The following is a 71,859-nucleotide window of genomic DNA, read 5'->3' on the forward strand; positions in this document are numbered from 1 at the left end:
TCATGTGAGTTGCTATGCATGTTCGTCTTGTCTGAAGTAAGGGCGATCTACTCTGAGTTGAATGGTTTGAGCATGCATATTGTGAGAGAAGAACATTGGGCCGCTAACCGAAGCCATGTTCCATGGTGGAAGTTTCAGTTTTGGACAAACATCCTCAAATCTCTAATGAGAAAAGAATTAATTGTTGTTGAATGCTTTAAGCATTAAAAGAGGAGTCCATTATCTGTTGTCTATGTTGTCCCGGTATGGATGTCTAAGTTGAGAATAATCAAAAGCGAGAAATCCAAATGCGAGCTTTCTCCTTAGACCTTTGTACAGGCAGCATAGAGGTACCCCTTTGTGATACTTGGTTAAAGCATATGTATTGCGGTGATAATCCAGGTAGTCCAAGCTAATTAGGACAAGGTGCGGGCACTATTAGTACACTATGCATGAGGCTTGCAACTTATAAGATATAATTTACATGATGCATATGCTTTATTACTACCGTTGACAAAATTGTTTCATGTTTTCAAAATCAAAGCTCTAGCACAAATATAGCAATCGATGCTTTTCCTCTATGAGGACCATTCTTTTACTTTCAATGTTGAGTCAGTTCACCTATTTCTCTCCACCTCAAGAAGCAAACACTTGTGTGAACTGTGCATTGATTCCTACATACTTGCTTATTGCACTTATTATATTACTCTATGTTGACAATATCCATGAGATATACATGTTACAAGTTGAAAGCAACCGCTGAAACTTAATCTTCTTTTGTGTTGCTTCAATGCCTTTACTTTGAATTATTGCTTTATGAGTTAACTCTTATGCAAGACTTATTGATGCTTGTCTTGAAGTGCTATTCATGAAAAGTCTTTGCTATATGATTCACTTGTTTACTCATGTCATACACATTGTTTTGATCGCTGCATTCACTACATATGCTTTACAAATAGTATGATCAAGATTATGATGGCATGTCACTCCAGAAATTATCTCGTGTTATCGTTTTACCTGCGGGACGAGCAGAACTAAGCTTGGGGATGCTGATACGTCTCCGACGTATCGATAATTTCTTATGTTCCATGCCACATTATTGATGTTATCTACATGTTTTATGCACACTTTATGTCATATTCGTGCATTTTCTGGAACTAACCTATTAACAAGATGCCGAAGTGCCGATTCTTTGTTTTCTGCTGTTTTTGGTTTCAGAAATCCTAGTAAGGAAATATTCTCGGAATTGGACGAAATCAAAGCCCAGGGGCCTATTTTTCCACGGAGCTTCCGGAAGACCGAAGAACACACGAAGTGGGGCCACGAGGTGGCGATACCACGTGGCGGCGCGGCCCGGGGGCCCGCGCCGCCCTATGGTGTGGCCCCTCGTCCGGCCCCGACTCTGCCCTTCCGCCTACAAATAGCCTCCGTGACGAAACCCCGGCACCGAGAACCACGATACGGAAAACCTTCCGTGAGACGCCGCCGCCGCCGATCCCATCTCGGGGGATCCAGAGATCGCCGCCGGCACCCCGCCGGAGAGGGGAATCATCTCCCGGAGGACTCTACGCCGCCATGGTCGCCTCCGGTGTGATGTGTGAGTAGTCTACCCCTGGACTATGGGTCCATAGCAGTAGCTAGATGGTTGTCTTCTCCCCATTGTGCTATCATTGTCGGATCTTGTGAGCTGCCTAACATGATCAAGATCATCTATCTGTAATCCTATATGTTGCGTTTGTTGGGATCCGATGAATAGAGAATACTTGTTATGTTGATTATCAAAGTTATGCTTATGTGTTGTTTATGATCTTGCATGCTCTCCGTTACTAGTAGATGCTCTGGCCAAGTAGATGCTTGTAACTCCAAGAGGGAGTACTTATGCTCGATAGTGGGTTCATGCCGCATTGACACAGGACAAATGTGATGAAAGTTCTAAGGTTGTGTTGTGCTGTTGCCACTAGGGATAAAACATTGATGCTATGTCTAAGGATGTAGTTGTTGATTACATTACGCACCATACTTAATGCAATTGTCTGTTGCTTGCAACTTAATACTGGAGGGGGTTCGGATGATAACCTGAAGGTGGACTTTTTAGGCATAGATGCAGTTGGATGGCGGTCTATGTACTTTGTCGTAATGCCCAATTAAATCTCACTATACTCATCATGATATGTATGTGCATTGTCATGCTCTCTTTATTTGTCAATTGCCCAACTGTAATTTGTTCACCCAACATGCTGTTCGTCTTATGGGAGAGACACCTCTAGTGAACTGTGGACCCCGGTCCAATTCTCTTTACTGAAATACAATCTACTGCAATACTTGTTCTACTGTTTTCTGCAAACAATCATCTTCCACACAATACGGTTAACTCTTTGTTACAGCAAGCCGGTGAGATTGACAACCTCACTGTTTCGTTGGGGCAAAGTACTTTGGTTGTGTTGTGCAGGTTCCACGTTGGCGCCGGAATCCCTGGTGTTGCGCCGCACTACATCTCGCCGCCATCAACCTTCAACGTGCTTCTTGGCTCCTCCTGGTTCGATAAACCTTGGTTTCTTTCTGAGGGAAAACTTGCTGCTGTGCGCATCATACCTTCCTCTTGGGGTTGCCCAACGAACGTGTGAAATACACGCCATCAGGGGTTCGGATGATAACCTGAAGGTGGACTTTTTAGGCATAGATGCATGCTGGATAGCGGTCTATGTACTTTGTCGTAATGCCCAATTAAATCTCACACTACTCATCATAACATGTATGTGCATGGTCATGCCCTCTTTATTTGTCAATTGCCCAAGTGTAATTTGTTCACCCAACATGCTTATTCTTATGGGAGAGACGCCTCTAGTGAACTGTGGACCCCGGTCCATTCTTTTACATCGAATACAATCTACTTCAATACTCGTTCTACTGTTTTCTGCAAACATCATCATCCACACGATACATCTAATTCTTTGTTACAGCAAGCCGGTGAGATTGACAACCTCACTGTCACGTTGGGGCAAAGTACTTTTGTTGTGTTGTGCAGGTTCCACGTTGGCGCCGAAATCCCTGGTGTTGCGCCGCACTACACTCCGCCGCCATCAACCTTCAACGTGCTTCTTGGCTCCTACTGGTTCGATAAACCTTGGTTTCTTACTGAGGGAAAACTTGCCGCTGTACGCATCACACCTTCCTCTTGGGGTTCCTAACGGACGCGTGCTGTACGCGTATCAAGCTCTTTTTCTGGCGCCGTTGCCGGGGAGATCAAGACACGCTGCAAGGGGAGTCTCCACCTCCAATCTCTTTACTTTGTTTTTGTCTTGCTTTATTTTATTTACTACTTTGTTTGCTGCACTAAAACAAAATACAAAAAAATTAGTTGCTAGTTTTACTTTACTTGCTATCTTGTTTGCTATATTAAAAACACAAAAAAATTAGTTACTTGCATTTACTTTATCTAGTTTGCTTTATTTACTATTGCTAAAATGAGTAATCCTGAAGTTGAAGTTCGTTCGTTTAAGCAACAAGGGGGAGAATGTTTAAAAGATGCTTGGTATAGAATTAGTGATGCCCATAACAGGTGCACTAGGAAACACTCCACCACTATCCTACTCAGGAATTTTTATGTTGGTATCTCTAGCTGGAATAGGTATGTTCTTGATTGTCTCGCGGGAGGTAATTTCCTAGGTACCCCTACCTTAGAAGCTAGTTGCATTATTGAGAGTCTATTTGGAATACCACCTGTTAATGAAGTTAAAATTGAAACCTCTCTTGAAGATGTCATGAAAAAGTTGGAAACCATAGAGCAAAATCTTCCAAGTATTGAGACTAATTTGGGAGCATTACTTGATAGCACTGATAAACTTGATAGATCTCTAGGTGGAATTAATGAGAGAATTGCCATCTTAGAAGCTTGTGCTATTCATGATAATCAAACCCAAAGGAGTAGTGAACTTGAAGAAGCTATGGGAACCTTGGGTTCAACTTTTTCGTCTATTAAGTTTAGAGAGAAAGCTTATGTGGGTAAGGAGCAAAAGTTCATGTATGTCTCTAAGGTGCCTAAACCCAAAAACTATTATAGGCCTAAAATTGATAAAGCTCTTAATACCACTATAGAAAAAGGAGCATCTAAGATACCTAATGGGATAAATTGTAAAAATGATGTTTATGCTTTGTCTCTTGATAATACTTGATACACACTTTCTGCGCCTAGCTGAAAGGCGTTAAAGAAAAGCGCTTGTGGGAGACAACCCATGATTTTACTACTGCACTTTTGTTTTATATTTGAGTCTTGGAATTTGTTACTACTGTAGCAACCTCTCCTTATCTTAGTTTTGTTGCATAGTTGTGCCAAGTAAAGTCATTGATAGTAAGGTTCATACTAGATTTGGATTACTGCGCAGAAACAGATTTCTTGCTGTCACGAATCTGGGCCTAATTCTCTGTAGGTAACTCAGAAAATTATGCAATTTACGTGAGTGATCCTCAGATATGTACGCAACTTTCATTCAATTTGAGCATTTTCATTTGAGCAAGTCTGGTGCCTCTTAGAAATTCGTCTTTACAGACTGTTCTGTTTTTGACAGATTCTGCCTTTTATTTCGCATTGCCTGTTTTGCTATGCTTGATGGATTTTTCTATTCCATTAACTTTCAGTAGCTTTGTGCAATGTCCAGAAGTTTTAAGAATGATTATGTCACCTCTGAACATGTGAATTTTGATTGTGCACTAACCCTCTAATGAGTTGTTTTAAGTTTGGTGTGGAGGAAGTTTTCAAGGATCAAGAGAGGGAGATGATACAATATGATCAAGGAGAGTGAAAGCTCTAAGCTTGGGGATGCCCCGGTGGTTCACCCCTGCATATTTCAAGAAGACTCAAGCGTCTAAGCTTGGGGATGCCCAAGGCATCCCCTTCTTCATCGACAACATTATCAGGTTCCTCTAGTGAAACTATATTTTTATTCCATCACATCTTATGCACTTTGCTTGGAGCGTCTGTTTGTTTTTGTTTTTGTTTTTGTTTGAATAAAATGGATCCTAGCATTCATTGTGTGGGAGAGAGACACGCTCCGCTGTTGCATATGGACAAATATGTCCTTAGGCTTTACTCATAGTGTTCATGGCGAAGGTTGAATCTGCTTCGTTAAAATGTTATATGGTTGGAAACGGGAAATGCTACATGTAGTAATTGGTAGAATGTCTTGAATAATTTGATACTTGGCAATTGTTGTGCTCATGTTTAAGCTCTTGCATCATATACTTTGCACCTATTAATGAAGAAATACATAGAGCTTGCTAAAATTTGGTTTGCATAATTGGTCTCTCTAAGGTCTAGATAATTTCTAATAAGGGTCGAACAACAAGGAAGACGGTATAGAGTCTTATAATGCTTACAATATGTCTTTTATGTGAGTTTTACTGTACCGTTTCATACTTGTGTTTGATTCAAATAACCTTGCTAGCCTAAGCCTTGTATCGAGAGGGAATACTTCTCATGCATCCAAAATCCTTGAGCCAATAACTATGCCATTTGTGTCCACCATACCTACCTACTACATGGTATTTCTCCGCCATTCCAAAGTAAATTGCTTGAGTGCTACCTTTAAAACAATTCAAAATTTATCACCTCTGATTTGTGTCAATGTTTTATAGCTCATGAGGAAGTATGTGGTGTTTATCTTTCAATCTTGTTGGGCAACTTTCACCAATGGACTAGTGGCTTCATCCGCTTATCCAATAATTTTGCAAAAAGAGCTGGCAATGGGATTCCCAGTCCCAAATTAATTAACCTTCATAATGTTACAAAAATAGACACTCCTCCATGGTATGTGATTGTTGGACGGCACCCGAGGATTCGGTTAGCCATGGCTTGAGAAAGCAAAGGTGGGGAGGAGTGTCATCTAAATAAAACTGAAATAAAAAGGCACTCCTTCATGGTATGAGATTGTTGGCAGGCACCCGAGGATTCGGTTAGCCATGGTTTGTGAAAGCAAGGTTGGAAGGAGTGCCACCCAAAAGTAAAAATGTCTAATGGGAGCCGCTCTTTGAAGGTTTGTCTGGCAAGGGGGTTAGAGTACCCGCTACCATTCGTTGACAACAACAAACACCTCTCAAAATTTACTTTTATGCTCTCTTTATGTTTTCAAAACCAAAGCTCTAGCACAAATATAGCAATCAATGCTTCCCTCTGCGAAGGGCCTTTCTTCTACTTTTATGTTGAGTCAGTTCACCTATTTCTCTCCATCTCAAGAAGCAAACACTTGTGTGAACTATGCATTGATTCCTACATACTTGCATATTGCACTTATTATATTACTTTATGTTGACAATATCCATGAGATATACATGTTACAAGTTGAAAGCAACCGCTGAAACTTAATCTTCCTTTGTGTTGCTTCAATGCCTTTACTTTGAAATTATTGCTTTATGAGTTAACTCTTATGCAAGACTTATTGATGCTTGTCTTGAAAGTACTATTCATGAAAAGTCTTTGCTATATGATTCAATTGTTTACTCATTACATTTACCATTGTCTTGGATCGCTGCATTCATTACATGTGCTTACAATAGTATGATCAAGATTATGATGGCATGTCACTTCAGAAATTATCTTTGTTATCGTTTACCTACTCGGGACGAGCAGGAACTAAGCTTGGGGATGCTGATACGTCTCCAACGTATCGATAATTTCTTATGTTCCATGCTACTTTATTGATGATACCTATATGTTTTATGCATACTTTATGTCATATTTATGCATTTTCCGGCACTAACCTATTAACGAGATGCCGAAGAGTCAGTTGTTGTTTTCTGCTGTTTTTGGTTTCAGAAATCCTAGTAAGGAAATATTCTCGGAATTGGACGAAATCAACGCCCAGGATCTTATTTTTCCACGAAGCTTCCAGAACACCGGGGGAGATACGAAGTGGGGCGATGAGGCGACGCCACACTAGGGCGGCGCGGCCCAGGAGGGGCCCACGCGGCCCTAGCGTGTGGGTCCCTCGCGTCGCCCCCTGACCTACCCTTCCGCCTACTTAAGCCTTCGTCGATAATAACTCCAGTACCGAGAGCCATGATACGGAAAACCTTCCAGAGATGCCGCCGCCGCCAATCCCATCTCGGGGGATTCAGGAGATCGCCTCCGGCACCCTGCCGGAGAGGGGAATCATCTCCCGGAGGACTCTTCACCGCCATGGTCGTCTCCGGAGTGATGAGTGAGTAGTTCACCCCTTGACTATGGGTCCATAGCAGTAGCTAGATGGTCGTCTTCTCCTAATTGTGCTATCATTGTTGGATCTTGTGAGCTGCCTAACATGATCAAGATCATCTATCTGTAATGCTACATGTTGTGTTTGTTGGGATCCGATGAATAAGTGAATGCTATGTTATGTTGATTATCAATATCATCTATGTATTGTTTATGATCTTGCATGCTCTCCGTTGCTAGTAGAGGCTCTGGCCAAGTTGATATTTGTAACTCCAAGAGGGAGTATTTATGCTCGATAGTGGGTTCATGTCTCCATTAAATCTGGGGGAGTGACAGAAACCTCTAAGGTTGTGGATGTGCTGTTGCCACTAGGGATAAAACATCAATGCTATGTCTAAGGATATATTCGTTGATTACATTACGCACCATACTTAATGCAATTGTCTGTTGTTTGCAACTTAATACTCGAGGGGGTTCGGATGATAACCTGAAGGTGGACTTTTTAGGCATAGATGCATGCTGGATAGCGGTCTATGTACTTTGTCGTAATGCCCAATTAAATCTCACACTACTCATCATAACATGTATGTGCATGGTCATGCCCTCTTTATTTGTTAATTGCCCAACTGTAATTTGTTCACCCAACATGCTTATTCTTATGGGAGAGACGCCTCTAGTGAACTGTGGACCTCGGTCCATTCTTTTACATCGAATACAATCTACTGCAATACTCGTTCTACTGTTTTCTGCAAACATCATCATCCACACTATACATCTAATTCCTTTGTTACAGGAAGCCGGTGAGATTGACAACCTCACTGTCACGTTGGGGCAAAGTACTTTGGTTGTGTTGTGCAGGTTCCACGTTGGCGCCGGAATCCCTGGTGTTGCGCCGCACTACACTCCGCCGCCATCAACCTTCAACGTGCTTCTTGGCTCCTACTGGTTCGATAAACCTTGGTTTCTTACTGAGGGAAAACTTGCCGCTGTACGCATCACACCTTCCTCTTGGGGTTCCCAACGGACGCGTGCTGTACGCGTATCAGCGTCAACATCACCAATGTGCGCATCGACGTCGCGTGCATGCCTGCCCAAAAGGTGGGTGAAATGAGCATGCAACTGCTCAGACGTCATCTTGGCCGGGTCAACAGTGGCCGGTGTAGGTCCTGACATGGTTAGTACACAAAAAGCACAAATGTATATGCCTACAAACTACGGAATATGGTGGTTCACGCGCAATTCGTCAAGCAAAATACAAAGCTCTTACAAGTTCTTACCAAACAGGAGGAAGGTGATACGGAAACCAACAAGGATCAGCGTCTCCAAAGATTGCCAAAGCGATTACCAGGTGTCGACACAGTGTACGTGGAGACAATATGTAGAGCTGTAGGAAGGCTAATATGGTAGCAAAAACAGCAATTGTCAAAACAGCAATGCAATATTGAAAGTATGCTCAACAACGGTATTGTGTTGGTCCTAGGCTAGACCGTACTAGAGACGCGAGCCTAGAACACTAGCGAGGTCACGGCGCGGCACACAAGCAACGAGCAGCGATGAGGTGGCGACGCGAGGTGCGAAAAATCACTATGATGGCAAGTGTCTCAAACTGATCCCCAAGGTCTAAAAACAGTATAGCCTCAGAAAATTTTTTGCCAAAATTTCGGAGGTGCTCCGGAAAGCGCGCAGGCGCCAAAAAAATGTTGCTATAACGGCCAGTGGCGAAAAGTGATCGCCAAGGTGAAAACCAATGTAGCAAGAAAAAAATTTCGGAAGCGCTTCCAGACTTTTTTTGCTCTCCTTCCAAATTTCTACTGGCAGCCGAAACTTATCTCACGGAAATTTTTTCTACAACACAGGTGGAAATTAAAAGGCAACAGCTATTAAGGAAAATAGGAAAACCTTAGTCTACACGGACTCTGTTGCGACAGAGAAACAACACAAATCCGTGTCGCGGTAGGACACAGGGTATATGGCAGATGTATATGATGGTGGCAGAAACAATCTGGTAGGCGTATATGGCGGTGTATATGGTAGTGGCGGAAGTATATGGTGGGTGTATATGGCAGTGGCGGAATTATATGGTGGGTGTCGATGGTAGTGGAGGCGGTGATCTGCGTATGGTGCAAGCGACGGCGGCATAACAAATATGACCAGAACTCGAAACTCTAAAGGAACTAGACTCTAAGACCAGCAACTCGACACAAAGATGCAGACACAAATTCAACTATGCAAAACTGAAAGGACAATGCAAGGAGTGGCAGGGGGTTTATGGGACGATATGATCTAAACCCTAACAGTATTTTTTTGTCTTTTTGTGGTTTATGGGTATGATGGTAGATGCAATCTACACTACGAAAAACTGTAAAATCTCACCGAGCAACCTGAAATCTGATACCACTTGATAGGGAAAAGGTGGCCGATACGTGGATAGATCTATTTGTTGGTGGAGTTCGTGCTTGATGATCCGACTACACGTGCAAAGCTCGTGCACCAATGCAATCGCTAGGACAATCTCCGGGAGTTACTGATCTTGCGGATGCGCGATCAGCCTGACCAGCGAGGGTCTTAATTCCTACCTGAAATCGAGAACAAGTAAGAACTAATAATGCAATCATAATATTGCGGATATAGATGAAAGCTTTATTGAAAAAAGGTGGGATTCCGAATAGTCGGTCTTGTTCTGGGTGTTGGCCTCAAAAGCAGTACACGAGAGTTGCAGCAATGGCTAACTTTTAGTCTAACCAAAATCCAAGTTTAAACGTGACGGCTATGGGGGTATTTAAAGGAGGAAAAGGTGGGGTTTCGGCCAGCCATACATATGGTGGCCGAACCAAACCCTAGAAGGCCTTTCCCCCCTTCAATACGGACTCTAAAAAGTGGCTGACTTAATTCCTGCAAAAATAACATGGGCCTGACCCAAAACTTAAGGTGACGCATCACCATATTATGCTATGGACGAAATTATGAAGTGGGAAACTCTATATTTCGTCCATGTCTTCATCTCTTCTTATGGTGGCTTCAAACTTCTAAAATCTCCACTTGCAAGAAGCATCACGTTAATTCACACAAGACATTCTAGTGAACAACTTCCTCATATAATTCAACTTGAAACAAGTAGAAGGAAATCACAAACAAAGGTGCATAGGAAATCATAATTGGTGATGGCAAACTTTGTTCTTGGTCAAAGAACAGTTAACAGATTGTACTTATATGTCGAGCAACGCTCTTATATTAAAGCTTATATGGCAAAACTTGCATACTCAATCATAATAATCTCCTCATAACCATTGATAACTTCCAAAGCTATATTCATCCAGATAAAACTTGTACTAAACAAGGAAGAGTAAGGCATGATTAAGTAGATCACAATATAAATGGTTTGATCACAACAACTCAATTGCTTGCTTAAGATAGAGGGAAATAGGTTTACTGACTCAACATAAAGTAAAAGATAGGCCCTTCACAGAGGGAAGCAGGGATTAAATCACGTGCTAGAGCTTTTTAAGTTTTGAAATCATATAGAGATCATAAAAGTATAGTTTGAGAGGTGTTTGTTGTTGTCAACGTATGGTAGTGGGTACTCTAACCCCCTTGCCAAACAAACTTCCAAAGAGCGGCTCCCATGAAGGACGTTATCTCTACCAACAAGGTAGATCATCCCTCTTCTCTTTTGTTTACATATGTACTTTAGTTTATTTAGTGATGACACTCCTCCCAACCTTTGCTTTCACAAGCCATGGCTAACCGAATCCTCGGGTGCCTTCCAACATTTCTCATACCATGGAGGAGTGTCTATTGCAAAATTAAGTTGCTTACTGATGAATCAGGGCAAAACATGTGAAGAGAGTTATTAATGAAAGTTAATTAATTGGGGCTGGGAACCCCGTTGCCAGCTCTTTTTGCAAAATTATAGGATAAGCGGATGTGCCACTAGTCCATTGGTAAAAGTCTGCCTAACAAGATTGAAAGATAAAGCACCACATACTTCCTCATGAGCTATAAAACATTGACACAAATAAGAGGTAATAACTTTTGAATTGTTTAAAGGTAGCACATGAAGTATTTACTTGGAATGGCAGGGAAATACCACATAGTAGGTAGTTATGGTGGACACTGATGGCATAGGTTTGGGTTAAGGTTTGGATGCACGAGAAGCATTCCCTCTCAGTACAGGTCTTTGGCTAGCAAGGTTGATTAGCAAGCATAAGAGTTGAGGGAAACAAACAAATACACATGTGATAGGAACAATCATGCATCTTCCTTGTAAGCACAAACAATTTTAACTTCAGAATAATAAGCTAAGAGCTAACAAGAAAGAAGGATAATGAAATAACATATCTACATGTATTTCTCTTTTCTACTTAAACTCAAAGTGTTGTTGCTATTGACCAATGCAAAGTTTGCCAAAACCAAATAGATTTACTCAATGCTCCCAAAATGATACCAATACTAACAACAAGATCAATCATATAGTACAGATTGCAAACTAAAATAAGATGTGCAATATGTAAATGATAAGACTTCTCATTAATATTCCATAACGATAACTCAGGGTGGGCATAAAAACCGTGAAACCGAAAACCGAACCGAAGCCGAAATCGAACTAACCGAAATCTCGGTTTTTTCCATTAACCGCTATTTTTTCGGTTTTCATTTATACTAACCGAATTAAATTTGGTAGAATTCGGTTTTTAGCCCCACCAACCGAACAAGACCGAATAGATCGAATTGAGTAACCTACCATCAATTTAATTTGTTCATAAACCGATCATTCCATAGAACCCCAATTGCGTTTGATGTTCCAAAAATTGTTCATTCAATGTATGACTTTTGTCTTTGATGTACTAGCTTTTTCTGAATATAGCGTGAAGCCTGCATAATAGAACACGTCGCTCGAAATCTTAGCTACCCCCGCCTTTTAATCCCTCACGAGTGATGTAACTGTACCACGAGTGTCGCAGCCTACCAAATAACATCCCTCCACGATTGGTGCTTATTTGTCGATTTCTTGCGCAGTTGATGCTTTTTTGTTGATATGTCAATCACTATTTGCTTTCTTCGGTGATGCCTACTATTTGTTCAAGTGAGTAGGTTTATTCGGTTTCAACCGAAAACCGAACCGAATTTGTCGGTTAACCGAATTTTCGGTTTCTTAAATTTTCATGCCAATTTCGGTTACCATTTTTGAAAACCGGATTTGTTTAAAAACCGCAAAAACCGAACCGAAATTTCGGTTAAAACCGAATGCCCACCCTGAACGATAACTCACACCAAGGGATACATAGACAACCAACTAAAGAGAGATACTTCCATACTGCAACCCATCTTATATGATAACTTCCCTACTCATGATATGACACTACTTGAAAGTAAAAAGGTAAAGGATAGTGATGATGTGATATCGCGGCACCCCCAAGCTTGGAACAAACCAAGGGGGTGCCAATACCAATGATGAATTACTCCTTCGGCGGTGATGGTGGGAAAACCTTGATGGGAGTGAGGAACCGCTCTAGCATTCTGTGAAGTCGGTTATTCTCCTCCTGAAGTATCTACACTTCCCTTCTCAAAGCACGGTATTGATCACAAAATTCATCGGTAACCCGTAAAGCTTCCTCCAAGGCAGGGAAAGAGTTGAGGCTAGGAGCAGGTGGTAAGGGTCCCTGTAAGTTATGAGAAAAAGAACGCCGAGTGTTAACCGATCCCACCAAGATTTGCTTACTCCCCACAGCTTGTCGCTCTCTTTTTGATGACATCTTCTTCACTTCTTCCTTCGCCACTCTCATCCATATCCTTCCACTCGGGATCTCGAATATCTTCCTCCGAAAGCCCCTTCCCCTTGTTGTTGGAGACCATGGTGCTTCTAGATCAAAAACAGATCCTGGCAGAAACAGCTCGAAACAAAACACAACGAGAAAACGATATACGGACCTCCAGGGGCCCGGGAGATTATATAGAAAAAAATTTCACGACGGAAGGAAAGTACCAGGCCGAACCAGAGTTGGAGAGGGACTCCGAGGGGCCATCCTCATAGGGCGGCGCGGCCAGGGCAGGGCCCGCGCCGGCCTATGGGGGCACGCCCTCGTGCGTCTCCTCCACTCCGTTTCGATCTCGTAATTTTTCATATTTTCCAAAAGTAGCGAAAACATTGTTCGGAAAGTTAAACGCGAACTTTTTATTACCAGAACTGTTACCTATTCAAAGTCGAACTCTGCAGAACTGTCAATTTGACCTTTGATGAAAGCTTCCGGAGTTACCACTCGAATAACATCAACATCTTCATTATAAGAATCTCCAGAAATATAATGCTTGAGTCTTTGTCCATTCACCACTTGTGTGGCATCACCTTTCAGAGAACTAATTTTAATTGCCCCTGAACGATACACCTCCACAATGACATATGGTCCTTCCCATTTTGAGAGCAATTTCCATGCAAAAAATCTGAGACGAGACCGATACAATAGGACTTTATCCTCAACATTAAATTCTCTTTTGATAATTCTTCTATCATGCCATTTCTTAACTTTCTCCTTAAAAAGTTTAGCATTTTCATAAGCTTCACTTCTCCATTCATCTAAAGAACTCAATTGTAGCAATCTCTTCTTACCAGCAAGTTTAGGATCTTTATTTAGTTCTCTTACAGCCCAATAAGCTTTGTGCTCTAGTTCTAAAGGTAAATGGAAAGCTTTCCCATAAACCATTTTATAAGGAGACATACCCATAGGATTTTTATAAGCAGTTCTATAAGCCCATAGTTCTTCCTTCAACTTACTAGCCCAGTTCTTTCTAGATTTATTAACAGTCTTTTGCAAGATAGATTTAATTTCTCAATTTGACAATTCTACTTGCCCACTAGTTTGAGGATGATAAGCGGAAGCAATCCTATGATTAATACCATATTTAGCAAGAGTTTTTCTAAAACCACCATGAATAAAATGAGAACCTCCTTCAGTCATAAGATATCTAGGAACTCCAAATCTAGGAAAAATAATATCTAAAAGCATTCTTAAAGAGGTCTCACCATCAGCACTTTTTGTGGGTATGGCTTCCACCCATTTAGTAACATAATCGACAGCAACAAGTATATGAGTGTTACCTTCTGAAGAAGGGAAAGGACCCATGAAGTCAAATCCCCAACAATCGAATGGTTCAATAACAAGAGTATAATTCATAGGCATTTTATTGCGTCTGGAGATATTACCAACCCTTTGGCGCCCGTAGCCCGAAGCTTCAGAAGACAGCGAGGTTCGTCCACGGGTTTCCCGGAAGCTCGGGGGCCTTGGAGCTGACTTGGCTATTTCGGGAAAGGGCTACAGGCTAGACCCCGGTGGGCTACTGGCTTATCACCCGAAGAGGAAAGAGGGCACTGTCCGAGGCTGACAGTGCTGCCGTTCGACTGGCAGGGGGCAGAAGCTTGTCTTCTACCTCTTGGCCGTGCCATTGTCACTTGGAGGCAGGGGTAAAACCTTACCTCGGCCTGGCTATATATGCAGCACCACCACCTCCAGAGGAGGGGGTCGGTCGATCGGAGAAACCCTAGCTCATTTCCCCCCTGTAGCTTCATCTTCCACCTCAAGTTCTCACCACTGTTGCATCATACAGCTCGAGGAGCGTCTTGTACTTGTCACCACCGAAATATATCAAGATTAGGCTAGAGCTGCAGTAGGGGTGTTACCTCCTCACGAGGGCCCCGAAGCAGGGTACATCGTGGTGTGCTTGTGTTTGTGTTCTTAGTTTCTTGCTTGTGTTCTTGCGGTTCTTGTTCATCTTTCCATGCGTGCTTCTTGAGTGAGTAAACCCTCCCCGGATCCCCCAACGCACATTCGGCCCCAACTTAGCCATACCCATGGCATCTGCGTGTTTCCCACCACGACAGTTGGCGCCCACCGTGGGGCAGATTGAGGCGTTGGATGGGGTTTACATCCGGACGGGCTCAGGCGAGAGAGTTCTTTTCGGGCTCGTTTGCAAGATCGGCGAGTTCACCTTCGTCAGCGACAACGCGGGGTGCTTCGCCAACAACCCCTTCCGCGCTGATGGTTTCCTCATGATGCTCGGCAGCTTCGTCACCTACGTTGCTACCGAGGTTGTTCGCGAGTACCCGGCACAGGTGCTCGTGGACGACGATACTCCTGCTATCCTTGCGGCTCGAGGTCAGCGTACCACTCGCCCCGAGAGCTGCGTCCCGGTTGGTGCGCCTGGCAAAGGAGATGCCGGCAAATCCAAGCCTACCGAGCCTGTAACCAAATCGGTAAGGCCGGCAAAGCCCACGCTGGAGAGGGATCAACCCGGTACGTCCGAGTTGCAACCCCAGACTGCCCCCCTGGTGACCATCATGGAGAAACTAGCAACCCCAGTAGACCCGGAGGGAGATGTTGTCTTAACCGCTGCTGAGCTAGAGGCACAGCGCCTGGAGCTGCAGAGAGAGGCCAAGGCTATGGCCGAGGCAAGAAAGGAGTTTGACCGGAATCTCCGTGAGTATAATGCTGCTCATCGTCTTACCCCGGTAGCAGCTAATCCGAGTAGGTTAGCTGATCTTCGAAAGAGAGGCAAGGGCCTCAATGCAGAGATAGCTAGAGATGCTAGATCCACCTCGGGTAAAAGTGCTAGTCGCATGTCGGGTCTAAAGCCGCAGTATAGCTCCCCTGCTAAAACTCTTAGAGCTACCGAGGCAGCAAGAGCAGAGCTATCTGGGTTAACTGGAGACGAATGGCGTAGGCAGCAGCAGCGAGTCAATGAGCTGGTTGTAGAGGCAAACCGGCAGAATGAGGCTTTCCATAAGGCCTATTCCGGACCTGGTGGTTCGCAGATGGTTCATTCGGCTAGAGCGGTTAGCCAGGGGTCCAAGGGGCAGGCTTCATCTCCGCATGTCGGAGGAGGAGGAGATCGTGCCTGGAGTGTTACCAATGGTAAGAACAAGCAGCTACAGATGTATGATCCAGTGTTAGTCGGAAAGCAAATGGCGGGCCAAGGCAATGCTAGCCGAGGCAAAGGCAACTCCGATCAGGGCAATCAGAATGTCGGACCTGCAGCTTCGGCTGAACGAGGTAAACCACCTCAGCATCCGAGGTATCAGAAGCAGCAGCCTCGGCCACAGAAGCAGTACCACCAGGAGGCGGAGCATGTTCAGCAACCGCCGAATATCGGTCAAGGCGCGGACCGATATGACGATGGAGACTCGGCTATGGAGCGAGCCGGATATCACAGAATTGAACGTGCATTGGGGCCTCGGCTAGGAGCTCGGATGTTAGCTCCAGATGACGTTCGTAACAAGTTGGACATGATTTACTTATCTGAGAAGTTGGTGGAGGAAGGCCCTCCTGGTCCGGCATGCTTCGGGCCCCGAATCATGAGGGAGCCGCCACCACCAGGAACTCAGTTCCAGTTAGTTCAGAACACCAAGCTGTACAATGGGAGCACCAAGCCGCAGGATTGGCTGACAGATTATGTATCCTCGGTGCACATTGCGGAGGGCAATCGCCGATGGGCGGTCCGGTATCTCCCGCACATGTTGGAAGGGCCAGCTCGGATCTGGCTGAATAATTTACCTGAGGATAGTATCAACTCTTGGATAGACTTGGAGATGGCATTTAACATCAACTTCGCTAGCACCTACAAGAGGCCAAACCGACCTCAGCTTCTGTCTGCCTGCAAGCAGGAAGATCATGAAACTGACCGAGAGTTCTTGACTCGGTGGAGCAATATTCGCAATTCCTGCGAAGGGGTGGTAGAGGCTCAGGCCATTTCCTGGTTCGCGCAAGGTTGCCGACATGGCAGCATGCTTTGGCAGAGGCTCCAGAGGGATATGCCGAAAACTCTAGCAGAGACAATCCGGATTGCGGACTCGTATGCCTTGGGTGACCCGATGCAGCTAGCGTTGGACGCGACGGCACCTAGCAGAAGACCTCCGATGAGCAACAGGCTCGGACCGAGGCATAATGATAGCCACGAGTTCGGACACATAAGAAGGGAACCGGACTATCGGTATACCTCGGATCAAGTCACAGCAGTGAACCCGGATCAGCCCGGAGCTGGAGGTGTCCAGAGGCCAAAGAACAATTGTCCGGCATGGAGTCCGAATCAAGGTGCTAACACGATGTCGTGGCAGGAGCCGGAGCCAACCACGACTTATGAGTCAATGCTAGACGGTCCTTGCTGTTATCATACTAGAGACATGCGCAAGCCGGCTAATCACACAACTCGGCAGTGCAGCTGGTACCACCGAACCAAAGATGAAGGGGCCAAAGCCGTAGGGAACAGAGGAGCACCACCTCAGCGATTTCTGTAGAAGCCGAACCCAAACTTGTCCGGAGCAAATGCTACCCCGATGAGTGCTGCAGCTCCTTCGAGGCCTGCACCAGCAAGACCGGTGAATGTGGTGAATGTCCGAGGTAACAAAAACAACAATGGTGCCGGGCCGAGTTATCAGAACGAATACCCCGGAAATGACTATAGAGAGGCTCATGCGAGCTATGTGGTCTTTGTGACCGAGCCAACTGACAAAAAGAGTCAACAGAGGCGTGCTATGGAGGTGAATGCAGTAATGCCGGTGGTGCCGAAGTTCATGAATTGGTCCGAGCAAGAGATCACTTGGAGCAGGAAAGATAACCCTCGGATCATGCCGAGTCCTGGAAAGTATGCATTGGTGGTGGATCCGACGTTGTGTGGGCCTTCAAACAATGTGAGGTTCATCCGAGTTCTGGTGGACAATGGCAGTGCCAACAACATCATGTACCGAGACACAATGGTGAAATTGGGCATATCGCCAAATCAGTTAATGCCGAGCAGTTGTACATTTCATGGGATTGTGCCTAGTATTTCTTGCGCACCCATGGGCGAGATCTGGATTGATGTTGCGTTCGGCACCAAGGATAACTACCGGGTTGAGAGTATCGAGTTCGAGGTGGTGGACCTGGAAAGTGCGTACCATGCCTTGCTCGGAAGGCCAGCTCTGTCCAAGTTCATGATTTCCACACATGTTGCATACCTGAAGATGAAAATGCCGGGGCCTAATGGGATCATATCTATCTCGGGTGACTACAAGCGAGCAATTCAATGTGCCTCCGCAGGATCTAACCTAGCCGAGTCTTTGGTGATTGCTGCAGAGAAGAAGAAACTGCTTGAAGTGGTAGCAATGGTGCAGTCAGCACAACGCGGCATGACCGAACTGATTAACCCGGAAATGACTGCTGCATTCGAAGTGCCCAAGGAGACCAAGAAAATCTCCATTGACCCGGAGTACCCGGAGCGCAAGGCCATCATTGGTGCCGGGCTGGACGAGAAATAGGAAAGCGCGCTCTGCCACTTCCTCCGTGAGAATCGGGACATCTTTGCATGGACGGCTAAGGACTTGCCAGGTGTTCCGAGGGAGTTAGCAGAGCACTCTTTAATTGTAAGGCCGGATGCAAAACCGGTGAGGCAACCGACACGTCGTCTCTCAGATGACCGAAGAAAGGTGGTATCCGATGAGCTGGCCAAGCTGCTTGTGGCCGGGTTCATCATGGAGGCGCTGCATCTAGACTGGATATCCAATCCGGTCCTGGTAGAGAAGAAGAAAGACGAGCCTGCGGTGGTCAAGGTGTGACGCATGTGTATCGATTTCACCAACCTGAACAAGGCGTGCCCGAAGGATCCGTTCCTATTACCTCGGATTGATCAAGTGATCGATTCCACTGCTGGTTGTGAACTGTTGTCTTTTATCAATGCGTACTCTGGTTTTCACCAGATACCATTGAACCCGAAAGATCAAATAAAGACTGCTTTTATTACCCCGTATGGGGCGTATTGCTATCGTGTCATGTGTTTCGGTTTGAGAAATGCCGGGGCAACTTATCAGAGGTGTATGAAGAAATGCTTGCACACTCAAATGGGCAAAAATGTGCAAGTATATGTCGATGATATCGTCATCAAAATGAAGAAAAAACGTACTCTCCTCAAGGATCTCGAGGAGACATTTGTAAAACTAAGAAAGTATCGGTTGAAACTTAACCCGGATAAGTGCACCTTTGGTGTCCCGGCTGGAAAATTGCTCGGTTTCCTTGTGTCAAGCCGGGGTATTGAAGTTAACTCGGCTAAGATCCGAGCCATTGAGAACATGAAATTACCGAAGTGTCTAAAAGATGTGCAGAAATTCACCGGGTGTTTAGCCTCGTTGAGTCGGTTTGTAAGTCGGTTGGGAGAAAAAGCCTTACCTCTGTACCAGCTTATGAAGAAAAGTACCGGGTTTACATGGACCCCGCAGGCTGACTCGGCGTTCAATGAGCTGAAATAGATGTTATCCACCGCTCCGGTGTTGGCATCACCATTTCCCAATGAACCGATGTTTCTCTACATCGCGGCCACAAACCGAGTTGTAAGTGTTACAGTGGTGGTGGAGCGAGAAGAGGGTGGCAAGTCGGTGCAGAGATCGGTCTATTACTTGAGTGAGGTGATCTCTACCTCGAAGCAGAACTACCCTCACTACCAGAAGATGACGTATGGTGTCTACCTGGCGGTCAAAAAGTTGAAGCATTATTTCCAGGAGCACCCCATCACTGTAGTGTGCAAGGCTCCAATCTCAGAGATCATCGGGTGCAAAGACGCAACTGGCCAAGTTGCCAAATGGGCGATCGAGGTATCTCCATATACCCCGCACTATGAGAGAAGAGATGTAATCAAATCCCAGGCGCTGCCGGACTTCTTTTGTGATTGGGCCGAGATGCAGTATGAGCCACCCTTGCCGGACTATAATTATTGGAAGATGCATTTTGATGGATCCAAGACCAAGATCGGATTGGGTGCTGGGATAGTCCTTGCCTCACCGAAGCGAGATCAGCTGAGATATGTGCTGCAGATTCATTTCTCGGCATCAAACAATGTGGCGGAGTATGAGGCCATAATCCATGGACTTAATGTGGCAAAGGAGATCGGCATCCGACTTATAGAATGCTTCGGTGACTCTGACCTAGTGGTGCAGCAATCTTCCGGAACTTGGGATGCTCTGGATGCCAACATGGCGTTGTACCGGTTTCATGTGCAGAAAATTTCAGGGTTCTTTGAAGGGTGCGAATACAAGCATATACCTCGGTTGGAGAATGAGGCGGCCGACATATTGTCAAAGCTCGGTTCATCTTGAGATCGAGTCCCACCCGGGATATCCTTGAATCACCTGAGAGTTCCATCAATCAAACCTTCACCTGAATCCGAATCAATTTTTCTCCCAAAACCGGAGTCTGAAGCTGTCCCAATGGATGTTGATGTCGGATATGTTTGGTCAGACCCGGGGACTGCGCACTGAGACTCAGGGACTGGTCGCAGGATGGTGGAGGAAATAATGGAGGAGATTATGGCGTCCGAACCAATGGAGGTTGACGAGACACTTTTTCCTTTGCATCCAGTGCCGGAGTGGGCGGAGCAGATCATGAAGTTCATAACCGAAGGAAGCTTGCCAAGTGACACAACCGGGGATAGGCGAGTGCAATGGAGAGCCAAGGCATACACTATCGTCAACAAGGAGCTATACAAGAGAAGCGTAACCGAGGTGCTGCAGCGGTGTGTCGAGCCAGCTGAAGGAAAGGAATTGCTCCTGGAGATTCATCAAGGAGAGTGTGGTCACCATGCCAGCACCCGAGCTCTGGTGGACAAGGTGTTCCGACATGGGTTTTACTGGCCCACCGCTCATGCCGACGAAGAAGACATAGTCCGGAGATGTGAAGGATGCCAGAGGTTTGCCAAGCAGACGCATCTACATGCCTCGGCGCTTAAAATGATTCCTATCACTTGGCCGTTTGCTGTGTGGTGTTTGGATATGGTGAGAGAATTCAAGCCAGCCCGAGGTAACATGACGCATATACTGGTGATGGTAGATAAGTTCACCAAGTGGATCGAAGTAAAACCAATCCGGAAACTGGATGGTCACTCAGCAGTGTCTTTTTTGAAGGACATCATTCTGCGATATGGGTATCCCCATAGCATTATCTCGGATAACGGCAAAAACTTTGCTGTCGGAGAGTTTGCTCGGTTCTGTATGGATAAAGGAATCCAGCTGGACATAGCCTCGGTGGCGCATCCGGAGTCTAATGGACAAGTGAAGAGATCAAATGCCGTAGTCTTGGCTGGCATCAAAGCCCGGTTAATGGAACCTCTGGTGAAAACTCCGGGGTGTTGGATAGATGAGATACCAGCAGTGCTGTGGGGTCTAAGGACCACACCGAATTGATCAACTGGCTATACGCCGTTTTTTATGGTCTATGGGCAGAAGCAGTGCTACCCACTGACATTGAGTATGGTGCGTCCAGAGTGGCAATGTACACTGAAGCCGAGGCAAAAGAGGCTCGGGAAGATGCAGTAGATCTGCTTGAGGAAGAAAGAGAACTGGCCTTATCTCGGTCAGCGATATATCAGCAAAGTCTCCGACGTTATCATAGCCGGAATGTTGACCCTCGTGTGTTTCACGAGGGAGACTTGGTACTAAGGTTGGTTCAGCGCAGTGTTGGCCGACACAAGTTGTCACCTCCATGGGAGGGACCGTTCATTGTGAGCCGAGCTCTACACAATGATTCGTACTATCTTATAGATGCGCAGGAATCAAGGAAAGATGGGCTGGACAGACCCGGATCAGAGACCAAGCGACCCTGGAATGTAGCTCTACTCCGACCCTTCTATTCTTGAAGGCCGTAGTGTATGTATCTCGGTTTTTATTTAATGAAATCTCGGCACTCCGAGGTTAAGCTCGGGGACTGCCTCGCCATATGCATGTATCTTAGTTTTATTTTGTTCATACTGTTTGTATGCCGGATTAATTTGAACCTCGTCTCAAACTTCAAGTAATGTATGATATGTGATAGATCTTGTGACTCGACTGACGAACGCCGAAATGGTAGTCAAGACCAAAGACTAAAAAATGTGGGAAACATGAAAATGGACTCCGGGACTCGGCCCAAAAAATGATCCGGCATGCGACATTTACTAACCCCTGTTCTTTCTTTTCTACTTATGTCGGATGATTTTGAAAATTACCTCGGAATTTTACTAAGTACTGTATGCTATAAGGATCTATCTTGTGACTCGACTGTCGAACGCCAAAATGGTAGACAAGAGCTGCAGCCCTTGTTTGGATGCATCAAGACCAGAGCGCCCAGGTACCATTTGTATGACATATTTCAGTACAGTTACATAGTTGGTAACATAGGAATATTGTCATATCCTGTTTTCTTGACCGATTAATGATCGACCGATTAATCCAGTTAATCGGCCGATTCACCGATTAATCGCTACTCAGTGGCCGACCGAGCCGTTACCAGTTAACGAATTCCTGAACAATGGTCCTTTTTAACTCTAGACATGTCAATAGCATAGGATTCCTCTAAATTAGATAGAGCCTCCTCTAGAGACCCTCTACGAGTTTGCTCTTTTCCAAGAGAGATAGAGAAATCCGCTATCTCATTTGCATAATCCATTTCCCGAATCGCCATGCCGGAGATGATGTCATCCTTTTGATCTACAAGAGAGTTAGTTTCCTCAAGTTGCTCTAAAAGAGCATCAACATTAACTTTATCCTCTCCCTTAAGAGTGGCTAGCCACAAGTCCACCTCACTTGGACTTTGGGGCTCCTTCACAACATTCTCAACATAATACAATAAAGAAGGAGGTGTAGAGGAGATTGGCTTAGACGAAGGAGTTACCGAGGTGGCATTTGCCATGAGACATGTATAGGGAATGAACTCATTCTCATTGGGAGATTCAAATAAGGATGACGATGTAGAGGAAGGAGTGGCTACGGCAACACGCGCGGTAGCCCCGGCTTCATTACTATCTTCATCGCCGGACATGTATTCTTCCAAAACCTTTCTATCTTGAACACACAAGGCATTGGGAACCCTCTTCTTCACGTAGGTCTTGTTGGAGATGGTCTTGGTGGAGTCTTTCCTCACAAGCTTGCCATTGTGATCCTCTCTATTTTCCCAAGGGCATTGAGCAATGTAGTGGTTGAGGATACTACAATTGTAGCAAGTCTTTGGACGCTCCCCTCTTAGTTTTCCAAACTTCTTCTTGTTGGAGGATCGACCTTCCCGGGAGCGGTTGCTCCAATAAGTTCTTGTGACAAGGGCGATGTGTTCACAAAAGTCATCCTTGGTTTCTTGCACATCATCCTCATCATCTTCTTGCTCATACTCACTTTCACTAGTGGTGGCCTTGGACTTCAATGCAACATTTGGAGAGTGTCCCGCAAGTCCTCTTTGCCGAGCATGTGCATGAATAGAGCTCTTCACAACCATTCCGATGGAGACAAACTCACTGAGAATGGTGTTGGAGTCAAGCGTTGAGAAGTCCGGTCTTGATCGAATGGTTTGAGCCAAGCTTTGATTTGAAGGAGTGATTGCTTTGAGGAACTTGCGTTTGATCCAACTATCTTCAACCTTTTCAAAGCCAAAATCATTCAAGGTGATGGCAAGAGCGGAGAGCCTTCGATAGAGGTCTTCGGGAGTCTCATCCTCATTCATCACAAACTCTTTGGATTCATCTAGAACCGCTTCATACTTGCAAAGTTGAATGCTTGCGCTACCCAAGAACAAGTTGTGGAGATTGTCCCAACATTGCTTGGCCGTCTTGCACACACGGATATGAGTGGTGTAAGTGGGGCCGGCGGCCGTTTGGATCATGCGCATGGCGGTGGCGTTGAGTTGATGATTGGCCTTCTCCGTTGGAGTCATGTTGAGAGGGTCTTGAGGATGAAAGCCTTGCTCTATAATATCAATCAAGAAGACACAACAACTCGACATGTGTGATCGCATATTAAATTGCCAATTAGGAAAGTCTTTTGGGTCAAGCATAGGAGGTGCGCCCATATTTGCGATGTGTGGCGGGTTGACATGTTGGTGGTTGTCCCGGTGGAACACTTGCATACACCCCCGATGATCTTGGGGTTGAGGCAACACCCGGAGCAATAGGTGTAGTGGCTTGCGCAAGTGGTGGGTTGGCATTTGCCGTTCCAACCACATTGACAAGATCCGAAGACGGAGAAGTATCTGGCTTCGTTCCATTACCGGTTGCTCCGGGGGTTACATCAACCTTAGATCCCGGGTCCCCTAGGAATTCCTTGAGCATCTCGCGCATCGATTCCTTCATGCTTAGGTTGAGGTTGGTGGTGAGTTCGGTATTGAGATTTGAAATCTCATTTTTGATCTCACCATTAACCTCACCAAAGCGTTCATTAGTGACCGATGCGAGAGGATCTAAGTCCGACATATTCTCTTAGGCGGTGAAGCCTTAGATAAGAGCCGAGGCTCTGATACCAATTGAAAGATCGATATGTCGACTAGGAGGGGCGGGTGAATAGGCGACTACCAAATTTTAATTCTTTTTTGATTAATTAGGGCTTGAACAAGTATAACAAAGGTTGACTAGATGTGCACTAGATGATAGCAACCTATGTGATACAAACAAGGTAAGTAACGTAGCGGAAGCAATAAGTAAAGGATAGAAATAACCGCAAAGTGGAGACACGGAGATGTTTCCCGTAGGGTCCTTCCCAAGGGAAGTACGTCTACGTTGGAGGAATGTGGAGCCACCTAGGCGCTCCAATAGCACGGATGTGCTCACTCTATTCTCCGTGAGCTTTACCCGTGGGGGTTTGGCTCATCCACTATGAGGTCACCTTGATGGCGTTGACCAAGCCGGTACACAAAGGTCGGGGAACTCCACAATGAGTTGGAGCCTCCCAACAATGCCTCGGACTTCCTCCGAGACTCACAAAGGCACCCCAGGTTACAATCAACCCAAGATGCAAGTTCCACACAAATAGCGTGGGGGGATTTGAAATTCCTTCGGTGGAGATGTAGATCTAGACCTCCTCCTTCACTCCACAAAGTATCAAGAGGTTTGGGTGGTTGGAGTGGGAGATCTAGTAGGTTGAAGCTTTCAACAATGGAGGAGAGAGAGTACAAGAAGCTTAGTCTTCAAAGAGGAAGAAGACCCCCTTTTATAGCCTCCTCCAAAACTGGCCGTTGGGCAGCCCAGATTCCCGCAGCGGTACTACCGCTGGGGGCAGCGGTACTACCGCTGCACCCTGCGTCTTCAGTTCAAACGGTCAGCAGAACTCCAGTCTTCATAGCGGTACTACCTCTAGGGGTAGCGGCACCACCGCTGCGCAGCGGTACTACCGCTGAGGTACCGCTGCAGCTACCGCCAGAAGAAACAGAAGGTGAAAAACAGCGGTACCTCGGGCGGTACCGCGGCGGTAGCTTGGGCTCAGCGCGGAGCGGTACCACCGCTGCACCTGGCGGTACCACGGCTGCCCAGCGGTACTACCGCTGCGGTACCGCTGGCGCTACCGCTCGATAAAACAGAACCCGAAAAACGGCGGTACCCCCAGCGGTACTGCCGCCGCGCAGCGGTACTACCGCCGCACCTGGCGGTACTACCGCTGCCTGGAGCAGAAAACTGCTAAGACCAATTTGCAAGATCTATTCGATGCCGCATAACACAATAATTCCTGGAAGCTCAAAAACATCGTTAGATAAATAATTGTGTTATCACTAACCCCAAAACAACATCTAGGGAAGATGCACTTTCACCTGGCTACAGCGATGATCCGGCACCGTGGTGGTGTCTTCATTGCTAGGCTGGGCGGGTGCGGGATTTGGGTGGCGGCCCTGGTGGATCTTGGCGGTGGCGGTCGCCGTGGCTGTGGAGGACAGTGTGGCGGCCGGAGTTTGAGGGGCTGCGCCCGTCTGCGGCTAGCCTGCGGGGGGCAGCCTTGTGGAGCGTCTCGCCCGTCTCGTGTCAGCTCGCTGGCCGGCGACACTGAGTGGCTGTGGTTGCTTACAAACTCTGGAGAGCGTGTGTCACGGGGCTGCGTTTTGAATAATGGTTGTTCGACTCTGCAGTTCTTTGAGTGCCAAGCAGCCGATCTGGTCCACGGAGACTTCCTCGATCTGGCCACCGACAAGTTCTGGTCTTCCTCTTAGAGATTTCCGCAGTTTAGCGCAAAGCGCTACCGGATATCTACAGTGGCATCGATCCAGTCGTGCACGTCCTTGTCTTCCCAGAGTGGTTTCTTTTGGGCGACGCGTGAAGCTTAGCCTATTGTCGGTGCCATGGAACATGTCTTAATTAGATTTTCATGAAACTGACAGAGGTGGAGAAAGTCATGGTGGCTGCGACAGGAGGTTAGTAATGGCGGAGAGGGTACTGGTTGCGATGAGGACAATGCAGCACAGGTTCTTCCTGTGTGTCGGGTGTTTGTCGACTTGCAGCCGTAGTCTTTGCAAGCGGGAGTGGCAACACAGGTGGACTGCATTCTTGGTGGTACTCCTCGAGTTTCGAGACTCGGTTTTCAGGGTGAGAACCCAAGGTCTGTCCTTCATTGGTTGTACCTGACAATTGCTTTGATGAAGGCATTGTTTTGGAAATTCGGTCTTTCTCCAGGATGAAAATCCAAGATCGAGATCTACGATCGGGCGACGACAACGCGTGTGCATTGTTTCCTTCTTGAAGGGTTGTTTTTGGAGAATCTCCTGTGTAATCCAGGTGTTGTCTTCGGTGGTGGTTAGAGTGCTACTATTGCGAGTGGTTCAATACCGCGAGGGGTCTTTGTTTCTTTTTTCTCTCTTTTTTATTTTTTCTTAGCTGTGTGCATCCATGATGTTTTCGACATCTTGTTGGTGCAGAGCCTGGGTGTAATTGGTATTACCTTGATATTAATATATTCCCTTTATCTAAAAAATCCTTCCTTTCATGTTAATTAAGCTATAATACAAAAATAATTCAAATGCTAGATGATGTTTCACCTAATTTCGTCAAGTGTAACTATACGTTACAAAATTAAAATTTACATCCCACATGGAAGATTTGGTTGATGTACCACCTTCATTGGGCTTGCATACTCGTCGCGGATATAAATGAGTCCTCTGATCAAACAAGTTAGGTTATTATATTCGGTTGTGCTTTCATCAACGTTAGAAGTCATGTTACCAACTTTGTTTGCTCAATATATAACGCTAATATTTTGGCCACACCACAATTTTGATTTGTTGGTGGGATCAATGGATTTATACCGGCTCAAGTATATTGGACACAGATGAGAACATGGATGCCGGCATAGTCCAACTTTGCTAGTGATCATGGGTACAAAGGCAAGGGTTTCATTTTTCGTGTACCCTCGCCACTCACAGAGCGCTCATGACCATTGCCTAACGATGATATACATATCATGTACGTGCCAATGCTCGTGTCAAGGAAATGGATTGCGTGAGGCATCCCGGTTGATCAATGTGTGTTCCTCTTTTCGGACAATAGTGAACGGCAACTACTTGACCATCATGGTATCCTAGCTAAGAGCAACTATGGTGTGGGTGGCAACATGGCAAGACACGATGAAGTCTGTATGCGTTGTAAGCCATTATCCTTGTACATTTATACAAACTCCTCAATGGAGAGACAAATGTTTCCTTTTACGACATTGAGGAATAGTATGACCATATCACACATACCAACGACTAACATATTATTGTCTCTCTTAAGCAAAGTAATAAGATTATAGTACTCCATTCATTTTAAAATAAACGACACACTTTGTTTTGTTAAAACAATGTCTGACCAAGAACTACTCCAGTGAAACATGTTTACATGACATGAAATTGGTGTCACTAGCTAGATTTCTGTGTAACAGAAATAACAAAGCATTTTCCTTTTCAAAATACACCTCCAAGGTGGAGGGTAGCTTTTCATGGCTTCAAACTATTCAAAAGAGGCAAATGAATTTTCATGTGGTGCTTGCACTTTTGAACAAATTGGAATGGAGGAGGTAAGTATATTAGTACTTGCACCATCCTTCGTCGTTGAATCGCCACCGTCGTTCACGGCGAGTTTTTCCTGGGGTTCTGTTTCAGATGCGAAGAGTAATTAATCAAATCATCTGAATCAACTTCCGCTGGAGTTGGACAGTGATGTCATAAGGATAGTTGATACAAGCACTTTGTCATCTCATGATATGACCTATTGTCATTTCTAATATAATTGACATGGCGAATTTTGTCAAAACAAGGAATGCAAGTGGCAACGTGGTCAACCTGGGAGCCAGATTAGGTTACAATGCAAGTAGCTAGGTTAGGTCGCAATGCCAGTAGTATACATGTAAACAACGAGTTGACTCTTTCATAAATCCTGGCTCCAGTTTTTCTGCAGGTGCACGCTCTGGATTCCGATAAGAGTTGAAAAGTTCCTTTTTGTACGTATGATTGCCGGCTGCGTGCAGTTAACGTGGCCTCTAATGCGAAATTGTCAACTATGTATTTTACTCCGGATCACTTAATTATCATTGTTCTTGACATCCTCACGCATAGAAAAACGTTTAAGCGTCAGCGATACTGGCGAGCTGCCTCCATTACTTGGGCATTTGACATCATGCATGCTGCTAATTTGAATGAAGTATATATCCACGTTTGGTTTTCCAGATCAAGGGAAGGAAGTCCACGGGAGGGTCGTTTTGGTGCCCGGGCACAGATACACCTGTTATCTGGACCGACCATGTTACGTCGTGATCTGTGCACTGGGAGGGTAAAATCCACGGAACGTGCGGTAAGTTCAAGCTTATCTCTGCACTGTGACGTCCCTTTTCTTCGTGTCCCTGGGGGACATGACGGTCCCTCCGTCCCCTCGCGCCGGGCGCCGCCTTTGCCCCCTCACCTCGTCGCCCTCTTGCCCTTTTCGGCGGCGGGAAGCCGGATCCGGTGTCAGGGTAGCCGGATCCGCCGCCGCCCCCCAGTCCGACGCCCGATTCAGGAAGGAGCACGAATTGCGGGACCCCGACGATCTCGAGCTCAACCTGCTGCTGAACGCCGGTGAGTACACCCGCCGCATTCTCCCCTTTCTCCTATTCCTTGCTCTTGCTGCGTGAAAATCCGGTCTGCGAGCAGCACCACTCTGTTGCTGCCGCCGACGGGTACGGTTACGGGTACGTGTACCCGTGCTCGCGGCCGGAGCCGGCGGACACCTGCTCCATAATGTAGAACACGCGCGCGCCGATAGATTAGTACATTGATTACTCGTAATGTTTTTTTCCATGTCGTACAAGACGATCTCACGCTCTCATACAGCGACTGCGAGATAGCCTGTTGCTCCAACAAGCAAAGCCTGAGTAGATGGCCATGGCTGCCGGTGGACACATATTTCCCCCCTTTTTTTATGGGTTAAGTAGCAACCTGTATTGTTAGAGCATCCCCACTCGTTGGCGCTCCACACGCCCAAATCCGGACGAAACTACCGCCGGATTGGACGAAATTAAGGCGTGGGGAGTACCATATTTCCAGTCGTCCACCCGGAGTTCGGCGGATAGAGTTTAAATTCAAACAAATCGCCGTCCCGCGCTACAAGTACGGCCAGTTGATCGGCAAAAGGAGCAAAAGGATCAGCCACAGATCGGCGATCGGAGGGAAATTACACGGAGACAGGCTCGTCGGCAGTCCCGGCCGGCACGGCGGTGTCCGACGGACCAGTTTCCTCACACGCCGTGGCCGAAGCGGCTGCGGCGGGCGACGATGAAGCAGCGGCAGTGGACGTCGAAGCAGCCGCAGTCGACGAGGTAGATGGTGAGGTAGACGAGGTAGGAGCCGGCGGAGACGACGTAGTGGCTCGGAGGATGTCGTTGCGGTGGCCCTGGTACCAATTCCTCGTCTCCTCGTCCATCAGTTCCATGTCGCCGCCGCCCATGAGGAACGCCAAGTCTGTGTTCCTCTTCTTCGCCGCCACCGTCGTCTTCGCCAGGCGATCCGGCGCCTTGGTTGGCGAGCATCTCCCGCCACCTGCCGTCGAACTTGTCGTTCCTCCCGTCGGCGTGCGATCTCAAGTCGGCCCGGCACTTGTCGATCGACGCCCGCATCCCGTCGGCGGGATTGTCCGTCCGTTTGAGCTCTTCTCGCTTCTTCTCGCCGAGCTCGGGCGCCCTTCCGCCGCGCAAGCCGGCGGAGCGTCGGGGTTGTACCTTGCTCGGTCTTGCTTTTCGAGAGGGACGTGCGAACTTCCTTCCACTTCTCGCACTTCTCGAGGCGGGCGTAGACGTTGAGGAACTTGAACCGCAGGCCGGTGTCGTCCGTGTACATGTCCAAAGCTCGGCGCACTGGGAAAAAGAGCACGGCGATACGGGTCGCCTAACGACGATGTACCTCGGTGGTGTAGGGCCGGCGGAGCATACCCTTTGCTCCAAGTCGTGGCCGCCGATCGGCCGTTTGTCGATCTCCTCCCCGTACGCCGTGCCATTTCTTGCCGCACGCCGTCTCGCATGATCCCCCAATGGGTGGCCATTGCCTTGTCTCCCGGTACACGTTCATGTTCGTCTTGTTGAAGTAGGGATCGACGAGCTTGCGTTCCTCGTACGCCTGCCTCACGCGAACCCCGTATGTGTCGAACGACTGATTTGCCCCGAGTATGCCGGTCGTGGACACGGTCATCCAAGCTTCGGCGAGGCACTCCTCGTCCTTCTGCCGTCCATTTGATACGCGGTTCGGCGGCGGCGAGTCCTTCTTCCTCTTCTTCTTCCCCTTCGACGGGTTGGCGGCGGCTTCGATTGGCTCTTCTTCTTCCTCGCCTTCTTCTTCGACGGCTTGGCTTCCGTCGGCAACATCCTCCCGATGCTCGTTGCGCGCCGCCACAGCTGCCGTCGCCCTCGTCTCCTCTTGCGTGAAGAACCCCGGGCACGCAGCGGCGGCGGTCATGAAGAACCCCGGGCTCGCAGCGGCGGCGGTGGAGCCGGAGGTGATCATCTCGTGGATCTCCTCTTCGTTCGGCGCCGCCATCGCACTGAACGTGAGCGGCCCTCGTCGCAGGGCCGGCGAGGTGCCCTCGAACAGGCCGCCGCCGCCGACGTCAAGCTCGGGCGGCGACGGTGTGGGCTTGTACGGTTGGACGTAGGCGCCCTCTTGGAACACGGCAGTCGGCGACGGCGAGTACAGCGAAGGCGAGAAGGAAGACGGGGAACTTGTTGTACCTTGCGTCGGCCATTGGCCGGGGAACATGCCGCCGCTATAGGCCATGCTGATCAGCCTCGCTTGTTCGTCCTGGGCCGCCTCCGCCGACCTCTTGGCGGCGGCTCTTTTCACCCTCTCCGCCCTGGCGCTTGTTTCCACCTCGCGCCGTTTCTCGTCCGCCGCCCACTCGGCGTTCGACATGCCCGGCGGTGAAAGTGCATGGAGCCCCCATGTGTGGTTTTGGTAATTAATGACAATCCCTATGGACTAATGTTTGCATTGAGTTATATTTGTAGGAGTTGTCCATAGGCAATGCTTGAACCATATGTTGGCTTCAAGGTTGTTATAAGAAGAAATTGATGAAGTATATCAAGTGTCAAGTATGTCTTGAAGATGAAGATGAAGTGTGCCCTCAAGTTACTTCAAGACATCAACATGATAAAGAATGAAGAATTGAAGTGCAAGTTCAAGATGAGCCATCTCGAAGAGATCCTTTGATTGACTCTTGTCATCCATATGGTGATCATGGATATGTGAAGTTGCGCCGAAGAAGAAGCTCTCCCATGGTGGTTTATGGGGGAGCAATCTACAAGACTTCGTCTAGCAAGCACAAGCAAGAAAGGCGTTCCATCTTGTTGCGGTCAAGATCGTCATCATCGAGCTCAAGTGGAATGCGCAAGATTAAGGTTTGCTCTTGATAGGGTTTCTTTCTCACCGGTCTCATAGTGTAGTTGGAGACCGGTTTATAGTTTAGTTGCCGTACTATCAAGAGGGCTCTCGAGTGAGTAACTCGATCATATCGTTCGGAGAGAGCTCAAACCTTTGCATCCTTGCATCATCTTTCTTGGTTTTTATTTGGATCTTATCCATGTGATGTTTTAGAGCTTGTGCGTATTCTCATGACAAGCTCTAGTTCATCAAGAATGGTTTTTGCTTGGGCAACTTGTTGCATTTTCGAGGTTGGAGGTTTTACCGGTATGTCTTTCTTAGATAGGTCAAACCTTTCATCATTTGTTTCTATACTCCTTTGCTGGACTATGATGGTTCCCTGCATGATCTTGTAGAGCTTGTTACTAGCTTCGAAACGAGTCCAAGATCATCAAAATCGGAGTCCGGATACTCAAGTTATGCTTTTTCTAAGTTTGCCAAAAAGGAGGAGTTTGGGCTGAGCGGTAGTACCGCCCGAGGTACCGTCCGTGGTACCGGAAAATGGCCATATGCCACAGTTTTGTTCCAGGGCGTTGGGAGGTTCGGCCGGTACCTCGGCCGGAGGCTCCGGCCTCCCCCTCCCGGCCTGCTCCTCCAACCCTCGCGCGCAGCCCTCACGGGCGGTAGTACCGCCCCTAGCTGGCCGGTACTACCGGCCCCAAATGGAGGCAGCCCCAACGGGCAGATTTTTTTGGGTCTCCTTTTAATCCCCCCTTCTCTCTCACCTTGGTACTCCTTCTTCAACCTTTGGCTCTCCACCATTGTTGCATCTTGAGAGCTTCTCCTCTCCCCCAATCCCTCCATGATTCTTGCTCAAATTTGAGGAAAAGAGAGAGGTGGTCTAGATCTATATTTGCACCAATCAAATTCCCCTCTTTGTGAGGGAATCTCTAGATCTAGATCTTGGAGAGAAATTTTGTGTTCCTCTTCTTATATTGTTCTTCCTCTCTTATTCCCCCAATAGCTTTAGTAGCTTTGTTGGAATTTGAGAGTGAAGGACTTGAGCATCTTTGTGGTGTTCTTGCCATTGCATTTGGTGCATCGGTTTGAGTTCTCCACGGTGATTCGTGGTGGTGAAAACAAGGAAGTTGTTACTCTTGGGTTCTTGGAACCCTAGACGGATTCTAGGCCTTTGTGGCGATTTGTTGGGAGCCTCCAATTAAGTTGTGGATGTGTGCCCCAATCTTTGTGTAAGGCCCGGTTTCCGCCTCGAAGGAAATCCCTTAGTGGAACCGTGACCTAGGCCTTTGTGGCGAGGGTCACCGGAGATTTAGGTGAGGCGCCTTCGTGGCGTTCGGTGTGTGGTGTGAGTACCGCATCTTGAGGTGAGGCCTTTGTGGCGTTGGTGTGCATCGAGCAACCACACCTCAAGGTGAGCCTCTTGTGGCGTTCGGGAGCACTAAGCAACCGCACCTCTCCACCGGAGATTAGCACTCGCAAGAGTGTGAACTCCGGGATAAATCATCGTCTCCCGCGTGCCTCGGTTATCTCTATACCCGAGCTCTTTACTTATGCACTTTACCTTGTGATAGCCATCGTGCTTGAAGTTATATATATCTTGCTATCACATACTTGCTTGTATTGCTTAGCATAAGTTGTTTGTGCACATAGGTGAACTCTTGCTTAGAATAAGTTGTTGGTGCACATAGGTGAACCATAGTATATAGACTTTGGGCTTGACAAAGTAAACGCTAGTTTTATTCCGCATTTGTTAAGCCCATCTCGTAAAAGTTTTAAATCGCCTATTCACCCCCCCCTCTAGGCGACATCCGTGTCCTTTCAATTGGTATCAGAGCAAGGTCTCTCATTCTTAGGCTTCACCGCCTTGAGAGTAAAGATGTCGGTTAGGGGATTAGCGCACAATAACTTGGTTATATTTGATGGCACAAATTATGATCTATGGAAAATTTATGTGCTTAATATTTTGCGGCGTATGTCTCCGGACATGGAGCGATTTCTTGGCATGGGTTTTTCTTCTCCTAAGGATCCTCAAAATTTATCTCTTGAGGAGGAGAAAAACTCTTGCCTCGATGCTCTTGCTTCTCATGTGTTTTCCATTGTTGTGAGCAATGTAGTTACTTCTTCAATCATGCCTTTTGGGAGCGCTCATGAATTATGGACAAAGCTTCAAGATAAATATGATGTGTCCAATATTATTGAGGATGATTGTATTGCTTCCACTTCCGGTCGTGATGAGTTCTCATCTTCATCCACTTCACCAAAGTGTGGTAAGACACAAGGTAATGATATGGTGAGTGGTGATGAAAATTGCAATGTTGATATTGAGCGTACTATTGATGATTCTTCATCTCTATCTCATTGCAATGCTTCATCTTTGGACTTAAACACATCTAGCAATAGAAATGATTTACATGCTTGTGTTGATAGTCCTTGCATATCATGTGTAAGTTGCTTGAAAAAATCTAATGATGATATGCTTGCATTGTCTTGTGGCCATGATAAAAATGCTTCTATTTCCTCTAGTTGTTGTGTGTCTAACTATGTAGAGGAAACCAAAGATTCTATTGGTCAAGACAAGATCTTGAAAGGAGCCTCAAGTAACTCTTCATCTTTATTTCACGATCCTCATATATGCCTTATGGCCAAGGGTTCCACGGTACCTCCTACCATGGAACCTAATATGTCTCGTGGTGATAAGAATGAGGATGAATATGAAGAAGAGGATTGGGTTGTCTCTCTACGCGATAAAGGTGAGAGTGTATTCAAGGTTCTTTACAAAGATAAAATTGCTAGCTCTCACTTCTTTGAAATCTTGACTACCGCTATTGAGAGCCAAAAACTTATTTGGATGCATGAGAACACCATTGATAAAAAGGGTGCTCTTGAACGAGAGTATGCCGATGATGTAGCATCTTTAAAGAATGATCTTGAAGAAGAACAAGAGACCGTTGCCTCTCTTGAGGAACAACTTCAAACCCTTGAAGTGTCTCAAAATGAAATAGTTTCTAAACTCACTAAGGAAAGAGACCATGCTAAAGCTCAAGTAAAAATGCTTAAAAAGGAAAATTCCAAAGTTGGTGTTGGTCATGATAAACTTGTTAAGGATCTAGATGATCTAGACAAGGCCCACAAGGTCTTGGAGAGCGAACACTCTATCCTCACCAAGTCCCATGAGCAACTTCAAGCCTCCTATTTAAAAGAGCATGCTATGTTACCCTCTCTTCTTAATATGTCTTGTGATGATGCTTGTGCTACTAACTCGACTTCTTGTGAAGCATCTATCTTGAAGGAGAATGTTGAGCTAAGGGCTCAACTTAAATTGCTAACTAGCAATTATGGGAAATTGGAAGAAAATCATGGAAAGCTTTCTAGCTCCTATGAGGATCTTCTAGCCTCTCATGATAGGCTAAAGTTAGCTCATGAGGCTATAATATCTAAGGCAACACCTTGTGATCCTCATGTGGGTACTAGCACTACTACTCAAAATGTTATATTGCCATGTGCTAGTCCTAGTAATTCATCCACTCATAATATTGCTAAATCTTGTGATGAATTATCTTCCTTGCCTTGTTGCTCTAACAATGAAGGTTCTACTTCCTCTAGTACTTGTGTTGTTACTAACCATGTAGAGGAAATCAAAGATCTCAAGGCCCAAGTCACTTCCTTGAAGAACGACTTGGTAAAGTGTCATGATGGGAAATGCAAACTTGACAAGATGTTGAGTGTGCAACAATCCCCCAATGACAAGAGTGGACTTGGATTCAAATCCAACAACAAGAACAACAAGATTAAGAAGGGCCAATTACAAGTCAAAGACCCGGCCAAGATTGTTTGCTTCAAGTGCAAAATTGAAGGGCATCATGTTAGATCTTGCCCTTTGAAGAAGAAGCAAAAAGGGAAGCGGCCTCAAGCTCAAACTCATATTCAACCTCAAGTTGAAGAAATGCCACTTCCCAAGAAGAATCAAGCCAATGCTCCCATTGTGGAGAAATCTAGTGAGAAGAAGGAGAAGAAAAGAACTTGCTACATATGCCGTGAGAAGGGCCACATCTCCTCCTTTTGCACTATTGGTACCTCATCCAACTCTATCACCATTGATGATGTTTATTCTCTTCGTAAGGATGAGGGTGGCAATGTGTTTGCCAAATATGTTGGTGCTCAAAGTGGTGTCAAGAAAAGAACCATTTGGGTTGCCAAGCCTATTGTGACTAACCTCTTAGGACCCAACTTAGTTGGGGACCAACAATCCAAAACTTGATCAATAGGTGCTTGTTGGAGGACATTGGAGACTTGGCTACATAATGAAGAATTAAGGGATCTTCATCATTTATATTATATCAAGCCAAGTCTTTTGGTTATCTTGCTTCTATCATATATTCAATGTTCCTCCTTGCGGTAACATGTGCTCAACTCATTTATATTGAAAGTTACTCGCCCCTTTGCATGTGTTAGTTTTTGTTCCTAACATGTGTTTGTATATGTTGTGCTTCCTACTTGCTTTTCTTGAGAAATCAAGTCTATGTATGTTGGTTTGCACACCATGTATTTGTGTTTGTGTTGGAGCCACATTGCATCTCGTTGTATCTTATATGGCTCTTATGAGCGATTAATGGACTATCCCATTTTGGGGGAGTGATATTTCTTTGGGAATTTCATGATCCTAACAATGTGTGTACATGAGGAATATCACTTAGAATTGTTTTTGCAAGATTATCTAGTCTCTATGTGGTATGTCATCTTCATGAGAAATTCAAATTCTAATGTCCATTAATATCTCTAGTTGGATCTTATTTGCCTCTTGTGAAAATAAATTCCTTATCACATTATGGGGGAGTAATAAGTTTTGTGCATATTACAAGCCTAGAAAATGTGAACATTTGAGGTTGTGTCACATAGAATTGAGACCGTAAATTATCTCTCTCCTATGTGGCATGTTGGCTCAAACAGGCTCCAATTTGCTTAAATGGCTTCATTGCTAATATCTTTGTGGATCTTATTTGTGAAAGTTTTTCTTGGCATGGTTTTTCACAACGTGTCCCTCAATACATTTTTGGAAAACCATGTGCTTCAAGTCATACTATTAATTGCTTTGCATGTTGGTATGAATACTATTAATTGCTTTGCATGTTGGTATGAATACTATTAATTGCTTTGCATGTTGGTTTGACTAATTGAAGCTATCAAGAAACTATCTTTGCATTATGGTTAACTCTTATCTTTTACCATGTGCTTTATTCGTTGTAAATATGATCTTTTCGTATACTTACAAACTACCACCGGGAAATATTTCCTAAATACCTCTTGTCCTAGGACAATTGGTAATCTATTATGAGGTAGATTTTTATTGATCATATTTACATTGGCTCTTGTGTTCAAATTGCCTTATTTATTGCCATGAGTTTGTTTTGCTTTGACTCCCATATGTCTTCCTTGCATCTTATGGATCTAATTTGTCTATTCAACTTTCTTAGCATTTTAGTATATATAGGTAGCGTGATGATCCTAGTTTTGTGCATTTTGTCTTCATATGAAAAATCCTAGATAATGCACTAATCTTGGGGGAGCTCTTCTATATTTGTTAGAATGCTTAACATCTCTTGATCTTTATCAAAAAAATTGTTTTGGGAGACATAAAATTTTCTTTTTGGTACTTTGTGCCATCATAAAAAGTGTCGAGGGTTTGGTTTATTTGTTGGAACCTTGCTCTCTTGGGAGTTGGTTATCTCATTCCTTTGTGTTTATGTTTAATTAGCTTCTTATAATGAGATAATTCTTTGGAGTCAATCTTGTGTTGATTTGATTCGTTGATATAATTTGGACAACCTTTGTCTCTTGATTTATTTGGTGTTTTGTCCAAATTGTATCTTTCTTTGGTTCTTGAAAGTATTATGCATGCATATTTAATATATGTATATCTTATGGCATGGGTTACTTTCTTTGATCCAATATATACGGTAAACTCCATCAAATCCTAATTTGATTAAGATGTGCACGAAATTCAATTTCATATCTATATGCACATAGAATTGTGGAGTTTGTCCTATATGTTGTAGTGTGTCTAACTACTTCGGACCCAATTAGTTTGGGGACCATTTTGTACTTACCTTTGTGTTAGGTACAATGGATATGCATTGGATGCTTGTCTCACTCTTGGAAAGAAGTGGTGACTCAATGGTAACTTGAGGCAAGCTAGGATGGTCAACGAACACATATCTACTACATCCACACCAATGCTATCGTGGTAACAAGTATCTTCTCATGCATACTTTTCTTGTATCAAACCTTATGGTTGCATCTTGGCATGAATCTCTTGATTTGCAAATATTGTGCTTTTTGCAATAGTCTTAATGAAACCTCTTTATTGTGAATGTGAGTAATTTGAGATGAATGCATTTGTTGGGAAGTATACTAAATCATGCTCATGATTCATCCATCCCAACTATGCCTATCTAGCAATTTTATTGCATATCAATTCCTCAAGGCTCACGCATGTGCAATATAGATGAAAGTGCAAATTGAGTTATTTGTTGTGGTAGTCTTTCTTTGTGATACTTGTTGCTCCTCTCAAAGTATCTCAACTATCTTCTTTCCCTTGTTGATATTTGTGATATCTTTGATGTGTTTGTGGTTGAAGTTCATGAATGTACAATAAGATAAAATTGAGCCTTTTATTATGGTTGCCTCTTACTTGTTGCTCAACTATTTGTTTGTTGCAAGTATTAAGCTTATTTTTCTATCTATGATCTATTACAAATGTTCGTGTTTTAAATGAGGGAGTGAGGATTCCATGTTATGCATATTGTATTCAAATACAACATTTTAATTTATGCATGTACCTTGGGGAGCTTCCTCATTTGATTTAGAGCACTATCTTGTGGTGATCATTAGAGTTTGATTCACTTGGTATCTTTTGTTTTTGAATGATATTATGGGAGTGATGATTCCATGTTTGTGCACTTTATACTCCAATGCAAATTGTCTAGTTTTGTGCACAAACCTTGGGGAGCTTCCTCATATTATTTAGAGCAATCTTCTTGATCTTATCATAATATCTATCTTTCTTTTGGTATCTTCCTTGTGGTTCATTTGGTTGCTTGCTTCATTTGTTGAAGCTTCTTGACTTTGTTATCTTTTTGCAATCTTTGATCCTATCTATAGTGTGATTCCTTCCGAATATTCGTCATTGGATATGTGCATTTGATTCCACTCAAATTATGAGAAATGCACACGCTATGGAGGAACTCTCACTATATTGGCCTTCTAAATTTTTCACCCATTTCGGCAATTGGTGCCAATGGGGGAGAAGTTTGGAGGGTTTAAGGTAATTTGGTTATGTCTTTGCTTTGTGCTTAAGCATGTGCCTTTATTGCATTGCATCTTGTTGCTTTGCATAGTTGAATATTTAGAGGAAACTCCACTTGGCTTTGAATGCCAATATATGCAATGAAAGTCAAGATCATTCACACATGCATATATTATGGGGGAGTTTGCTCTATATATTCAACTTATTTGTTACTTAAATTCCTTATATAAACCCTCTCAAAGAGATTGTCATCAATTACCAAAATGGGGGAGATTGAAAGTGCATGGAGCCCCCATGTGTGGTTTTGGTAATTAATGACAATCCCTATGGACTAATGTTTGCATTGAGTTATATTTGTAGGAGTTGTCCATAGGCAATGCTTGAACCATATGTTGGCTTCAAGGTTGTTATAAGAAGAAATTGATGAAGTATATCAAGTGTCAAGTATGTCTTGAAGATGAAGATGAAGTGTGCCCTCAAGTTACTTCAAGACATCAACATGATAAAGAATGAAGAATTGAAGTGCAAGTTCAAGATGAGCCATCTCGAAGAGATCCTTTGATTGACTCTTGTCATCCATATGGTGATCATGGATATGTGAAGTTGCGCCGAAGAAGAAGCTCTCCCATGGTGGTTTATGGGGGAGCAATCTACAAGACTTCGTCTAGCAAGCACAAGCAAGAAAGGCGTTCCATCTTGTTGCGGTCAAGATCGTCATCATCGAGCTCAAGTGGAATGCGCAAGATTAAGGTTTGCTCTTGATAGGGTTTCTTTCTCACCGGTCTCATAGTGTAGTTGGAGACCGGTTTATAGTTTAGTTGCCGTACTATCAAGAGGGCTCTCGAGTGAGTAACTCGATCATATCGTTCGGAGAGAGCTCAAACCTTTGCATCCTTGCATCATCTTTCTTGGTTTTTATTTGGATCTTATCCATGTGATGTTTTAGAGCTTGTGCGTATTCTCATGACAAGCTCTAGTTCATCAAGAATGGTTTTTGCTTGGGCAACTTGTTGCATTTTCGAGGTTGGAGGTTTTACCGGTATGTCTTTCTTAGATAGGTCAAACCTTTCATCATTTGTTTCTATACTCCTTTCTTTGGACTATGATGGTTCCCGCATGATCTTGTAGAGCTTGTTACTAGCTTGAAACGAGTCCAAGATCATCAAAATCGAGTCCTGGATACTCAAGTTATGCTTTTTCTAAGTTTGCCAAAAAGGAGGAGTTTGGGCTGAGCGGTAGTACCGCCGAGGTACCGTCTCCGTGGTACCGGAAAATGGCCATATGCCACAGCTTTGTTCCAGGCGTTGGGAGGTTCGGCGGTACCTCGGCCGAGGCTCCGCCTCCCCTCCCGGCCGCTCCTCCAACCCTCGCGCGCGACCCTCACGGGCGGTAGTACCGCCCCTAGCTGGCCGTGTACTCTAGGCCCCAAATGGAGGCAGCCCCAACGGGCAGATTTTTTTGGGTCTCCTTTTAATCCCCCCTTCTCTCTCACCTTGGTACTCCTTCTTCAACCTTTGGCTCTCCACCATTGTTGCATCTTGAGAGCTTCTCCTCTCCCCCAATCCCTCCATGATTCTTGCTCAAATTTGAGGAAAAGAGAGAGGTGGTCTAGATCTATATTTGCACCAATCAAATTCCCCTCTTTGTGAGGGAATCTCTAGATCTAGATCTTGGAGAGAAATTTTGTGTTCCTCTTCTTATATTGTTCTTCCTCTCTTATTCCCCCAATAGCTTTAGTAGCTTTGTTGGAATTTGAGAGTGAAGGACTTGAGCATCTTTGTGGTGTTCTTGCCATTGCATTTGGTGCATCGGTTTGAGTTCTCCACGGTGATTCGTGGTGGTGAAAACAAGGAAGTTGTTACTCTTGGGTTCTTGGAACCCTAGACGGATTCTAGGCCTTTGTGGCGATTTGTTGGGAGCCTCCAATTAAGTTGTGGATGTGTGCCCCAATCTTTGTGTAAGGCCCGGTTTCCGCCTCGAAGGAAATCCCTTAGTGGAACCGTGACCTAGGCCTTTGTGGCGAGGGTCACCGGAGATTTAGGTGAGGCGCCTTCGTGGCATTCGGTGTGTGGTGTGAGTACCGCATCTTGAGGTGAGGCCTTTGTGGCGTTGGTGTGCATCGAGCAACCACACCTCAAGGTGAGCCTCTTGTGGCGTTCGGGAGCACTAAGCAACCGCACCTCTCCACCGGAGATTAGCACTCGCAAGAGTGTGAACTCCGGGATAAATCATCGTCTCCCGCGTGCCTCGGTTATCTCTATACCCGAGCTCTTTACTTATGCACTTTACCTTGTGATAGCCATCGTGCTTGAAGTTATATATATCTTGCTATCACATACTTGCTTGTATTGCTTAGCATAAGTTGTTTGTGCACATAGGTGAACTCTTGCTTAGAATAAGTTGTTGGTGCACATAGGTGAACCATAGTATATAGACTTTGGGCTTGACAAAGTAAACGCTAGTTTTATTCCGCATTTGTTAAGCCCATCTCGTAAAAGTTTTAAATCGCCTATTCACCCCCCCCCCTCTAGGCGACATCCGTGTCCTTTCAGGCGGCTTCGTCTTCTTCGCCCGCATTTTCCTCGCCGGCGCCTTCGGCGGCATTGTGGTGGACGAGAAGTCGAGGAGGAGAGTGGTGGTGGACGAGAAGACGCCGCCAGGAACTGGAGCTGGAAGACGAGGAGATTGGGGGATTTCGGCGGGAGAGAATGGGGATATGCAAGCAAATTGGAGGGAATGGGGATATGCAAGCAAATTGGAGGGAAAATCGACAGGATTTGGTTTTCCAGTCGCCGACTACGCGGGTCCACACGCCGTTTCGCGCCAAAATCTTTCGTCCGGAGTCCCCGAGCGCGCCCCGGGGGGCCGGGGGTGGCGTGGGCTCGCCGGATGGATTAAGGGCCAAATCCGGACGAAAACGAGGAACCGGGGGCGCGACTGGGCCGAATTTCGCCGTCCGGATGGAAAAAACGTCGCTCGGGGGCCTCGTCGGGGGGACGAGTGGAGATGCTCTTACTATTATATATATGGCAGTTCGTACGTACGTAGTGGGATGAAATTCTGCCATCATTCGTCCAACATCGCTAATAACTATCGTTCCACGCGTGGGGCCCCCGTCGCCCATCGCGTCCGCCCCCGAGCCCCTGCCGTCATTTCCTCCTCCCTCCCAGCCCTAGCCGCCAGCGACCCCCTCCCCTGCGGCGCGGATTGTCTAACTTGCAAAAGGCAGGTCACGGTGCTACAGTTCTCTAACTTGTTGATGGAGCCATCAGATCATAATCGAAGGGACCAGATCGCACGGAACACTGTACATACAGTACTGTAGCGATAACCACTGTAGCGTTCCCCTGTTCACTGACACTGTTTACGTACTACTGTAGCACTGTTTCAAACCATCAGATCTAGATCCAACGGTACAAAATGAGCACAAGGCAGAGGTACTGTTCGCCTCTACCTTGTCTACTGCAGGTTAGAGAATCCGGAGCCGCGCCTCCCCTGAGCTTCCCTGGCCGCCGCTGCCGCCGGCGCTGGCGACAGGGACTGGCCGTTGAAGGCGGCGGGCGTGGTCTGCGAGCCCAGATAGGTCCCCTTTGCGCGGAGGGGTGGCGTCACGCGGGCGGTGCGAGGTCGGGCCATGGCGTGGCGGAGATTCACATAGGAGCGGGGGAGCATGTCGAGGATCTGCAGCGGCCAGTCCCCGCGGCGGCGCCCACATGTTTTGTCCGTGTGGGAATGGAGGGCGGCGCGGCTTGCCTCCCATGGCGACTTAGCACCGGCATGCATGCCGTGAGGATTGGAATCGTGGTCGGGGCATCCCTGGCCGCCGTCGACCGTCGGGTAGGGTTGAAGACGGATCTGTCGCCGAGATCCCTTGGCGCCGGCCCGCCCAGATGGGCCTTCTGAGCCCACATGCTACCTGCCTACCCCGTTGCCGACGACCAGCGGCCGTAAGCCTCGAACCGCGCTGAGCAGCACGCGGTGACGCCTCTATGAGTAGAGGCAATTCCACCGCGCGCGTGACTGGATCCTCCTCCCAAGGATGGGATCCGCCTTCTATAGCAAAAGTGAGATGAGCCTTCATCTCCACGGCGCGGAACCTCGTCAGGCTCCTGCCCGTGCCACCGCACCTTTCTTCTTGCCTCCACTTGTGTCCCTGCCGCAGCTGCGCTTTGATGGGCTGCCGGATGGCGGATGGTGCTGAGTCCATGGCTGACATACCGCTCAAGATGGATGACCTTCTTAATAAGGCCATGGACGGGCCGTCGTCGGTGCAGGAGGCCGGACTCCCGTTCATCCCTGCGGAGTACAAGGTACGCTCGTCTGTACCCGCTCGTGATTCTTACTCTGCTATGTACCCTAGAGTTCATTCCAGGGACATGCCCCATTCTTGAAAATTCGAAATAATTGCGCTGTAAATATTTTCTAACTTGGACTTTATATTCGGTTGTTTATACCATAGCAATTCAACCATAGAAAAAGTTATATGATTCCTGCACTGATGTAGGCTACGTGGTGCATATATACATACAATTAAACCACCACTCTCCCCTTTGTGTTAGTTTTCAGGAGACATTCTTGTAGCAAATGATGTATTATCCATTCATTTGCAAAATCTATATGTTCATTGAAATCTTAGTACTAAAATTCCTGTAAATAATGTAGTACAAGTACAAATGCCACTATGTCATAGTTTCTATCTTTCTGATTGTAATTCTCTCCCCCCCCCCCCCCCCCCCCAATGACTTAACTTTCTCAGTTTCTCTCTGTAATAAGTCTGTCATTCCCACTGCAAGATCACCAGTGGTATGGAGGGGCAGGAGCAACAACGGCAGAAATTGGACCACATGCCTGCTGGTTCTAAGGACAGAGGAAGTAAGGTTTCTGCTCTATATCTTCATGGTACCTACACTTATGATGTGTTCCTCATTGTAGTAATCAAGTTGAATTATCAGATCATTATGGGATGTGCACTTAATCAAAGTACTCGACTGAGAGATTTTCTTAATCAAGCATTTATGTTTTTGGTCTGCTATATTTTGTTAATTATCATGGAACCGAATAAGATGCTACGATTTGCTTTAGTATGCAATAACACTCTCGTAAGAACAATCCTATGCTGTCATTTTTCTTTCTACTTAGATCTATCCATGTAGAATGTGTGACATCTGCATTAGTTGTATGAATCGAGGCGTCGAAGTTTGCTACTGGTTGTTCTCTCCCTTGCTATCAAGCAGCTCATGGCAGTTCCCTCTTGGTTGGTATCTCTCTCTTCCAACCCCTGTATTCATGCATACAATAGTGGCAGCTTTTGTAAGTCGAATGCTACCACCATGGTTAGGGTCACATAGGTCGCACATCTGGTAGGATCTGAATTAATTTGCCAAACTACTACAGCAGACCATGGTTTTGTCAATAGCAGAACCCTCCCTGAAACCCATGATACTCCATGTTTTATTGGTATAGGTTATTTAAAGTAACGGTTGATATATGGTGATGCTACAACCCACCAGAGCTTCACATTCTCTGCAGAGCCGTGAAGAAGCAATAATTGATCTTCTTTAGTGGTTCAACTGCTGACAATGATTCATTCCGATTAGTCGATAGTACAGTCTGACCATTTTTTTAGACATTCTCATTCATCACACTCATAGGGGAAGAAATATTCAGTTGTTATTAGCTATATGTAATTCTACCCTTATCCTTTTGGCTGAGCTAAGATCCTTGTAGGAATCAGCTGCAATGTACAAGAAGCAGGGTCATTTTACTCTTTGTTCATAGTTGGAAATTAAATGGAGTCATAAGACTATTTGATCTATCCCTCATGTTGTATAATATTTGTATCATCTTAAATGTGTGTATTGGATGGGACGTTTGTTTCTGTCTAGATCCCATATTTTCTGAATTTGTTCATTTCTGAACTACAACATACATAGTTTGTACATGCAACTCATAGCTTTATATGCTGTAAACATTGCAGGTGTCAGCAAGGAGCAATCTTAGTATGAGGAGTAGAGGAGAGGGGCTGGCCTCCCTCTGCCACTTTGGACGCCGAGCAAGGTGATGGCCTCCTCCCTTCCTCTGATCCTCTCACACCACTCGTGGTGGAGCTCATTGTCCTCTTAGCCAAGCACCAAGCACAAACGATGCTGTTTTAACAAGGAGAAGGGAAGTGTATACATGTGCATTATTTTGTATTGTTAATCATCATAGTTGCCGATGTATTTCTACCTGTTTTTACTTTTTCCTCTAATACTCATATGTACAGCAGATAATATATTCTCGTTTGATGTATCGTTACATTGAACTCTTAAGCATATTTCTTAGTCTTTTGTTACTTGTAAACTTCAGCTTATTCGGTCTGGATGTTAGCAAGAAGCAATAGTTAAATGATTGATGCTTACATATAGGAAAATTTTGTTGTGAACCCACACTTAGCTTCTGTGTACATCTATGGTTGTGTGCATTTAACTTTCTATGTTGATGTAACAATATACATGTAGTTTGTTGTCCATTCTTTCGGAAAACTTGTTCTAATTTTTTTATCTACATTTAAATTTGCGTTCTAAAATATTCTCATTTGCTTTGGTAATTTTTCATAACCCTGATGTTGGATGGTGGTGTCCTTTCTGTACAGATGGGATCCTACAACGTATTTGGAACATTTGAACCACACCTTTCGGAGTTGTTCTATAAATAGTTGAACCTCTTCGATCAGGGGACTATGTTAGAACCGTGCACCATAGATCATGAAAGGTGGACATTAAAGACGTCTCCACGAGCTAATGCTATACATGGGTAACTCTGCCTACATCATCAGATCGTTGCATCAAAGAGAGTAAATTGTAAACAATATCTATGTATTGTTAACAAGATCTATGGAATTCTGTAAGTTACGAATACATGTCAATCAAGATAATCTTTTTGTGAGCTTTGGTGTCAAGATCCATCAATTTCTGGTACTTCGGTGCCTATATGAACATGATATGAGTCCACACTTTATTGCCAATTTAAATTCATTTCTGGTCGTTTCTAGGCAACCTTGCATATCAATACACAAGCAATTTCTGATAGTCGGTGCGTATTTGAACATAATATGAGCCTATAGCAATTGGCAACTTAAATTTAGCTCTGCTGGTTTCTAAACAATCTTGCGTATCAGTATGCAAGGGTAGACAATATATAAAATATACAAATTTTATTTGATGAAAGAAGATACGGCCATTAAGTTTTTACTTGTATTTTTTCAGTCATTGTGTATGACGAGCGAAGGGTAAGTATATGTTAGACACAATTTGTGTCTAATAAATTAGAGTATGTGTGCCCCGTTGCAACACACGGGCAATTTACTAGTTAGCTGTAAGGTGACGCTCTCCCACCGCTCTCTCCTCTACAGTGTTTTGAGAGTCGACTTCCTCGCCTTGCTGCCGCCCCTCTTCCTCTTTCGCTCCGGCGACGTTGTCGCTCGGTGTGAGGATGGACTAGGTGGCTGGCCTCCCTTGTACAGGTTTAGATCTAGGTTTTGCCTTGATTGCGTTTGGCTTAATGCCGGTTTGGAGCTCTCCGCTGGCGCATCCGAGCGGCACCTGGTGGTCTACGGCTTCTTCCTCTCTGGCGGTGGTGGCGAGGTGCTGCAGCAAGCTGGAGGAGCGAGGCCGGTGTCTCCGTAATAAGCTCGGGGTTCGGCGAGTTCCAGCTTCTTCTAGATGGATCCGTGGGGCCGTCGTGGTGGCGGAGTATGGAGGCCATCTACTCGATCTGGTGCTCGAGTTTTGATCTGGACGGCGTGTGCTCCGACGTCGTTGTGGAGCGGAGGAGATGGAGTAGGAGCTTCTCTTCTGCTGTTCCTTGAAGTTTTCTTGCGGCGAGTTCCAGCTTCTTCTAGATGGATCCGTGGGGCCGTCGTGGTGGCGGAGTATGGAGGCCATCTACTCGGGAGTTTTGATCTGGACGGCGTGTGCTCCGACGTCGTTGTGGAGCGGAGGAGATGGAGTAGGAGCTTCTCTTCTGCTGTTCCTTGAAGTTTTCTTGCAAGTCTGCAGGCTGGCCTTGGCCGGCGGCTGCGGCCTGACCGCCGGACCGAATCGGGGCGTCGCCCCCCCCCCCCCCCCCCGATGGCGACATCACTGTTCCTAGATCCCGTCGTTCGCAGCGGGTGGCCACTGCGGCGATTCAAACGAGGTGGTTACCTCTACAGGTCCGTTCCGGCGACACAGCTGCGGCTTCGGTCGTCTTCGCTTTCATCTCCGGTGGCGCGACGGCGGCGGATCGAGCGGCGGCGGAGTTGTCTGTGCAGAGAAGGCCTGAGGGGCTCGGTTGTAATTTTTGTTTTTTCCAGGGTCTTTTCTGTAAAGTTGGGAACAGCTGTGCTACTTCTGGATACTTCTTGTAATCTCGTGATTTCCAGTTAACACATCCAGGAGTTTGCTTAAAAAAAAACCATTATTTGTAAGTGTATAGCAGTCATCTTCGATGTCAGAGACAACAAAACATAGATTAATTATAAGTCAGTTTGTAGCAATTGACATCTCAGCTGATAGCTAAGACTGAACAACAAGCTCTCTCCAGTAGCTAGTTAAAGAAGGAGACGATTCTCGTTGGTTGTTCCACCTATACAGTATTTTGATCCTTGACGACTCTCGGATACTTGAGTAAATAACAGTCATCTGAAGGTTCCCAACTAAAAAAAGCAAATAGTAAATTAGTAACCTACAGAGTCGGCTCTCGGTTATCGTTGAGCACAAGAACCTGCATTTTTTGCAATATCAAGACATTATTTTTTGCAGGGATGCAACTCTAAGGCTAAAAATTAGTAGTATTAGACAATCGCATTAGTCTGGTGACTCTACTGTGTGAACAAGTGGAAGATCTGCCGTGTCACAAATAAGATTGTGACTGACTATCTATTTACTCGTAGTCTGAAAACTGTCATTTGTTTCACTTGACAACAAGGATTCAGACAGAAAGATGACTGTATTTTACCTGTCATGAAAGCACTTCTCTTTTTGGCCTTTTTGATACATCAAATATTTAGTTATTTACAGCTTACACGCAGTTTCGGTGTTCAGCTCAACCAAAATAACAAAAGCCTACCCTTATGCACTAACGCATAAAAAATATACAACTAATATCTCACCTGAAATTGTGGAATTCTCATGACATTGTAAACAAAGAATAGAGTAGAGTGGGGTTGACCTGGAATTCGAAGCACCGGGATAGCCGGCTGGCGTGCAGGAGAGCAGCAAGCATGGAGTGCAGATGTAGCATAAAATTATACAACAAATAAATCAATCACCCAATTTGTTAAAATTCCAACAAAATAACTTTCAGCCATCGAAAGAGACACCTGCATGGCTGCCCCTCAGCGCTAATACACAAATCTTTCAGCCACTGTAGCCCCGAAACAAACATCACACTGCATTGGGCAAGCAAACACAAACCCCGGCCTCGCCCCATCCACTGTCCAAGAACCACGAAAGCATGAAACAATAGAACATCATCACATCCCAAGATAATAGGCGCAGGAAGCAAAAACAAACTGCAGAAAACCAGAGAAGAAAAAACAATCCCAAGCAGAGAATCGGCCGGAGAAATGCCGAGGATGGAGCGACCAGCTTGCTCGCACGAGCAGCGGTGCCACTCCAAGTCCTCCAGACTGCAGCGCCGCAAGAATCACCGCAATGGAGCGTACCGAGGCATTACACGAACTAACTAAAAGGGCAAGTGCACAACTTTTAGGTAGGCCATGTGACACATAACCCGAGCCAAATTGAGAAGATGCAACAAAACCCCAACATCAACTCTCGATCCAAACTAATTTCTCTCACGGCATGACAAGTCGGGCTAGCAGAGCTCTCTATTCATAGGGAGATTAGAGATTAAAAGGAAATCAAGATAAGCTGAATAGGATCCCAGATACCAGGAGGTGCTCTACTTGCATAATTTTATCAAGAAAAAATAAATACACGTCCTCCCGAAATGTCACAGTTAACCACCAGACAACAAGATTACTAACAAGATATTTTACAACATGCTCGTGTATGCATTACAAAACTGAAGTTGTATATCACACTAATCTGCTTACTCGCTTTACCACTGCAATACTTAAGAAAATACATCTTTCTAGGTGAGGCTAGGAAAGAATTTCGCATGAAAGTTTAAATTCTTAACTCTCAAAACATGGTCTCCATGGATCTCAGTCCGCTAATTTGTAAAAAAAAGTAATACTCAAGCATCTGGGAATCAAAATCTTAACAAGCATGACATAAAACCTACTTAGACCAGTCGGTGAAATATATCTGTAAAGCGGGTAATAAAAAGTAGCTGAATTAATGAACAACTTTAAAACATAATTCTCTGCATCACATAACTTTGCTTTCTTAAAATCGATGCACTGTAGGACTTGCTAGAACAACCTCTGAATCATGAATGCGATAAATATGGAGAAATAAAATAATAGCATGAAATTTATGTTTCTGCAGACATGCCTAGCTTCTCGGTTCTTGGTTGATCATCAAGATAAAATGATAGAAGCCTTTTGCAAGCTTAACTGCAAATAGTTAAATGCTGAATATCTGAAGAACAATGTACACGCTGTTTTCTCCTCATGCTGCTAAAAAAACCAGCTTGCCTTATCACCCGAATCTGCAGTAATCAAAGTAAAGAACAGAAAGATCAATCTAATATGCATATTCTGAATCAAGAGCATAACCAGAATGAATTTAGCAGGTGTTGTACCAGATGAGATGAGTACACCTACAAATAAGATGGATACAGGGTATGAGCCTATTGTACCAGATGAGATGAGTACACCTGCAAATAAGATGGATACAGGGTATGAGCCTACTGAAATACTAATGCTACATCAACAAGGATAAATAGTTGCCATGGATAGAGAATGCAATATTACTGGCCAAAAAACTTGAAAATAAAGATTAACCAACATGAAAGGTCATACACGACATGGATAAGAGAATAAAGTAATTTATATTTAAATTATGAAAATAGCCACCAAAGTTTCCATATGATACATCGGCTCATGAGTTTAGCAATATGCTAAGCATTATCATAAAAAATAGAATAAATAAGAAATCATTGAAATATCAAAACGAGCAATTATAGCCACACAAAAGATGGTTTAATCCACTACTGGAAAGGAAAATCTGATACGCCTATGTGATAAAACTCAGAATTTGCCATATTACTTACCAGAACAGGTCTTGGATTAAAGAGGAGCTGCATGATTTTGTTCCAATTGCACAATCCGGAGGAAGTTTCAGCACTGTGAAAGCAAGTGCTGCAAAAGAACCTACAGGAAGGTTAAAAAATACGATCAGTCTCATGGAACAATGGAACATTCCAAAATCAGATGTGGTAGTCAATTAACAATGCAAATAAATGTTCTAGGAACAAGAAAAGTTCAGTTTCAGTCAAGTAACACAATTCAGAAAGCTTAACTTGTAACGATGTCTATGCAGCGATTGGTTACGCCAATCGATTCAAACACTGATCATGTTCTTAATTCTTTCGGTGGTAAAAGTACTCTAAAGTATGCTGAATAATCTCTACTTTAAGACCACAAATTCAAAAGAACATAAGATTGGAGGGATTGGTATAATATTGTATGGTGATAATAAATCAGTGAGCACTGAGGTGAAGGGAATCCATGAGAAAGAAGAGAAGAGGGAGCGCCTACCTGCCCGGCCACCGCAGCCTCCCGCAGGCAGAAAGTCGTGGAGCTGCTCGATTTCTTGTTCAAACAGCCAATCAAGCGAAGAAGGCCTGTGACCTTGCGCTGTTCTGCTGCGCCCTTCGCCAGCCGCCTCGCCGCCGGTGAGGACGAGGAGGTCCTCCTGCTGAAACCCACCCGTACTGCAGAGAACCTAGCTAGCACCTTCATTCGTCTCGATTTGGATCAAATCCCCACCCACCAACACAGCCCAATCCACGATACAGCCGTCAATCTCTATCTTCGGCCGGTCCAGCTTCTCCTCGTTCCTCATTTCACGGCCACCGGCCGCTTCTGGGAAAAATGCGAGTCGCCGGTGGATATGAACTCCGTGCCCGCCGCCCTAAGATGAGGCAGAGGCAGCGGGGAAGGGCTAGAGGCGGCGTCGCCAGGACCTCCACCTCCCACGCCGCCGGGCATCTGCTGCCCATCCAACAATTGCTACCTCGCTCGTCCTCTTCTGGTGCTGGAGATGGTCGACGTCGGCAGGAATCGAAGGGGCCGCGGCTCTTCTGTTCAGCCGGCGTAGCAGAGGACGAGAGGGAAAAGAAATAGCGACGGCCTGTGCGGGGACGGCGTAGAAGACGTGTGTAGGAAAATACAATCTTTAATGTTTTCGCTGGATCACTTGTCTTAATTAACCTAGTTTCGTCTTTTCAAAGTAAGTACAGTACGTTTTTTGGGTAACATAACAAGGCGTCCTGATTAATTCTGAAACATCCGTAAGGTATTTCATTTCTGCTGTTAGCATAGACCCCGTAGCTTTTCAGTAACAGCAGACGCACTGCGGATTGCTAAGGCAGTAGCACCATCCACGCCCATGTCTACCCAGTAAGCATGTAGTATCAAAAAGAATTGTAGATGGCCTAGCTTTTAAAATTACAATCTATCCAAGTCTAATACATTGTTTGACGAGATATATCTCATAAATGGCTTATGCGTACTAAAGTTCGTCTTCTCCACTCTAACTTTCGTTATTGTTGCGCCGCGGTGCGGGTGCCCGTCTCAATCCTGACATACCGCGTGAACACGATCATTCTCTTCTTCCTCACAGGGAGTCCGGCCGTGAGTATTTTGCCTCGCCAAAATAACACGTCTACCGAAAACTTCTATTTGTACTTGAGTATCAGTTCTCTTGCTTAAAAAAAATAGTGAATGTTATCCCTGTGCTTCAACAAATACGGGAAAATAATACACAACTACATATCGACATCTAGTTTAGTCTACACAAAAAAGAAGAACTTTGAAATAAAATTAGAGCTTTTTAATTCCCTTACACAGCCATAGATTTGTTTTTTTTCTTCTAAATCGAAATAGAATATTTTTTTTTTTCATTTTATGCACGAATTCCATCTAAAAATTCAGGAACAAAATGGTCAATTTCTGCTACTCACCAAATGTAATACCCTTTCGGATATTTCAAAAGTAATCAGCACGCACAAATTTATTACACAAACAAAGTACATTTGTCTCGGTTTGGAAAGATTACACACGGTTAAATATGATAAGCGATCATCTGAAGACATCAAACAGAGTAGCCTGCCGTGGTTTGCTGTTGTGTTCTGTAGCTAGTTGGACTTGGGGTCGAGTACCTGCAGACGCTCCTTTTCTATTTTCCTATTTTGATTTTCATCTCCGCCTGGAAAGTGGGCCCACGTCAGTAATTTGTCATTGAGGCCATACGAGTTAGGAAAAATTATATATGGTTGTTTTTTTTAAATAGACATCGCCACATGTCAGTACCAGATTCATTTGGACTAGTTTTGCACGTCCTAAACAAGTCGTGTGACTACCACGCCCCATTTTACAACCTGTGGGACTAATTTGCACATCCATGACAAGTTGTGGGACTACTAGTGTATATAGCTCTTACAAGTAATGCTCCTCAAACTGCCGCACGCTCCCACTGCCCAGCATTCATCGCCATCACTGCCTTCTAAATACAGAAGTAACTGTTAGATTGAACTGACTCGCCGCCTACTCAATCTATAAAAGGCTACCCGTGTTGCGATGGATTTTCAGTGGGCATTCATGTCTGCCACCGTTCTACGCTCTGGTAACCATGCGCTTCATATTCTCCTCCCACATCCCCGGCCCTTTTCTTTCTATCCCAAGATCATCTTTTTCAATCTGTTAGGTTGCTCCCCGCTCGAAAGCTGCTCGACGTTTTGCCTCCCCAAATTTGATTGGATTTTCAATGGAAACTGCCGCACGCATCCCACAGTTTTATCGAAATGTACACACACTTCCTATTTTAATCTTCATATCGGCCTGGAAGGTGGGCCCACATCAGTAAATCATTATTGAGGCCATATTTGTTAGGACAATTATATAGGGTTGTTTTCGTAAAAAAACATCGCCACGTGTCAATACCAAATTCATTTAGACTAGTTTTGCACAGCCTAAACAAGTTGTGGGACTGCCACACCCCATTTTACAACTTGTGGGACTAATTTGCACATCCATGACAAGTTGTGGGACTACTAGTGTATATAGCTCATTGACTGTTGTATCGGAATAATCAACAGTAGAGTTCGTTGATACTTTGGATTGGTTGTGTATCATAATTTGCAAATTGCTTGACGTATTTTTCTACAGTAGCTTGGGTTAATCTCACAATTTTTTGTTACGGTCTCTTCATTTGGGTTGCTTTCGATCGAAATGCATTCGGGATCAACTCCGGGGATTGCACCTGAATTATCACCAATATAAGTTCTGTACGGAAGAGACTTGTCCATATAGGCTATTTTCCCCATCAATCGCTTTGTTTGGCAAACAAAATGTATGACACAACCTTTTGCTATATGAAGGTCGACCATTGTATCTTACTCCATCATATGAGGTGTAAAATTGATTTTGAGAAGGCGTATGATAAAGTGAAATGGCCTTTTCTCCAACAAGCCTTGCGTATGAAAGGATTTACACAACAGTGGTGTAAATGGATTATGCAATTTGTTCAGGGAGGAAGTGTCGGTATTCGGGTTAATGATGACATCGGTCATTATTTTCAAACGAAAAAGGGTCTCAGACAGGGAGACCCATTGTCCCCAATGTTGTTTAATATTGTTGCGGACATGTTGGCCATTCTTATTGCGAGGGCAAAGGAAGATGACCAGATTGGGGGGCTAATACCTCACTTAGTGGACGGGGGCCTCTCAATTTTGCAATATGCAGATGATACGATTTTATTTATGGAACACGACCTTGCAAAAGCGGTTAATATGAAACTCATCCTCTGTATTTTTGAACAATTGTCGGGCCTCAAAATAAACTTTCATAAGAGTGAGATTTTTTGTTTTGGGAAGGCCAAGGAGGTGGAAGAACAATACAAACAGATCTTCGGATGTGAATCTGGTTCTCTTCCATTTAAATATTTAGGAGTTCCAATTCATTATAGGAAATTGCGGAACGCCGAATGGCACCTAGTTGAAAGCCGTTTTGATGGTAAACTTGGTTGCTGGAAAGGAAAGATGTTGTCATACGGGGATCGTCTGGTACTTGTTAACGCGGTGTTAACAAGCTTACCAATGTTTATGTTGTCATTCCTTGAAATACCTAAAGGGGTAAGAAAAAGGCTTGACTTCTACAGATCTCGTTTCTTTTGGCAGAGCGATGAGAATAAGAGAAAGTATCGTTTAACTAAATGGAACATTATATGTAGGCCTAAGGATCAGGGGGTCTAGGTGTGGAAGTGCTTGAATTAAAAAATAAATGCCTACTTAGCAAATGGCTATTTAAATTGTTAAATGAGGAGGGGGTATGGCAAGAATTGTTGCAGAATAAATACCTCCATTCCAAGACTTTAGCTCAGGTTGAGGCACAACCCACCGATTCTCCTTTTTGGAAAGGGCTCATGAGGGTTAAAGAGGAGTTCTTTAACAGAGGCGTTTTCAAAGTAGGAAATGGGAGGAACACCAGGTTTTGGGAGGACACTTGGTTAGGAGACTCTCCATTAAAAGATCAATATCCATTACTTTATAACATCATACAACATAGGGATGTATCCGTGTCTGATGTGTTTCTTAATGCGCCAGCTCTTAATATGAGTTTTAGGAGGGCGCTTGTTGGTAATAGATGGGACATGTGGTCTCATTTATGTACCCGACTTATGGATGTTAATCTTACAGACCAACCTGATTCTTTTTGTTGGAAACTTACGCCGAATGGATTGTTTACCGTAAAATCCATGTATGAGGATTTGATGAATGGACATACTAGATACTTGCGAACTTACCTATGGAAATTAAAAATACCGCTGAAAATTAAAATCTTTATGTGGTTCCTAAGTCGAAAAGTCTTGCTCACAAAGGATAACCTTGCAAAGAGGAATTGGCAGGGTAATACTAGGTGCCCATTCTGTGGTGACTCTGAAACTATTGAGCATTTATTTATTAATTGCCCTTTTGCAAAGCTAGTTTGGCGTGTGGTTTTTTGTACCTACAATATTCCTCCCCCTTCTAATGTTACCAATATGTTCGGCAATTGGTTGAATGGGGTTGATAAGAAGACCAAAGCTAGGATTCGTATAGGCGTTTCGGCTATCTGTTGGTCCCTTTGGAAGTGTAGGAACAACTTGGTGTTTAACCGAAAAGAAAATTTTCATGTTTTACAGGTTATTCATATGGCGACGCACTGGATCCAGTTATGGGCTTTCCTGCTTCCTTCGGACCAGCGGGAGCTTATGGTTGGTAGATGTTCAAGACTCCTGTTGGTGGCACAGGATTTTTTCTCCCGGCATACGTGGCAACATATTAGTAGACTTTTGTAGTTGCTGTTTTGTGGCTGCGTTTGGTTGAGCTGCGTCTCAGTTTCTAGATGATTCGTGAGATGTAAACTTTAAATAATTGTGGATTTGAATCTTGTAATAAATGGCTGTGTGCATCACTCGATGCAGAGGCCGGGATCCCCCTTTTCTAAAAAAAAAAACCTTATAACTTTGTTCCTTATTTGACACTCGGGTCCAAATCGGAGAACAAATTTTTGAATTGAACTCGAGTCTGTGACCAAATTTGGGTTCTCAGTTGGTCATTTAATTAAGACCAGTATATATTATTACTGTAGCTATTGACTTGTACTGTTTTTTGTCCCAATATACACCAGGGGTAAAATGGTCTTTTCATGCCTTTCCTTAACACCGTTAGTGACGAAAATGTACTAGAGTGTCATATAGGGAAAGAAATTTTGAACAGAGGTCATGTAAGGAAGAAAAAAATTGTGAGTGTCAAATAAGGAAGACAACTTTAGGGGAGTGTCATACAAGGAATTCTCTCTAGATTATATGTACATAAGAAGACGCAGTTTTATGTGCAATATCAAGTGACCCACACACAACATATGTATCATAAGAACTAAACAGTCATACATATGTACCAAGCCACAAACAATATATACTAGAAGGACCAACTACAACTGACGTCCAACTGCTTGCCGCTGGGCCAGTAGAATGAAAAGTCGCAGGAGATCCTCATCGGCAACCGGAAGGCGACGACCCGGCCCACCTTCCAGCCAATCATCGCTCGCCCAGCGAGGCTCATGTGTACAAAGCCGCCGTGCAGCTCGTCCTGCAGCTCCGCTCGCCTGATGCTGTCAAGAGGGTAGTTCCACACGGGCATGGTGTAGTTGGCCGAGCACGACGACTTGCTCGACACCTCAACTGGACCTTCGGTCATGACGGCGATGACCACGTCGTGGTACAAGAGGTGGAGACTCACGTCAGTGAAGATAACCGTTGCCCGTGGGCTGTGGTTCTCTGCGACCACGCCGAGGGAGAGCTTGAGACTGATGCTCGAGCCGTCGTATGAGACGTATTCGAGGTGGCTCGAGTCGACGGCGATCCTCGGCAGCGTCGGGTCCACAAACAGTACCGCGATGGCGCCTACCAGGGCTATCAGAGTGACGATGGTAAACACGGTCGCAAAGCACCAGCAGTAGCAGCGGGAAGTATCCGTCTTCCTACTATACCGTAGGAGGAGACCAGGCGACGAGTGCTGGGGCCGAGGCTGCTGGGGCACCATCTCAATCTTCAAAACAAATGCTCCAAGTTAGAATATTAAATGCAAGAAATTCATGAAGACGAAACAATATGTTGCAATTATTTGAAATTAGTACTCCCTCCATTCCATAATACTCTACATCCTAAAATGTTTAAAACAAATTAGCATTCTCTTTAATGATACTACTCAAGTATATAAACGCTCAATCCAAGTGAGATATGTATTAATGACACCCAATAGAAAGGGAGAGGCTGCTTAGTTTTCGGTTGTTGTTGATTACCGAGGAGATAATTAATATTCAGAAATCAGAATGTAGATTACTACTATGGAACAAAATTCTAGTCCAGGGAGTACACGTACGATGCATGGCCCTCACAAAATGCAAGTGCATTGTCTTTCGTGTGTTGAAAATGATCGTGTAATACATTTATGTTTTACAACGTATGCTAAGAAATAATATTGTTTAGTATCCTAATGAAAAAAAAATCATCCTTACATTATGAAGGGACACACATATGCAAGCAGAGTTGAGAACAAATAAAGGCTTTGTCATTCATTGTCAAGCCGCCGCAAAGCCTCCGTCGACATAGCAGTGCGTCGCCTCGCCGAGCTCGACCTCAGCGGCAGCTCTGCCCGTATCACCCCCTCCTCCCGACTAGTTCTCACTCCAGGGAGCTCGATAGCGTGGTCGGAAGTCCTGGGGAGGACCGGAGCTTGTTTGGCGCCGACGATGGCGGACGCCGGAGCACGGCCAAGCCCGGGAGGCTGCCGGAGGAAGCTTAGATCTCCGAGAACATGTCCAGAAGGTAGGGGGATACGACTTGGGCACGAGGAAGTTGACTGGGAGAGCCTAGGATGCCGGAGAACGGCGGATTTATCGACGACGTCCGGCGGCCAGAGCGTACGACGAGGAAGATTACGGCCGCGGTGCGGCTCTATTCAACGATTACCGCGGGGAGGAGACTCACGGATTCTATGTGGAGCTTGAGGACATTATTTTCGAGTATGGGGAGGCTGGAGCAGTGCTGGCGACGACGAGGTCCGAGGTGCGTTCATGGTGTCGTGTCGTCATGGGCGTGGGTTTGGGCCGGAGTCCGGAGAGCTAGCTAGTTGTGCTAGCATGCACGCCTCTAGCCTAGCTCAAGCCACGCACAAGCTAGTAGCAGCAACACATCAGCAGCTTGCCAGAATACAAGCACGGGCCGTAGCTTGCGAGCGCTACAGGTGAGCGCGGCTAGCCGAGTGGGCAAGGCGCCGGTGCGCGGAAGGCGCGGCCGAGTCCCGCTCGAGCGGGATGAGCTGACTGACCTGGACAGACGGCGAGCTTCTGTAGCTGTCGGATCTCGCGCGAGCGGGCCGAGGAGGAGCAGGGGCGCGGCGAACTTGCCGGGCAGGACGCCGATGGACACGTGGTCCAGGAGGGGCTCAACCTCAATGGCGATGCTCGGTCTCCGCGGGCTTGATCCAGTTCCGCCCGTGCGAAGTCGGCCGGGCGAGAACGTGCAGCACCGCCTTGGTCGCTGGCGCCGAGGTCGCCATGGCACCACCGTCCTCGTCGGCCGTCGCTGGTTCCACGGTTTCAACCCGTACACAAACCGTGGTTTGGTCTGACCGATTCAGAACCAAACCATGAACAGGCTTAAGAGGATGGCTCGACGAGACTAGTATTTCGCGCTTGGATTTGCAACTAAACATGATGCAAACATTGCATGTAATAGAAATCATTTTCTACAATGAAGAGCAACACGGTCATCACATCTAATATTGTCAAGAATCTCCAATCACAGAGAAGAAATTGGTCGCAAGCAGTGGCGGAGCTTGGGCCAAAATTTGGGGGGGCAAATGGGCCAGGGAGACACTTTGGGCCACTGTTGGGGGGGGGCAAATGGGCCAAATATAGACTATTTTTAGCCAAAAACTGTCAAATATGAAGGGATATTAGGCAAAATTTTCTTGGGCTGGGGGGGGCCGCCGCCCCCCCTGGCGGCTACATAGCTACGCCACTGGTCGCAAGGGTGGAGAGAGTAGCGTCTACTCCAGGCCACCGTCGTCCGCTTGGGAGGAGACTGGAGAGACTGTAGATTGTTTTTTTCAAATTTTTTATGAAAAAAAAACTTGAAATGTGTGTAGGTGGATAGTGTTTGGAGAATCCACTTTAATACGAAGTACGATAAATTTGTTGTGAAAGAAAAGCTCAAAATGAAGTTGGATATAGAACCTCGAAGTGAGAGTCTTCTGGTGTCATATTCTTTAGCACGTCAAAAAGAACAGACGTGGTCTCATAATATTTTGCCAAGTCATCCCTATGTCAAACAAACAAAGGTGAACAGTATTAGTTGGCATTTTATTTACAATATTATTGTTAATGAAAATGCGCATTGAATCTTACACTCTTATCATGTTATTATGCTGGTACTGCTCAATGAAATTATGAAGCTCTTCATCATCCGTTGACCCAAGTTTTGGCTTTGTCTCAAGCCCGTCCTGCTAAATCAAAAATCAAACATGTAGCATTTTTCGAAAGTAGGAGCCGAAAGCCCCCCAATTTTCATTTATCATGAAAATTGATAATAATACATGTAAAATACACGTAGACAAAATCAATAGCTAGTAGGTTTCCTTCGTCGACCGCGTGGACCAGCTGCGACACGCATTCGAGGGGACGAGGCCGCCCGGAGCGTGAAGGAGACGAGGCCGCGGGCTAACAGAGGCGGCGTCCGCGCTGCGCGCCGTGTACGAGGCCCTGTTCGGACTCCAGGACCTCTTCGAGGCACTCCTTCAGATCACGCTCAAGCATGCTGAGACCGAGGACGACACCGGCCGGCGACACGACGGAGGAGCATGAGCTCGGCACGGATGACAAGGTGGCCGCCGCAAGGATGGCCAAGACGCTCGCCGGCAACGACTACCTGAACATCTGCGTCGACATCTACGTCAAGACGCGGTACAGGAGGGCTGTCAAGGCCATGAATCCATGATGCGGATGGACCCAGTCACCCAGCGGCGTACATGACGGCATAGAGTGTTTCTCTAGTGTGTGTTCGTTTTCCTGTCCTAGCAACAACAGAGCTCGCCCTCGCGTGTTCTACGAGTTCAGGCTCCAGGCAAGACGCCGTGGAGGTGCCCAAGATCGTCTGGTACGCCAGGAGGTGCCCAAGATCGTCCGGTACGCCATGAACTACCTCAAGAGCCTCGCGTCCGACAACTACCGCGGGCTCGTGGAGACCGCTCTGCGGGCGGAGCGAGAGCGTGGCCGCGACAAAAACAATGATGGAGCCAAACCGGAGAGCGAAGACCAGATGCCACGGGCGCTGCACCGGCACATGGAGGAGGCGGACGCGGGGTGTGCGTGGACGCGGCGACGGCGCACGTCATGGGAATGAACGCACACCGGTACTGTGGTGCATATACATGCGCACCCGTGGCACCGAGCTGGCGAAGCTGATCGGCGAGGAGGCCATGAAGCGGCGGTACAAGGCGTCGGCCGAAGAGGCGGTGTGGGAGTGCCAGATCGCTGCTCAGAACGCGCTGGGCCAGCGCCTCGGCGGTAGCGGCGGCAAGGCGTGGCCGCCGGAAGAAGCACGGAAAAGGCGGCGTTTGCTGGGGCGCTCGACCGACGGCGACCTACGGGCGCAGATGAGAGTGGCGGTCACCAAGTCGGTGCGAGGAGCCTACGCCGGTTCATGAAGACGAAGCAAACGCCGGTGACGGGCAGGAGGTGAGAGTTCCTGCCGGTGGACGCAAAGGATCTTTTCGGATTTCCATGGCAGCCCTGTTTTGTGTTGCTCTGTTTCCTCCCCTGTCCAAATTTCCATTTTCATTTTCACTTGGGGTTCGTCGATATCGTGAGAACAGTGGGGTCAAGACGATAGAACAGTGGGTCGATCTTGCGACCATGTCAGTCTCACCGCGGCCAGTCCGGCTCCGGCGGCGGCAATAAAAACGAACGCCCCAACGTAACAGTTGTTACCTTCTCGAGCCTGCGTAACATTGATGACTTCAACGGTCGCCAAGAGTCCAGGAAACCTCACGGAATTGGGCTCCATGCGATGGAGCTTCTCCAGAGCTAATGCTCGACCTGATGAGCAAGTATCAGAAGAATCACCCCAGGGACTCGATCAGGGAGCAAATAAAAAAGGCAGTTACTCAATCATAACTTACAGAAATATGCAACTCGTGGATTGTCAACTTCGATTTCTTTTGCCACCGTAAGTATACGGCCGACGACAGGCCACATGAAGTCTGGCACAAGGGAGAGGGTATCATCCTCTTCGACCTCTACTATCTCGGTCATGGCGGAAGACAGGGAGAAACGAGGATGGACGAAAGAGTGGTGGTGAGACGAGGATGGGCGAAAGAGTGAGGGAGAGACTCTGAGAGGGAGTGACGCAGATATGAGAGCTGTTCATGTGCGCCATGAAATGGCTTAGCATGAAATTGTCATTCCGAAAAGAGACAATGGGTAAAGACTGTCCGTCCCGAAAATGTAGCGTCGGCCGCTTTTCTGACTGCATTGCCACTCTCGGCTCGTTTGGTGGAACAACAAATTTTTCCTGGGTTACCGTTCTGCACCAGCAACGGAGTTAATCTGTTCGTGAAAATCAGCTGGGTCTCGCTTCCTTCCTTTTCGTTGACTACGCTCATTTTCTAATTAGTGCCACGTAGGTCAGATCGTACTAGCGACGGCCGTCGAGACTCGAGAGCCCGTGACCACGAGGGCCACGGCAATTTGCATGACGTATTTTGCATCAGTGCACCGTTACAGTTACTCAACTTGTATTATATGTTTGTACAAACTGTTCTGTAAAACAAAGGCAAACAATTTTCCATATTTTACACATATTTTAAGATTCAGTTGAGATGCATACACACAGCACATAAAAACGAGCAAGATTCTCTGTATCATCATCAAGCCTCCTTGTGTTGAGCGATGTGCTGTTATTAGCAGCTCCGTTTGTCCCAGCATTATCTGCAATCATCAATAATGTCATCTGAGTTAAAGCTATATAATTATCATTTATCTATTCTTAGTTCTCAACAAAGTGTTTAACAAGAACATGTAGAGATATCTGCTCATGTAATGCGAACTGAAAGCATATGAGCACTTCTAATAGCACTGTAATGGTGCACTGATGCAAAAAATAGACTCCAATACAGCACACACTTGTACAAGCAGAAATTTGAACTACTCCATGGTTACTCTAGCAGTAGCAGTAATTTAAACAGGCTGAAATTTGAACTAGCACACACTTGTACACCACTACATGGTTACTCTAGCAATGACAGACTAAATTACATAAATTGGAGTAAACTAGCAGTTCCAAATACATACTCCCCTGAACCCAAAATGGACCAAGTAAAGACAGTTCAAAACCAACCACTCCATTGCTCTCCTAGAGAGTAGCAAAAAGAAATAAAAAAAGGGAATTTTGAGGCACTGAAATTGGAGGCTTACATGGAGGAGTCACCGGTGAAGTTGGAGAGCGTCCCTCTGTCGAGAGGCAGCCATGAGCAGGCGGAGACGTCGAGGCTGGTCTCCTTGCCATGAGCGAACTTCCGCAGCCAATCGAGGTCCCCGGAGATGCGGCTTTCCCTGAGCAGAGCAGAGTAGGAGAGGAAGGAGTGAAGGAGATCTGTGAGCAGTGCGTGTAGGTCGATGAAGAGCTTCTCCTCACCGTCGAAGAGCTGCTCGCAGATCAACCACCATCTTGGCGCCCTAGCTAGCACCAGTCCTCGAGGAGGGCAACGATACGGCAGCGGCGTGGCGTGGGGGAAGCAAGGGTGGCGGCGTCAGCGTGGGTCAAGGGGTGCATACATACATTTCACACCGAACAATTTGGGCGTGCGACAGGAAGAGAAGTAGATCATCAAACCATCAATGTTCCAAATGATTTGATAATGCACTGAACCAAAATACTTGAGTGATATTTGAGGGCTTTCCTGCCATATAGAGCCATTACAAATCCAACAACACCACATAATGAAAAGGAGGTTACATGTTTGAGATGGCTTAGCTATTCCCCTTTTCCAAAGAACACGATACTGCAAGAGCATCTGTTTTCAGTCCTATAAAGATGGTATACTCTTCTTTTATACCAAATGCTAGTTTAGGCTGCCCGCAAAAATAAGCGAGGCTTGGCTATAAAGAGGTGCCTCCTAAAACATTCGGGATGCCTATAATCCACAGCGAGCAAATAATAAAAAACCGACATCTATTTCCTCTTGTTAGGAAGTTAAATGTATCAAGCTACTGCAAGATATAAGTCCACAATTTAAGTAAGTTTGGTTGCTCCACACATACATTAAATTGGACCCAAAATAAGATAAACAACCAAGGACGGTCAGCACGGAAAAGAAACTAGGTGCTCTTAGCTTCGTACTGATAGCAGGAAAGCCACTTGGTACACGAACAAGGGGAAAAGTTGCATAACAGTAAATCAAGAAGAGAAATATGGCAGAGAACCAAACATATAGATTTAATGGACGTTCTTGATTCATGTAGTTCAAACTTATAAGTTTCCATCCAAGTGGTGCAGAATAGAAGTGGACGAGTTGTGCCTATTCAGTTAAGCAACATAAAGGAGCATAACTGTGTGCACCTATTATCAGTATTGTTGTAAGTCTCATGCAGCGCATTCTTCATGATCGGTATGAATTCTTATAAATAATAACCAAATAATATTGTTGCCAAATGAGCTGCTTATAATGCTAAGTCTACTAACAGTGGCCTCAATGTTGAAAATATAGAAAAGTTTCATCGTATCATTTATCCCTTTATGCTATTTATCAAGGGCCCAAGTCCTAGGAACCAAACTAATGCAACAAGAGGGACCAGAGTTTACAATTCTTCCACCATCTAGTACACAAACAATGTCAACACACGTGTACTGCATTACTGGCTGATGGATCAACATAACTACTATATATAAGTCATGAGTTTTAGAAACAAATAAAGTGACTCAGTAGGGACTGTGATAAAAAATAGGAGCTCACTTAATCTGGCTGAACATTTTAACAACCAAGAAAACTCGTTTACATTACTTACAGCTTCTATTAACATTTGTACTTGGGGTTCGTCAAGGTGAGAACCAAATTTTGCGATCCAGCTCTTCAACTCTTCATGTGAGACTATACGACATTATCAGTATCCATCACCCTTGAACATTTCCTTTGTATCCTCAACTTCTTCAACTGACAAGTGGTCAGCAATAACCTAACCAAATAATTTCCATAATTATGACATATTTTCCATATATAATTGAGAAAATATCAATTCAAAGGAAACTAAATCCGGATTCATAAGATAAAGATAGTCAAACCATGTATACTCTTCTTTCGAATCTGTTTACCCTTGAAAACTGTTCATCCTTGACTTTACAATGTATCCAACAGGAACATTTGGAGCTTTCTTGGCATTTTGAAGCCATGTATGCTCTGTGATAACACAGATCAAGAAGATTCCCAATGAATACGATACTATCTCAAAAGGAATTTAGAAAAGACGAAATGACATTAACATATGGTCGATTAAATGTGTGCATTATCTGGTTGATACTGGATAGCATGAGAAAGTTTGATACTCAGTTGGTGCACCCCGAGAGAACATGTTGCAGCAAAACGAAGAAACTTGGCTTTATCTAATTTGCTAACTCAACAGTGCCCATGTCTTGGATAATCACAAAGCTTCCTTTTAATTGCATTTCTTTGGAGGATGAGCACATACAGCATGTAACTGCCATCTGGTGCTTACAGCAGCACTGTTGTTTCATGCCAAACCTCAATGATGTATCTCGAGTTTACTGCAACAGTTAGAATATACTTCCTCCTTTTACTCTCAGCATTCATTGCTCCGTCTAACAATTTGTAACTTGTTCTCATATTCGGCTTCAGCAATACACAGTATTACAACTAGTTTACAGATGTAAATAATATACAACCATAGAGTATACCAGTATAGCTAGCAAACTACTTGAACAAGGATTCGAACGGGATCCTACATAACTTCTACTACTACCACTGGTAGGTCCTTAATGTATTTGACTATTAAAGCCAATGCGACAACAGACTTATCACATAGCCGAAACAAACTACATAATATGACTTATCCGGACATAATTGTTATGTACTTGCTTATAAGAAAAAACCACTCAGCAGCTCTAAAAGGTTAAGAACTAATGCAGAACGAAATTCATAAACTTGAGGATATCGATAGTAGTATAATAATGTGCCGTATTTATTGAGGATACTGAAGGTGCATCTTACCAAGAACTTGCTTTGCCGTTAGCCTGATTTTGTGATCAGGCTGAAGCATCTGTCGAACAAAATCTTTAGCACTATCAGAAACATGGGGCCAGGGCTCTCTCTTAAAATTTATATTTCCGCGAAGGATAGCTTGTGCAACTCCTTGTTCAGTCTCTGCGATATCAGCTGCGAAGAAGGATAAAAGATTATCATAGGGAAAAGGCAAAGTACCAGCCTAAAATGGAAGAACACCGCATAACAATATATATATATATATATAAGATAATAACTCCAGCACTCGATATGTTTATTTCAAGTCCATAGTTTCAAACTTGAGCACTTCCGGAGCCATGTACTAGAAAAATAAAATACAGGCATCTACTTGCTTTTGTTAGAAAGTTAAATGTATCAAGCTAGTGAAAGATATAAGTCCACAATTGAAGACAGTTTGGTTGCTCCCCACATACATTAAATTAGATTGGACCCAATTCTTAGTGATGAAAAGAAACTAACAACCAAGTAAGCACGGTCAGTACGGCAAAGAAAACTAGGTGCTCGTACTGATAGCAGGAAATCCACATGGTACACGGACAAGGGGAGAATGCCATAATAAACTCAGTAAGGTTCAGGCTGTGTAATGTGAAATGTTGCATAGCAGGAAATCAAGAAGAAGAAAAAAGGCACAGAACCAAAAACATAGATTTACTGGACTTTCATGATTCATGTAGTTCAAGCGTATTAATTTTCAACCAAGAGGTACAGAATTGAAGTGGAAGAACTGTGCCTATTGAGTTAAGCAACATAAAGGAGCACAACTGTATGCACCTGTTATCAGTGTTGTTGTAAGTCTCTTGCAGCGTATTCTTCATGATCGGTATAAATTCTTATAAATAATAACCAAATAATACTATTGTTGCCAAATGAGCTGCTTATAGATAATGCCAAGTCTACTAACAGGTTCTGGAATGTGGAAACATATAATCAATTGCCTGGTCCCCAACAACTGCTGCCCTGAACCTTACTTCCAAAATAACTCAGCTCAGATTAACAAGACTAATAATACCACTAATTTGTAAGAAAAAAATACAACTAACAGTCGTAGCAAAAGAGAACCACTAAATTCTCGTCAGATTATGCAAGCACGAAATAGCACTCACTACAACGACCACTACCGAAAATTGCACCCAGAACTGGCCACCAACCCACGGATCAGGGTCTAGCCGAAGAAGTCCAAAGTGCGGCAAGCAGTTGGTCCAAATCACGGGCAGATCTCGGAGGGCGGCTCACCGGGCTTGAAGGTGGAGAGGCCGAAGCCGAAGTCGATGACCTTGTTGGCGAAGAGTAAGTTGTCGGGCTTGAGGTCCCGGTGGATGACGCCGTGTTGGTGGCAGAGCTGCACGACCTCGACGATGGTGCGAGTGACGGCGGCGGCGGCGCGCGACGATGCGGTCGAAGAGCTCCATGACGAGGTGCACGGCGCCTTCGCCCTCGCAGGCCTCCCGCAGCGTGACGATGCTGGCGCTCCTGAGCATGAGGGTCACCTCCCGGCTCACGTCCTCCACGTCACGGGGTCCGCAGCTTAGAGCATCCCCACTCGTTGGCGCTCCCCACGCCCAAATCCGGCGAAATTTTCGTCCGGATTGGATGAAGTTTTGGCGTGGGGAGCGCTAGTTTCCCAGCCGCGTGCCCAGGCGAAGTCGACGATGCGAATTTAAAAAACGGAAACTTGACAAACTTCGGCTAAATTCGGGTGAATATAGACTAAATTTAATGATATTTAGACTAAAACGGGCGGAGTTCATACATAGAGGCCGAATTCGACTATATTTCGAATTCGGCTAGGGGAATTCAAACGCTGATTTTAAAACACGGCGCTCTACATGCCCATACGGTGGTAGAACACCGTGTAGTCGTCGCCGCCGTCGTCGGAGCCGTCGTCCTCGACCTTCGGCACCTTCGGGCCGCGCGCGCCGTCGCTGCCGCTCGGCCGGCGTCTCCCACCCCGGGGATGGCTTGTACCGCCGTCGTCGGAGGACTCGAGGTCGACGACGGGGACAGCGACGCCGGATGGAGGTGTCGCAGGACGGCGGTACCGCGCGACATCGTCGTTGGCGGTTTGAGCGGCGCGGGCTGCGAGTTGGCGTGCGGCGGCCAGGTCCAGCAGCCGCCGCCGCTGCTCGCCTCCCGGCGCTGCGCCGCGCGCCTGGGCCCGATCCGAAGTGCGGCGTCGTCCGCGCGCTTCTCCTCCTCCATGTCGGCAAGCGACCCGGCGATCGCCTCCGCCATCGCGGCCTCCTCCGCGCGCTTCGCCTCCTCCTCGGCGAGCCGGCTTGCGGCGGCCTCTTTCTTCGTTTTCTTCCGGCCGCTCGCGGCGCGGAAGGTCGTTCTCGGATGACGAGGGCGCCGCCGCCGCGCCCTCTCGGTCACCGGCGGAGACGCCGGCTCCTTCTGACGCGCACCGGCGCCGAAGGCGACGTCGCCTCCTCCTCTTCACCGGCGCCAAGGATGACCTTGACGCCGATCCGAAGACGACGAGCCGGGCAGCCATGCGCCGTGGCTGCCGCACGCTTCCCCGACGGCGGCTCGCCGATGCCCTCGATGCCGATAGAGGGCATCGTGAGCACCGGGGAGTTGCCGCCCTCGATGTGCTCGATGACGGCCTCGAGTGTCCGGCCCGCGCCCCACCACCGTCGGCGGCCCGCGGCGTTGTTGCGCGCAGGCGGAGGCGGCGGGCCGTCGTAGGCCGCCAGCTCCCGCTCCCACCGCTGGAGGAAGTAGGAGTTCCACCGCGTGTAGTTGTCGGGGTGGTGGCGCGGGTCGGCGCGCTCCTCGTCGGTCATCGTCATCCTCGCCTCCTCGATGGCGACGTCGAGGGCATGGCCCCGCGGCGGCGGCGGGATTGGAACACCGCCAGCACTTAGCCGCCAGCCGCCTCCGGGAGGCCTCGTGTCCGGCGGGCAGGGGTACCCCGCCTGGTGGAGGAGGTGCCCCTCCCACGCGTGGAGAGACCGGCGGGCGAAGCCGTTGTTGGCTGCGCCGTCGTCGTCGTAGAACGCCATCTTGAGAGTAGAGGGAGAGTGGAGGGAGAGTGGAGCACGGGGTACGCCTCGCGGCGAGCGGACCGGCGTATATAGGCGTGGCTGGCGCGGGGATTAAATGCCGCGTGGATTGCGACGCGTCCGCGGCGAGCTGACCGGCGGCAGCCTTTAGTGCGCGCGGAAGACGAAGACATTAACTCGCCGCGTGGCCGGCGAATGCATGCCGGCGGCAGGCTTTTACAGCGCGCGGAAGACGACGACATTAACTCGCCGCGTGGCCGGCGAATGCAGACCGGCGGCAGGCTTTTACAGCGCGCGGAAGACGATGCGATGAGGACGACGATCGGTTTCTCTCGCCGACAAGTTGGGGCCACCAGACGCGCGGGAAGTTTCCTCGCCGTTTCGCGCGCTTTCGTTTCGTCCGGAGTCCCCGAGCGCTCCCCGGGGGCCGGGGCGTGGGATCGCCGGATGAATTTAGGCCCAAATCCGGACGAAAACGAGGAACCGGGGGCGCGACTGGGCCGAATTTCGCCGTCCGGATGGAAAAAACGCTCGCCGGGGGCCTGTTCGGGGGGACGAGTGGAGATGCTCTTACGCTTGGAGATGGAATTGCAGGCGAGCAGCTCCTTGGAGCCCCGATCCATGCACCCCGAACTCGCCGCGGCCCAGCTCTCGGTCCAGCGCGTACTTCTCGTCGATCCCGCCGCTCAAGTCGCGCCCTGCACCGAAAGCCGCTTCTTCTCCGCTCCCCCTCCTCCCGCCGCCGCCGTTCCGGGGCTTCTTCTTCGCGGCGGAGGCGAGGACCGCCGGCGAGCGGCTGCAGTTTCCCATGGCCGCGCGAGATCAGGGGTGGCGCCACTAGGGTTTGTACGGCATTGGGCTATAGCTGGAGATAGTTTACGACTTACGCGTAGCAGGCAGCAAGGTTGTGAGGAGGACAACATTCACACGTGGCGTTCTTTTTGGGAGCTCGATGGGTCACTGCGACGTGGGCCTGATAATGGAGGTGGGTTCTTGCTGAGAGTTCGGGGATGGTGCGACCATGTTCGTCGGCGAGTTTGACCGGGTTCGGCCACCGGAGTTTGGACCGCCGTGGAGACGTGGAGCGGTGGACAAAGGGTACAAAAGATTATGTCAGGAATATTACGGGATTTTATGCGACAGTATCAAACAGGTCTACGTCTGTGGGTATCGGCCGAGTTCTCCAATTTTGGCTTACTAGTAATGTTGCACACGTGTTCATAAATTTGAAATTTTAGTCATGAATTATATTATAATAATTAACTCATCTAAATTTAAACTAAAAATTAAATTATGTACAAGGTACAATTATTCCGCAAAACAAAATTGACTCAATGATCTATAGGCAGCAAATTTGCACAAAACGGTTTTCCATCCAGCTGACTAGCTGAGTAATCATTCCTCAGTCGGTTGCTGGGACCAAACCGACAACAATACATCCTAAGCCTGTGTCCACGACTCGCTTCTGGCCGGAGATACCACATTGTCGCCGTTGATCCCTCATTGCTTGAACCACCGCATAGATGCTCCTACCGTCCATCTGTCATTGGTTTCCTCGCTTTAATTTGAGTGGAAGGAAAAATCTAGAGAGAACTACACCTTTTACCGAGTACAAACTACATCACAATACTCTAAATTCGATCATCATATGCAAAGATGGCCTTAATCCAAATCATTGGTTAGTAGACCATTCGATCTAAGCAAAAGAAATATGTACTTTCTCCGATCCATAATAAGTGTTGCAGAACATAGTACAAATTTGTACTCCCTCTATTCCGGTTTATAGGGTGCAATTCCAAAACCAGATTTTTCCAAGAATAAGATGCAATTTAGTCATTTACTGAGGAATTGGGAGAGAGAAAATGGAAGACAACCAATGCATGAACACAAATTTAGTCAATTAATGAGTTATTAGAGAGAGAAAAGAAAGACAACCAATGCATGCACACTAATTACGCTATTCAATAAACCAATGGCTAGCCACATAGGTTGAAGAGATTTGTCAAGTGCATCATATAAACCGGAATGAAGGGAGTACTAAATGAGACAATTATTATGTATCGGAGAGAGAGAGTATTAGGTACGGCCAATCGTTGTATCAACTAACCAGCTACCATCCATCCATCCAATCAATTTGCATGTGAATTCTTGGTTTCTAATCGAAGCAATAACGAAGGCTTAAAGCAGCCTATACAGAACTAGAACTCTTCCCATACACACAGAATTTAAATCCTCTTTTTGGTTGTACAGTGTGATTCTAAACATCACGTATCTAAACATACCCTTAAAGGCTTAAAGTACGAGTAGTATAGAAGTAGGGAAGAAAAAGCCACATAATTAAGCAATAATGTCTTAACTGAGTATAGTGCCTTATAACCTAGCAATGTCAAGTTCGGAACCCATCCTACATAGCAGTAAGATAAGGGAGAATTTCAGAATTACCTGAATCGCGCGTGCCGTCGAGCGGCAGCACCGCAGCAGCCCTCTAGTCCGTGGCATACGCGGAGGCGGACGATAGGATTGGAGTGTCCCAGGCGGCGACAGCTTCTTCACTGTTAAGCTTCATGCACTAGCCACTTGAACCAAAAGTCCGAACTGATGGAAAGGGCTAGGCAATCTACTTGTACACTTCACAACACCCCCACTCGCGTGTGACGGGAGAAGAGAGTCAACACGTGAAAGAAGAAGAGCACACAGAGGGGGGCAACAGCAATTTTTAGGCTTAATTGCGAAAACCATGTAAGAGGGGGACAACAGCAATTTTTAGGCTTAATTGCGAAACCATGTGAAAGCCAGGATTTGAACTCAAGACCTGGGGCTCTGATACCATGTTAAGCTTCATGCACTAGCCACTTGAACCAAAAGTCCGAACTGATGGAAAGGGCTAGGCAATCTACTTGTACACTTCACAACATTCACGACGTTGTACAGCGAAACGGCACCGGTGGCGACACAGCGTCTTCGCGGCGTTGTACAGCGGAATGGTCGCAGCGTCTTCGCGATGTTGGACACAATGGGACAGTGGAGAGTGTGCCGGCGAGAGGCGGATGACGGGATTGGAGTGCGGCGTCCACACCTGCCGTGGTCGCGCTGCATGCTCCCAGCTTCGAGCAAAATTCCTGCCGGTGAAATCTGTGTGCTCTGCCGCGGCCTAGGCGTACTTGCGCTGACCGTCCTGGACGTGGCCGTGGACGGCCGCATCGAGGCCGTGGGTGTCCATCTCGATCCACATGCCCACCACACCGACAGGAAAGTCTCCCCGGCAGCCGGCCTGGCCGTTGCCGTCGACACGGACGCGGTCGCCGTGGGTTTTGGGGATGGCGGTCACGCCGCCGGCCCGGGCGCCGAGTGCGAGGGCGGGCTCTCTGCACAGGTCAGCGACCTTGCTGCCGCAGCGCCCGCGGAGGATCCATGGGCACCTGGGGGAGCCGGCGGCGGGACAGATGCCTCGCTGCGGGGGACGACAGCGCGCGGCAGGGGAAGATTCCGAAGATGCTGAGCCGACCCGGTGTGCCATGCCTATACGAATCGAGCGGGGCCGACCGTGTGACCTTACATTTCTTTTTTCAACTTTCGGATAACTAGTTGAATGCCCGTTGCTACGAAAAATTCCACCAAATTTCAAATTAAATCTCTCAAAAAAAACTGCAACTCATTCAAATCCACGGGCGCGGCGGAGCCCACGCTTAATCCCCTAGTGTTTGTCAATACAATACATTCGGATATTCATGTGTAAGAGTAAGACATGCAACGAATACTTGAATAAAC

The 71,859-nt window shown here is 46.2% G+C and overlaps 2 protein-coding genes and 2 long non-coding RNA genes across 13 annotated transcripts; 2 read left to right on the forward strand and 2 right to left on the reverse strand.

Annotated features, from left to right (window-relative positions):
• Positions 1-19,478: 19,478 nt before the first annotated feature.
• On the forward strand, positions 19,479-20,273 carry LOC139833772 (uncharacterized). The gene has a single exon (XM_071824114.1). The coding sequence runs from the start codon at positions 19,479-19,481 to the stop codon at positions 20,271-20,273; it is 795 nt and encodes a 264-aa protein (XP_071680215.1).
• Positions 20,274-28,742: 8,469 nt separating this feature from the next.
• On the forward strand, positions 28,743-46,000 carry LOC127314861 (uncharacterized). 9 transcript variants are annotated; one of them, XR_007859992.2, is made up of 4 exons: positions 28,743-28,980; positions 43,847-43,945; positions 45,051-45,130; positions 45,708-46,000. XR_007859992.2 is itself a non-coding variant. In XM_051345390.2 (4 exons), exons 1-4 carry the CDS (start codon positions 28,776-28,778, stop codon positions 45,772-45,774), a joined length of 456 nt encoding a protein of 151 aa, XP_051201350.1. In that variant the 5' UTR covers positions 28,743-28,775; the 3' UTR covers positions 45,775-46,000. The 9 variants fall into 9 exon arrangements, 5 of the variants coding, with proteins under 5 accessions (XP_051201350.1, XP_051201351.1, XP_051201355.1 ...); XM_051345390.2 differs by having other exon boundaries at positions 43,847-43,950; XM_051345391.2 differs by having other exon boundaries at positions 43,875-43,945.
• Positions 46,001-49,057: 3,057 nt separating this feature from the next.
• Positions 49,058-51,376, reverse strand: LOC127314864 (uncharacterized). Its single transcript, XR_007859995.1, has 4 exons — positions 50,766-51,376; positions 50,279-50,378; positions 49,808-49,882; positions 49,058-49,714 (listed from the first exon to the last, which is right to left on the reverse strand). It is a non-coding gene; the product is annotated as an uncharacterized lncRNA (long non-coding RNA).
• A 10,213-nt stretch (positions 51,377-61,589) lies between these two features.
• On the reverse strand, positions 61,590-66,608 carry LOC127315725 (uncharacterized). Of its 2 annotated transcripts, XR_011749267.1 has the most exons (6): positions 66,320-66,608; positions 65,054-65,218; positions 64,111-64,225; positions 62,467-64,004; positions 62,247-62,384; positions 61,590-61,760 (listed from the first exon to the last, which is right to left on the reverse strand). It is a non-coding gene; the product is annotated as an uncharacterized lncRNA (long non-coding RNA). The 2 variants fall into 2 exon arrangements; XR_011749266.1 differs by having other exon boundaries at positions 62,247-64,004.
• Between the last annotated feature and the right edge of the window lie 5,251 nt (positions 66,609-71,859).

Source organism: Lolium perenne, chromosome 7, assembly GCF_019359855.2.
Source record: "Lolium perenne isolate Kyuss_39 chromosome 7, Kyuss_2.0, whole genome shotgun sequence".
Taxonomy (NCBI): domain Eukaryota; kingdom Viridiplantae; phylum Streptophyta; class Magnoliopsida; order Poales; family Poaceae; genus Lolium; species Lolium perenne.

Excerpts from the sequence above, each read along its gene's own strand:
- LOC139833772 (XM_071824114.1), top strand. The coding sequence starts at position 19,479 with ATGTTTCTCTACATCGCGGCCACAAACCGAGTTGTAAGTGTTACAGTG.
- LOC127314861 (XM_051345390.2), top strand. The coding sequence starts at position 28,776 with ATGACGGTCCCTCCGTCCCCTCGCGCCGGGCGCCGCCTTTGCCCCCTC. Across the intron at positions 43,951-45,050 it reads CTAAGGACAGAGGAAGTAAG|GTGTCAGCAAGGAGCAATCT; the intron begins GTTTCTGCTCTA and ends TAAACATTGCAG. Across the intron at positions 45,131-45,707 it reads CACTTTGGACGCCGAGCAAG|ATGGGATCCTACAACGTATT; the intron begins GTGATGGCCTCC and ends CTTTCTGTACAG.